The sequence below is a fragment of the Meleagris gallopavo genome, chromosome 3, assembly GCF_905368555.1.
Source record: "Meleagris gallopavo chromosome 3, MGAL_WU_HG_1.1, whole genome shotgun sequence".
In the NCBI taxonomy this organism is placed as follows: domain Eukaryota; kingdom Metazoa; phylum Chordata; class Aves; order Galliformes; family Phasianidae; genus Meleagris; species Meleagris gallopavo.
The window spans coordinates 46,695,942-46,768,030 of record NC_139406.1 but is presented as its reverse complement, the minus strand read 5'-3'; the positions used below and the strand labels follow the sequence as shown (position 1 = coordinate 46,768,030).

General features: G+C 37.7%; 2 protein-coding genes across 7 annotated transcripts; one reads left to right on the top strand and one right to left on the bottom strand.

The window, feature by feature from the left end:
• Positions 1-32,858: 32,858 nt before the first annotated feature.
• On the bottom strand, positions 32,859-50,045 carry METTL4 (methyltransferase 4, N6-adenosine). Of its 3 annotated transcripts, none has more exons than XR_014882445.1 (10): positions 49,913-50,045; positions 47,591-48,081; positions 46,769-46,831; positions 44,619-44,985; positions 42,906-42,975; positions 41,193-41,367; positions 40,876-40,982; positions 40,203-40,294; positions 33,664-34,102; positions 32,859-33,071 (listed from the first exon to the last, which is right to left on the bottom strand). XR_014882445.1 is itself a non-coding variant. In XM_019613925.3 (10 exons), exons 2-10 carry the CDS (start codon positions 47,999-48,001, stop codon positions 33,033-33,035), a joined length of 1,416 nt encoding a protein of 471 aa, XP_019469470.2. In that variant the 5' UTR covers positions 48,002-48,081; positions 49,913-50,045; the 3' UTR covers positions 32,859-33,032. The 3 variants fall into 3 exon arrangements, 2 of the variants coding, with proteins under 2 accessions (XP_019469470.2, XP_085076967.1); XM_019613925.3 differs by having other exon boundaries at positions 34,011-34,102; XM_085220841.1 differs by having other exon boundaries at positions 32,859-34,102.
• On the top strand, positions 50,012-68,561 carry NDC80 (NDC80 kinetochore complex component). Of its 4 annotated transcripts, none has more exons than XM_085220839.1 (17): positions 50,012-50,129; positions 50,342-50,529; positions 51,332-51,418; positions 52,378-52,501; positions 52,638-52,810; positions 54,608-54,710; positions 55,302-55,391; positions 56,482-56,575; positions 57,851-57,957; positions 58,554-58,698; positions 59,301-59,506; positions 60,494-60,646; positions 60,899-60,988; positions 62,101-62,193; positions 63,960-64,090; positions 64,949-65,051; positions 66,334-68,561. In XM_085220839.1, exons 2-17 carry the CDS (start codon positions 50,429-50,431, stop codon positions 66,454-66,456), a joined length of 1,923 nt encoding a protein of 640 aa, XP_085076965.1. In that variant the 5' UTR covers positions 50,012-50,129; positions 50,342-50,428; the 3' UTR covers positions 66,457-68,561. The 4 variants fall into 4 exon arrangements, with proteins under 4 accessions (XP_085076965.1, XP_085076966.1, XP_085076963.1 ...); XM_085220840.1 differs by having other exon boundaries at positions 50,028-50,178; XM_085220837.1 differs by having other exon boundaries at positions 50,028-50,206.
• Positions 68,562-72,089: the final 3,528 nt, after the last annotated feature.

Sequence of the window (72,089 nt, the reverse complement as noted above, 5' to 3'; positions counted from 1 at the left end):
AATAGATGCACCTATTTATGGAAACCAAAGCAGGTAACCATATGTAAATGAAAATTCATTAAAATAGGAAGTGACTTCTTGAGGGACTTGTTTATTGTTGAGCTTTTATTTGATTTGGGAGGGAAAAGTCTAAGTTAGAACATAGAACATGGCAGTGAAAAGTAGTAGTTGTTGGTCTAGCATTAGGGAGGATTTAGCACACTCAACGACCATACAGGTAGCTGGCACCAAAAGAGAAATAAGTGGAAGTCTGGATAATAATTTCCTGAACCACATAGATCACATTACAAGAGTAGATTTGACTACATCTTAACTGAAGGTGGTGACTGGAAGGAAACATAATCCACTAATCCAAGAAGGCACCTGCAGGTCAGGATATAGAGATTTTCTCTCACTTTGTTACAAACTCATTTTGTGGTTTCATCCAGATCAAAATCCACATCTAGTTTTGGCTTATCTACTGGCATCATAAAAGCAGATACTTCATCCTATAAAAGCTCTGAAGAGAGACTGAAATTACAAGTGCCAAATGTATGGACAGTTGCAAAATAATGTGTTTGCACATGGCAATAAATGGCTGAATATGTAACTGTGCACCTAAATATTACTTCTCTTGCTCAGTTTGGAATCATGTCTGCAATCTGCCATTTTGATACCTTTAGAGGTGGCATTCCAAATAAGCGGCAGAAGTTTCATACTGTTATTCTCCATTCTTCTCTTGGCATATTATGGAGGTTTTAAATCATATGAAGACATCTCCCACCTTCAAAAGTTAAAGGCAGCATTAAGGAAACAAAATCTGAATTTATTTAAAAGCAATATAAAAAAACCAGTCTTGCACATATTTTCCTAGAAATTAATTCTGTGTAGAGGGGGATTATCAAATCTTTTGATCTTCATGCTCTAAGTGGTTGATTGTTGTTGCTTAGAAAAATTATATTATGAGCACATAAAAACTAAAACATATACTGAATGCCTTGTCCTCTGGTGTACTCCTACACTGCAGCCATCAGAACTTTAGGGAAATCCTGTGAAGCAGTTTACATCGATGCCATTTTGATTAATAGGCATTTGCCGAAAGTTATTCATCACAACTCTAAGGCCTTTCTTCCTAAAAGGTGGTAGCATATCCATCTCTGCATATGATAGCTCAGATTAATTCTCCTAGATGCATTACTTCTTGACTATCAGTTGGAGTTTATTCTTACAGCTTGTTGTTTGGTGCTGTATTATCCTCATGGATTTAAAGGTGAAAATTGTTCCTTGCTTCTCCCTCTACACATACTACTGATCAGGAATCTACAAGTACAAAGAACTTTAAAACTGAAAAAAAATTAGAAAGGAGTTTTCTATAAAACATGTTAGCTGTGTAGATAAAACAGAATGGTCGGTTGCAGTTCCTAGGCAGCAGTACACAAATCTTGAATTTTTCATCACTTGCCTTAAGTGTAAATTGATTGATAAATTATATGGTTTTAGAAACTATTGTGGTGTTGGGTTTTTTTTATTTATTTATTTTGAGATTTTAAATTGAGTGTATGTGAGAGATACACAGTTGGCTGACTAATCTGGTGCTACTTTGAAAAAGTGGCCTTAGGTAAGAGAAAAATATTCAGAAGCAGAATTAGCATCATAACTTTTAGGATGATTACAAGCTTTTGGAAATATAATATTATAGAATCCTGTTTTTTAGACTTTTGAGAAATTTTTTTCAAGTTTTCTATATTTTAGTAACAAATGAAGATCTTGAGATCTAATTCTAAATGCTGCTACTTCAGCTTTCAAGAAAAAATAAATGTAAAAACAGGATGTTATTGACTATTAAACTTCAGAGAATAATGAGCAAATCCATTCTGATCCCTTTCTATATATAACTTGGCATAAGAAGAAATCTTTGCATGCAATCTTTTTATAGGTTAGTAGTTTTATCTGGATTTCCTGTTCACTGTGAAAAACTAGATCTCTATCACCAGAAATTTTCATAGTAGGTACCAAATGTTGCCTGGAATTGATATCACTACCAGTTTTTAAAAGAAAAAAAAAAGAAAGGAAAAATAAAAGGGTTTTAATCTGATTCCTACCTCCAAAACGTGGATGCCACCTTACTGCTCTTGCAATACGCTTCATTTCACAAATATTCTCACTGACTCCGAGGACCGTGATAGTGAAGTAAAGTGTTAGTTCTGCTGAAAAAAAGACAGCACCTGGCCCTCCATGTGCTGTAAACCCCCATTTTCATTCCCTGTTCAAATCATTCAAGAGCTACTTCACAAAGTAGTGCCACTAAAATGAATGGTACAGAAGTGATTAGCTTGTCACCAAAGAGAGGAAGTGAAGGGTTCACTAAATGATACAGAGGACTGGCCTGATACCATAGATAAAATTGAAATAAGAGTTTTCCACTCATCATAAGAACTTTTCACAGCACATCTTTAGCACCCTAGAGAAATCTTTATTGCAATTTATTGTATTTTAGTGATGTGATGGGAGCCCATTTTTACATTTGCTTAGTTGTTAAGAAAGGTCAAGTCTTGATTTTAGCCAACAACTGCTCACTCAGAGTTCCAAAGGGGTGTAGGTAGATGGTATGCTTTAAAGCTAATATGGCTGTACCAGAACAGTTTATTCTAGTTGTATTACCTCACTGCATCTTTATTTGGTCAGTCTTACATCTGTGTGATTCTACGGGTTTTTTATATCTTTTTAAATTCATTTATCATTCATATTCTTATTAAATTTAACTTTCATTCAAGCCACAGTTCTTCAGCAGAGGCTGTGACAGTGCACTACAGGATGGAGTTACTTCATATATCTTAAGGGTAATGTGTTAGCTTATATATACCATTCTTTGCTTTGCAACAACACCATGACTCAGGTTCAGCTTGTGAGCTGTTGTAACCAGTGGCTTTCTCTGTGGTATTCCTACACAGCCATCACTCTCCATTCTGCATTTGTAAATGGCTGTCCATACCTATGTTTGCATCTCTCTTTGTGAGTGCATCCAGTTTTTCTCCAAATCATTCCTCCAATTTGTAAAACAAAAAATAAAAAAAATAATCTTATCATTAGGAGCTGCAGATTTAATACACACCTAAGTTCACATAACAATCCTGCAAAGATGAACTTCTGCAGCTCTTTCAGACCTCAGAATCACCTTCAGTACAATCCTTTTCCTTAAAAAAAAAAGCACTAGGAACCATGCCAAACTGACAGTGCTGCATGTCTGCATAACGTGAAGGTTATATGCCTACAAAATTACATATTCAGACATTCAGTTTTGAGAACTAACATAACACCGGAGCTATCTGGCTAAAGACTTAGTTTGACCCCAAAAATAACACAAAGAAGAGACTTTCCTGGTATTTTCCCATTAGGTAGTTCCTTAACCCAATGAGAATATAGTTATTTTACAGCAAGACATTCGCTGATACAGTGGTTGTCTGACACTACAAGGGAAGAAAAATCTTCCATAATAAAAATACATCGCAGATATTTTTTCATTCATATGATGATTGGTCCCAGATTGTAAAAGTAAACTTTTTCAGACACCATTCATGCATTTTAAGAGTAATGCAGAATTTAAGAGTGTAACAACGGAAGATGACCTCGCTTTTTAATGGGAAAAAAACAAAGATAATTATCAGTGCAGAACAAAACATGATCTACTTATTATCAAATTCTACAATAAAATGCCTACTTTTCATTGAACTGTACTGAAGAGATAGCTAGGCAAGGGCTTTGTGACATTTAAAATGATCTTTCAGGTGCTTAGAAGCAATGATACATGGTCGCTTGTCACTAAATGGCCTAAGGCATAACTCAGCAAGAAGGTAAGTGTGCTTGACAGCTACAGAAGACCAAATATTATTTCAAACCCTATCAGGAATAAGCAAAACATTTTCTTAGACAATAAAGACATGTACAGAAAGCAAATTATGCACCATATTTTTTCATAGTTTAAGTGTGTCTTCCTTAACAGTGAGGAATGAATAAATTTGTCCTGGATCCCATTTCTGTTTTTTTCTACACAGTTCTACAGATGAGTCATGTTCGTGTTACTCTTTCAAAATCCATTTTTCTGGTATTAATATCAGTGGAAAGGAGGAGTACTGAGTTGAAACATTTGTTCCTCAGGCTGCAAGGACAGCAGTCCTGCATTCAGTGCAGCCAAAACACGTATACACCTTCATTGTGAATGGAGTGTGCATAGAACAGACAATAACACCTCAAAAATAAACTCCAGAAGTATCCTAAGTGTGGTTAGTTTATTTGAAGCTTCTACTCATGATTTCTCTTTAGTACAGTCTAGCTCATCCAAAGCAATTGATTTGCCTCCAAAAATAGCTGATCAGTAATGGTGGGATAGCCTGTTCACACAAATGACTTATATCTGTTGAAGGCAACTGGACCTTAAAGAAGTGTCTAGACAGAAATATCTGCATATTCTACTTAATATGTTGGTAGTGACAAATATTCATCACATGTGAATATCAATTCCTGCTCTCTTTCTGTGACAATGTGATAAAAATTCTTCTTCTCTTGGAAGAAAGTCTGTGCACTCTTGCAGTGTCCTCAGGACTTCTGGTGACAGCAGAGCAGCTGCACATGTATATATCCCAGCAGGCTGGAGTGAGAAATGCACATTAGATCAGCTCTTCCCAGTAAGGATATCTAGGAGAGTCAGAAGGATCACTGAAGCGCATTCCCTCCTGGACCTCTCAGAAGCATCCCACAAAAGCAGCCACCTTCGAGTTTAACTTAAATTCACTGTAGCAGCAATATCGTATGTGGGAATTCCAAATATCCTTCCAGCACTTCAGCTTCAATTAATATTGCCAGTCAGAAGCAAAACTGATTAAAAAATAGTGAAAAGATCATCACAGAGGGGATGGAAAAGGGAAAGTTGTTACTGGTTTAAATTAAGCCCCATTCTAAAGCCTCTTTTTTTTTTTTTTTTTTTAAATATTCAAGAAAAACATTTAGATGGTATTATGCATTCTTGTAAACATGTTTATATTTTCAAGGTATGTCTGCAAGACAAAACACAGCAGCTGTAACTTTAAATCCTGACAATTTAGAAGATGTTGCTCTGTCATTATTATAACTCATAAAAAATGTATTGTTGCCATAACAACTGTTTCATTACATGTGCAGCTGCTGAAAAACTCAAGCTTTCTTTAATCAGTCAGATACGCTGGCCTAAACATGGAAATAAACCACAAATATGGTTATGACACCTTCTCTTTTCCTGGTAAAATAAACTTACGGGCACATAATTCCTTTTAAAAAATCTTAAAAATAATAATAATAATAATAATAATAAATTTATAATCAAAAGAGTCTAATGGATTCTCTTCTTTCTCTCAGGCAGTAGAAAATTTGTGTCTGGGAATGACTACATTTCATCAGATGGAATAGGGTCGATGAATGCATTTAATGTATATTCTCTTCACTGTCATTATTTTAGGGAGGCTTCACTGTGTATCATTTGAAAAACAGCCAAGATAAATCCCAGAAGGTGACAGGATTTGCCAGTGATCTCACGGGTCATCCCCTGTATAACCCATATAAGGGTTTGTTGAGGAGAACTGCACTTAACAGCAGTAGAAGGTGTGCCACGTGGCACATGGTTACATTCAATTTGCAACTTCAGAAGCATTCTTTGAAATTTATGAGTTGAAGTGTTTGCCTCAAATCCCACAGTTCTGTGGCTTTTTGTGCTTCTTTTGCTCTATTTCCTGAATGACCTTGTATTCATACACTTGCTGGTAGTAAGTGCCCAAACTAGCTTTGTAAGTGGAAGGAGTATTGTGTGCTATCCATTTTACAGCTTAGCCTTCAGCAGATATCCCATTTCATGCATTTATTTATGAGGACAGAATGGCCCAGAAATATGTTTCTCCTTCAATTGAAATGCTGTTGTAATTCTGCTTCTGTATCTTTGTTTCCACACTTCTATAGGCTATGCAAAATCTACCTCTAAAAACAAGGAGAAAACAGGAAAACAGTATAGAAAACTTACACTGTTCAGAGAAATATACAGATGAGATCAGAGAATGTTGAATTAAAGGTGTCAGCTCTCGTTCATTCTGGCAATTCCTGTATTTTCTCCATTCTCCAGTAGAAATGCAGAAGCAATTGGCAAAACATCAGCCCTTGGCACACAGATGCTATGCTGATAGCTTCCACCCACAGGGGAAGTGGGGATTAAAAAAGACTTCAGGAAATTTTTATGGAGAAGAGGAAGAGAAACGAGGAAGATAGGACAAAACCATGAATGAATTCAATGCAAAGGTTCAAGGAACAGAAGAACAAGCAGATTAGATAAAGAAGAAGGATTCTAGTTTGTGGTGCAAATAGATCATTTCTCTCACAAGTCAGCTAGAAAAATATACTGCTGATTCACAGGCACTACAATCAGCAATTTTAAGAAGGTGCAATTTGTTTCTTTTTGAGGTGTTATGGCTACCACTTTGTGAGAGATTCCTCAAGACATTAATTTGCTTTCTGTTTAGGTCAGCCAATAAATACAAAACTCACCTCTGACCATTTGTTTCTGGATCACAAAGAATTATCTGTTTATTTTCCCTATAATATTGTTTTAAGGATAGACATGAAACCATATACTAATGAGAGGAAAAATAATGATGCCCAACCCCCAAAACCCAAACAAATCCCTTCTTGAAACTTCGGATATTGCAAGTCTAGATCCTTGTATAAATGTATTTCAAATTCACACACAAGCATACTGCACTTACGTATTTAAGTGTTTTCCTATACAAAACCTGCATTCTGCCTTACAGTCTGAATCACTAGCTGAAATGTACCTTCTGGCCACATTTAAATTTTTGATTTTAATCATTGGTGAAACAGGGAAGCGAACAATCTTTGTATTTAATCAGAATAAATTAAACTAATGAGCTTTCCTGGCAGGTTTATGACTTTTCTTAGGGATGAAATTCCACTGGCTGATCATAAGCTAGCCAAAAAAATAAAATAAGATCTTATATAAGGAGTGGGGGCTGTAATTTTTTAATTGAAAATAATACGATCTCAGATACGTCCTAAAGAAAAACTGGGTATGTACTTTTTCTTCATACCGGTATGAAGACCAGAAAGAAGAGTTCAAGGCAAAGTTCAGAGCTGACACTCAGTAATGACGTAGAGAGCTGCAGAATAGTGCCGGGGCGGATGCAGCTAATAGCAGTCCTACCTAACAACAGGTTATCTCCCATTTTAGTTCTTTGCCACTATATTCACACAGTGCCAGAGATTGACTCTTTTGTCATCATCATGAAATATATTCCCCTAGAAGTTTTTTGCACACACATGTTTAGAGGTATACATACAAAAAGTATTATGGTTTCTATTTATTTGATATTCTGTATAACAATAGCAGGAGAATCCTAGAGGCTGAGACAACTCTTCATTGTAGCACACTTGGCACACTACCTGAGCCCCCCTTCTATCTCCGTCCATGACCTTGTTTCCTAAGCCACAGATACAAAGAACAAAAACTGTGGTTTTCTGTGCAAATTCTTAAAACAACAAAAAGAAAGAACTTCTGGAATAAGCACAGGTGCTGAAGAATGATGTTCAGTAACAGCTCAGAGCTATCTGATAGCAGAACAGAAGGCATTTCCCAGTGTGAGGGGACAGACAGTCCAGGAGTGTTTTGATCAGCATTAACTTTGTTGGGCAGTAGTTAGCAACAGATGTGCCACAGATAGAACTGCAGATGTTATAGTAATTAACTAAGTTCAAGTCATGAGAGAACATATATACATACATATCCATACATCTGAGAAATACTCATTTCGGATTACAATTTTTTCTGCTTTTCTCTTTCTCCTGCCAATGAGGTAAAGAGTGGGAGGCAAGTTGTCTACAAGGAGAAAGCAACCACTGCTCTGCAGTCCTCCAAAGGTAACAGCGTACACAGAATCACAGGTCTGAGCCGATTGCTGCAGGATTTATACACACTGTGCAGTTGGTTCTGTGTTCTGCTTGGGTAGGAAAGCATTTTGCAATGAGATTCTATAACTTTGTTTTCAGACTTCATTATCTTTTGGCTGCGTTTTTAACAAAACAGAAAAACGTCGCTGATGAATACCTCTGACATTTCAGTCACTGATACTCAGTCCAGCTTTATTGTCACTTTAGACCAAATAATGCACGTGCAAGGACATGGATAAACTGCTGACATGCCTTTCACACGTACTTAGAGTTGAGGGCACCTCAACTTAAAAGAAGTGACTAATGTTTTCTTCTATTGCAGGTAGCAGTTACTCCAGATGCTGTGCTCCAGAAGTGAACCTGGGCATCAAAGGATTTCTGACCCAGGAGAGGCCTTGCAAGCCTGACCAATAAACCAACTGGGCACTGCCTGGTAGGGCACTATCTCTGTAATTATCTTCTTCTGACTTTCTTCTCACTTCATGAAATACTCCTCTGATGACTACTCCTGGATTCTCCTTAAGAAATAGAAATGAAGGGGCTTTGAGCACGCTGTGCAAAGGCAAACCTAATAGAAAAAGGAAGAGTAATGCTAATTCCATGGCATTCCTACTTTCCTTTTACCCAGGTGTGCTCTTTCTGGGTAACTATGGTTTCAGTGTAACAAAAGCAGCAAATTTAGTTCTAAGAGGATCGACAGAAGCAAATTCTCCACTGCCCAGGACACATATTCTGATTTCAGTTTTAGAAGCTCATTTGACTACTGAATGAAGCAGTTACACAGAAAAACAAAACTTGGTTGTTCTTCATTCTCAGACCCTGTTTAATTACATCTGGTAAATATTGTGCCCTTAAGTCATTTAATCACTCATCTTTTCCATTTTGAACTAGTATTACTGGTGTATGAAATGATACCTGAAGGCCCTATTCTAATTACTGAATACATTCAGTATAAAAATTATTTCCAAATGTTTGCCCACCAAAGCTTCCATAATGTTATTTTACAAGGGTAGTTTAACTGCGGTGCATCCATCTAGCTTCATTTATTTTTCTGATTTGAATGCTAGGCAACTCTAGTGGTGGATTTCTGGATTTCCCTAAAACAGGTGGCTGTTAAACAACGTTCTGGTTGAGAGGATAGTATTAATCAATATATTGAAATTTGCAAGACACTTAAGGCTTGAATCTCCTATTAAATCCAAGTCTATCCTCACAAGACACTAATTATGGAAATGCATTCATATATTTCAGTGGTGTTTGTTACACATCCAAATCCGCCTCAGACAGACAAGTGATAAATTACATCTCAAAGTTAAACATACGAAGGTCGATGCCACAGTGCAGCCTACCAGCTATCGCAACAGAATTTCATGTACAGTTGTAACAGTTCCACAGCCAATACAGAGTTTTCAAATACAATCACGGGAGGAAAAAAGGTAAAAACCAGAACTTAGTTGCAATAATTCAGGATAAAAATCTCACTATCAGTAATTTTACAGTAAGCACAGTCATTGATATTTGGAGCCACTAGATTGTAGTACCTATCGTTGTATTCTTTTTTGTTATTGTTGTTGTAATAAAAGGTATGGTAAGCACAGCAGTATCTGTCAAGCGTATTTGCATAAATAAGGCATTCAATGTCAACTTTTTTTTTACTTATATTACAAAATATTGTCCTACTATCAAACCTATAACAAATAATTATCTTTGTTAAGATTTGAAAAAAAATCACGACAGTTGTATGATTTAATAGCTCTTGGGGTATCTACTGGGAGAATTATAACTAAGATAGCAAAATCTTCTGGGGTCCTCCCTTTCAAACTGCAGTCATACAATGAAGACAGTGCACAGTTCAGGAAAGTCATCTGAGAAAGGCTCCTGTGAGCTTTGGGAATAACTGATCAGACTGTGACAAAAGCACTTCAGTCAAATATAAACAGAGCTCACATTCATTCTAATTTGCATTGATGGTTTAAAAGATAAAGAGGTTTCTGTCTTATAAAAAAAAAAAAAAGTATCTGCATTGAAAGTCTTAAAAACCCTTACTTTTAGACAGATCAAAATAGATTTTCACCACACTATTTGGTCAGACACCTAGGCCCTGGGCTCCCGACAAATTAATGCTTCTATTCCAAATTACAGAAGCACTTCCCTGCTCGACTCGCTAGGGCTTCACTTTTAGCATTGCAGTAATACGGGTGGATTGAACAGGAGATCATTTTCTTCACAGAAAAGAAGATCTGCTACTGCTCAAATCTCCTCACAAAAAGTGACTTGACTGAAAACAAGCAGGGTTATAACAGACTTAAATAAATCTTTCTGAATGAACATCATGTGCAGCCTTAATGTTGCAGGACTCTGCTGCAATAAATATATTTGCCCATTTCTTCAGTCTTCACAAGTGGGGTTGGCCCAGGGTACAGGTGCTGGTCTTAACCTGAGGTGTCTGTCAGCTGGAGGTGAGAATCTGATTTACAGCTGAGTGTGAGCACTCTCAGACCCAAGATAACAAAGATAAAGTGGCCTCTAACAAAAACGTGCACAGAATCTGACACTAACCTTACTTTTGCTGTGATTTTTTAACAAAAGGCATTGTATGTGAGGATTGTGTGGTGTGTTCTGCCTGACCTCAACTGTACCGCTGCAACAAAAGATCCTGTTCTTCTTTGTGAATATACTATTAGACTGCACACGCTTGGTTCTGTCTACTTGCTGACCTTAAAATGTGCTATAGAAAATACTTGGTTTCCCACAGTTCACTGATGATCTCATCAGCTGAAGAAAATTTAAGCTCACACTTAAAAGAATGAATAAGAAATAAGAGAGGAAAAAAAATCTACACTTTCTGACTCTGAAATTAAATTTTCTAATGTGATTTAATGTTGTGGAGCTTTCTGGTTAAAGGACAGACTTTCCCAGAGGTTTTGCTAGTGCCTATTCTGAGCATACTCAGAATACCCTCATACATGAGGTATTATGGGAAAGGCATTCTCTGAATACATTTTTGCAGAAGACCAAAGTGACCAGGATGCAATCTGGAATGGCCACATACACTTCTTCTGAAACACATCTTCTCATACTGATCCTCCCCTAAGTAAGGGATAGTGAAGGAGAATCTTCAGCCATCAGGAACTTCATGTTGGAACAACCTTCTAGCTTTGCAGACATGAAGAAGATAAACCCTGGGCCTTCTGAGGCCAATCATTTGAAAACTGCACTGAAATATCTCCACTGCTTTAAGGCTTCACCTAGGGAAGTCAAAAGTAGACAGGGGATGAGAGTGAATAATGCACTTCACTGCCTGAGTAGTTTGGAAGAGATTCCAAACCCTCCTTTGTATACCTGAGGTTTGCTGCTGGCACCAAAATCTTGTTTCACAATGATGATGGTTTGCACCTAGGAAGGTGAACGTTCAGCTTCAGGACAAATATTGTCTGACGGGTGAGGTTCTTTTTCTTCCAAACAAAGCCTTAGTTTGTGCTTTGATTTTGGTTTTGCTTTTTTTTCCTGAAGAATTTCAGCCTGATGAATGTTGGCAGTGGAGGGCACATTAAATAATGCATGAAGACAGGGATGGACGCAAGAAGAGTCGGTTTTCCTTTTTATGCCCTATTCTCCTCTAGCCTTTGGAGCATATTTTATGCAGTTGCTTTATAAGCCCTACATATATATAAAGGCTAACCCCACACATTAGGCTCTGATGAATATACTACATACATTCATATGCAAAGCAGATGTAGCCTTCTGGCTATTGGCAGATGCCCAGCTGCAAAAGAGGTACATGCAACATTTCGTCGTTTCTGGCAATCCCCCTGAATTCAAGTCATGAATTAAACTAAATGGAACAAACAAAGGCAATATATTTTACACTCTTTACACGAAAAGCACAAGCACAGATCAGCATTTCCTCTCGCTGGATTTTTAGCTGTCTCCAAAGTAAAGCTTCTGTTGCTATTGTTTCTTCCCTTCTAAAATATCCAAAGTTGTGTCAATTATTTGGAAGTAGCTATACAATAACATACTATCTTAATAAACCTCATTCCATACAGACAACAAATGCCATTTATTTCAAACTTATGTACATTCGTATTGTTTGCTCAGAGCTGAACTACAACAAGAAAATCTTCTTTCTATTAATATTCTTAGCGTATGCAAAGAAAATACATAAACATACTTAGAATCTGCTGTAATGCTAGTGTCAATTTGGAAGTTAAAAGAAGTGTTTTGAAAACATTTGTTATAGCATGATCCAAAGCCATCTGCAATTGGAGACCTCCACAGTCTTTCCTGAACGTAGTCCACTAATCCCCTTAAGCAATCACAGTCCATCCATCACGTGTTGGTACTCCCATCTAAATGAAGAAGCGCTATTTGCACATCAGAAAACAATTAGTCTGAGAAAAGCAAGAACAAAATGATACTTTCAAAGAACAGTTTCTCCTAAAAATGTAATATTAATATTTTACCAGTAGGCTAAAACACTAGAGGAAACAGTATATTATAACCCTGAATGCTGACATAAGAAATCCATTACAATCCTAATTAAAGTGAATTCTGTATAACAGCAATGTAAGTCATCTATGAAACACTATGAAATGCGTTTGAGATTTTGAAGGAACATGTGCAATGCTTTTTTTTATAAAAAAATATAATTTGGTTCAAGAGATGAGGAAGATTCATAGCATTTGACTTGTTCAACATTTAAACTTTTCTGGAAAATACCATTCATCATACAATCTGATTCTTATAAACATTACTATTTATTCTACTACTATCAGGTTTGGGATCTCAATAAACTGATACTGTAGAGATAAACCACAGCTATTTCCAGAAAAGTTTAACACTTGCAGCTCTGATCTCACAAATGCCTTCCACCATAATCTCTTTGGCATTAATAATTTATTATACTTAATGAGACTTCTAACATGCAGAAAATTAGACAAGTCATTATGTCTTCAAAGGACCATTTCCTGTCAGGATAAAGAAGGAAAGCAGCAGACACAATGTAGAGAAATGATCATTCTGGCTCAGAAAAACAGATCATGAATTCTTTTTACGTCCCTATAGAATCACAGAATATCCCAAGTTAGTAGGGACCCAAAAGGATCACTGAGTCCAACCCCTCAGTTCCATGTAGGACCACCCAAAATGCAAACCCTAAGTCTGAGAGCATTATTCAACTGCTTGAACTCCAGCACTGTGCCCACAGCCCTGTGCAGCCCGTTCCATGCCCACCGCCCTCTGGTGTAGCACCTGTCCCAAACCCCCAGCTGCCCTCCCCTGACACAGCTCCATGCCGTTCCCTTGGGCCCTGTCGCTGTCACACAGAGCAGAGCTCAGAGCTGCCCCTCCGCTCCCTGTGAGGAGCTGCAGCTGCCATCAGGCCTCCCCTCAGCTCCTCAGCTCTGTGCTGAGCGAACCCAGGGAATCGTGGAATGGTTTAGATTGGAAGGGACCTTTAAGATCACCTAGTTCCAACCCCCCTGCTATGGCCAGGAACACCTCCCTCTAGACCAGGTTCACAGCTCCATCCAGTCTGGCCTTGAATGCTTCCAGGGATGAGGCATCCACAACCTCTCTGGGTAACCTGTTCCAGTGTCTCACCATTCTCACAGTAAAGAACGTCTTCCTACTGTCTACTCTAAATTTATCCTTTTCCAGTTTAAAGCCATTTCCTGTTGCTACCTGCCATTATAAAAAGCCCCTCCCCAGCTTTCCTGTAGGCCCCCTTCAGGTACTGGAACACTGCTATAAGATCCCCCCAGAGCCTTCTCTTCTCCGAGTTGAAAAGCCCCAACTCTTCACCATCTTTGCTGCTCTCCTTCAGATGCTCTATAATCGTTTTAATCTTCTATAAATATGCATTAATCACCTCCAGTTACCTCTTACAATACCATTGTGACTTGATTTTTAAATACAGTTTTACCTCTCAAATACTTTATCAAGTGTGTAATGCCTGTCAATTAGCATTAATGTAACACAATACTGTTAAATGTTTGCTCAATAAATAGGCATTTCAAAAGCTGAAAGTAATTAATTTCCTCAGGTTGCTCCTTAGTACCAACCTAAACTCTTCTCTCTCTTAAAGCGTCTTTCATTCATCTGTCAGTAGTAATTCTATTCGTTTACACAAAACCTTCGTATTTCTTATCACCGTGACAGCCAACTCCCACAACAGTAAAATTATGGCCTTGTTCTCTTCCACTGCTTCTTCCCTATATACTGATTACATAAGCCACAGACTCAAGGTAGACTTCAAGAATTTTCACCAGAAAAGTTTTCCCCAAATGCATTTCCTGGATAAAGTTGACTGTTTTAGATTGCTCAAAAAACTGCTTTTACATGAGCCAGCACATCTTCGTCATGTATAATCAGAAAATGACAGTGTTCTTTCCAAGCAAGAAGGGTTATGTCACCATTGTGTAAGAACAAGGAAGTTGAAATGTATGACCAAAGTCAACACCTATGTATATAACCATGAATATAAATTTTCTTCAGGCTCCAAAAGGAGATGTTCCTAAAGGCTGGCAGAGAAGCAAGCAGATGAGCTGCAAAGCCCACTCTTGACTTCAGATTATTCTTCCTCTGAAAAACAGAGAACTGGAGTCATTCACACTATTGATAAAGCTGACCCACAAGAGCTTCTACAGCATCTCTTATCCTTACAGGAGAGATCTGAAACATATGCCATCAAAGGATTCTGGGGATGCTAACTTTAATAGTTTTGTAAATATATTCCTAAACCCATCTCTGCAAAAACTAAATCAGCCTATGCACTCATCATGTTGTCTGGTTTTGGTTTTAGTCTTAAGCTAGAGTGCAGCATACATGATAAAAATAGAAAGGTGCCAGAGCTGAAGTCAGGAAAGTACAGAGACAGATGCGTGGATGCCCTGTCCCTGGAGGTGTTCAAGGCCAGATTGGATGGGGCTCTGGGCAGCCTGGTCTAGTATTAAATGGGAAGGTTGGTGGCCTTGCATGTGGCAGTGGGGTTGGAGATTCATGATCCTTGAGGTCCCTTCCAACCCTGGCCATTCTTTTATTCTGTGATTCTGTGATTCTGTAAGAGGGTAGGCTAGTTCTGGAAATAACAGGATACGGATTAACACTAGGAAAATAGAGTACTGTGGGTTTAAATAAGGCAGACTGGTACAAGACTAAAGTGGATCTTAGATTTCTAGCCCTTTCTTACCCCTAAAAGTGACTAATTTTCTGCTTTTTCATTCAAATAGCACAGACCCATATCCCACCTTTTTATGCTGTGGGACTAGTTGTGAGAGGAGAAAAGTGGGAAATGAAAATGGATTTTAAACATTGTAGAGACTAAATATTGACTTAGAAATGAACACAGTTCCTTTAAGAGACCTTAGAGGAAGAGGCTGTAATCAAGAACATGAGATTCAGCTCGTTCATTTCAACATTCCAAGACAGCATATTAGAGCATGTGCAGAATTAGAACAGATTTTACTAGTCACCAACTTTTTTTAAAAAACAGTATATAGAATAAGCATTTATACGCACATACACAAGATCTTCTTCAAGAGGAATGCCTCCTATTTTATGATGTTGGCCCACAATGTCAGAGGTAGGTGTTGGTGGTATTGCAGTAGAGATTGAACCTTCCCACCAACAACCCATTACTTGTTGCTGAGTGACGGCAGGAGAGAGGCAGTCTGTCAGAACAGGGTCTGACATGGAAGTGTGCATGAAGCAAAGGTGTGTCAGTGAATTCCTCCATGCAGAGAAAGTTGCATCCACTGACATTCACTGACTTCAGCTGAATGTTTCTAGAGACCAAACAGTGAATGTGAACACAGTGAGGTGGTGGGTAGTGCGTTTCAACAATGGTGACAACGGGTCACTTCTGCTGGTGCAGATTGTTACACGCACAGCATGCAGGCTCTTGTTTATTGCTGGCAAAAATACATGGCTAATGGTGGTGACTATGCTGAAAAATAGTGTTTTGTAGCTGAGAATTTGCTCTATCAAATAGAGTTTTTGTATTCATTGTATCTGTTGTACTTTCTACAGAAAAAAAATAGGAAGCATTACTTTCAGAGCAACCTACTTGTGTATGTGTGTGTATATATATATTTGGGAGAAGGTTTGTATTTAATATCTGTGAAGTTTCAATTGTGTTATGATTTTTTAACTGCTACATTTTCAGTGTACCAAATAGAATGCAAGCCTCAGTGCTTCTTGGGATTTCTTCCACATTTACCTTTTCTCATTAGAATTTATCTTAATAATTATACATTGCTTTAAAGCAGTAAAAACGTGTCCTTGCTTCTGTTAGAAACATTGCTTTTAGTATGCAAAGTTGTTTTTAATCTTCAGATTGGTCTGCATACATATAGATAATGCCTTACAGCATTGTTTTTGCAGCCTTAATGGGGGAAATGTACGCACTGGGGCAAAGTAATTGGATTTCAGCTGGGAAGCAGCATTTGAATGAAATCAATAAAGATTCTGTCATCTAATATTGTAAGTTTGGTACAGTATGTATACTGCAGGTCAGTGTAAATTCATTAAAAAGATCAATGCGGTGGAATTTGTCTTGGGTGCCTCAAAATCCTAGGGTGACTCAAGAGGAGTTGCCTAGGAAACAAGAAATGCAACTCAGAGAAACAATTAGGTGTTTTAAGTTGATGGCTGAATTCTACCAAGTTTATAAGATATTACGGTATATAAAGTTGTCATGGAAACAAAATCCCACAAATGGTTAATGAATAGCCAATCTGGGCAATTACTGCAGGTAGCAGTGTCAAAACAGTTTGGGCTAGAACACTTAAAGTTAACTCTTCACAGGCTCTTGGGTTTTGTTTCTGGTTTGTTTTTATTATTTTCCTCAGATAAAAAGAGTAAATAATTCTTTGGTATCAAAATGGCAGCTGCATTAGTGAAACTATTAGAAGAAAGACGTCTTTAAAGCTAGGTTCATTATGGATGTTATAAATCATAACTCATTGAGTAGCAGCTGGAAGCACTACCATAGATGATTAAACACCTTTGAATTTCAAATATATTTCTTTGCATTATTGTTCACATTAAGTGAAACATTTTAACTGAAAATACTTTTAAAAACTCCATTTTTGCTTTGATTTGTATCTTCTCTGTGACAACCGCTTTTTATCTGTGGTGATATGTTGTTTTTCTTTTTTTTCTTTTTTAATGGGTTATATTCCCACATCTACTTTTCTTTAGTAATAAATCCTCAGTGAAGTTATTTTAATTTCTGTAACAGAACATAACAGTCATTTTCCAGGATCGTGCAGGCATCAATGTTTTTCTTCCCTCATCATTCTGTTTCAGCTTCTCAATTTCCTCTCTTTATTAGGAATGATGCATTTCTTTTTGTACAGTGCTTTAGGGGCTTAACAATGATGTGAAAACTTTATAACTTTCAATCAAGCTAAAAAAAAAAAAAAAAACAACCTATGAACGTATATACTAATATGCAATACATTTTATTTTTTTAAGCATTGAAGTGATATTGGCACTCTGAGGGACATTACCTGACACAGACATTGTAACTGAAGATGCAAACATTGTGCTTTAATTCACTTATATATAGAAAAACCACGTCTAACATAGAGAATAGAAACATAAGGTAACAAGAAACGTGTAGATGTGGCAATGAGGGACATGGGTTATTAGGTATGGGTTGATGGTTGGACTAGATGATCCTAGTGGTCTTTTCCAACCTTAATGATTTTATGACTTCTGTGTGGAAATTCCTTTCCCACAGCTACTTATATTTTACAATAAGTTTACTTCCTCAATTAAATACTTTTTCTAACCTTCAAATATGTGTTCATGGGAAGTTTTCCTTTCCAGCTGCCCCCTGAAGAACATCATGCTGTTTAAGTTGCTTATAAGCTCCTGGCTATTATGATATAGGATCAGCCTACCGCTTGTTAAAATAACAGTTTGCAGAATACACATTTTTATCTGCCTTAAATAGCAAAGAATTTGGAAAGTAAATGCTGTTATACAGTAGTTATACCTTAAATCTATTGCCAAATACAATTATAAATTTCACACTGTCATTTCCTCCAGCTTCCCCACATGCACAAATTGTGTACTTTTAAGTATCTATGCTTGCACAGAAATGGGGGTAAAAGAAATTTCATGCTGTTTGCTGGGCCAATCAAGATGTTGTACATTGTTAATGAGGTTTAGCAGTGTTTGCTTTTCAATGAACATGCAGAAACCTTCCTATTCATCCATCTACTCCTTCCTCACCATTGTACCCCCAAGAGTATTGCCTACAGCACTACAGCAGCAGACAGGCTTTGCTCTGCACTGGAAGGTAGGGTCTGAATACAGCACTTGTCTTCATTCCTAACTCTCAGTACAAGTTGGTGGAGCATCCACACACTGCAGTTCCTGTCTGCCCTCTGTCTGCTGCCCTAGGATGCCCCTTATTCAGCACTGATAGCTGAAAAAAGGGAGAAGAAAAAAAACAACGGAAAAAAAACCAGGAAATTCAGTCCAACAATATTAAATTTTCTAGCCAATGAAGACCTCTCTGGTTTTGTGTATTTACATAAGATAGAGTGCTACTCTCACATTTGTCTCATTTGTCTTCATATCAGCTTTGCACAGGATAGGTGGATGCTTGAGTAGAAGAATCCAGCTCTCAACATTTCATTAAAATTTCAGCACTTCCCCAAAACTTTGAGTAACATTTTCCAGAAGAATCTCAGCTTTACATAAACACTAAGTTTTTAGACATCATCATCACAGGGAAAAGGTGTTTAAAAGGCTTAGCAAGAAAGAACAACAAAAAATCCCTGTAAAAGGGTTTCTGTGATGTTAAAAACATCACCACATTTTTGAGAAGCTTAAAGCATAAAATGTGAATGGTTGGGACTGGTCAAGAAGCAGGACTGTAAAATATGGACCATTTTTGCATGAACATGTGCCCTTGGAAAATACAATATCTTTTCCTTCACTCCTCCTAGCAGATAAACTAAATACAATAAGGATTTTACTGAGCACCAGATGCTGTCCCTGAGCTACAAAAGGTACAGCAAGATAGAACCAAGCAAAAAAAATTCATTGTCATTTCCAATGCTGTAGTTAAACCTACCTTGCCCTTAAATGTATTTTGCAACCAGTACGATTTAGTAATTGTACAGCTTTGTACTAAAGAGAATGCAATAGCCTTGAATTGTGCTTCATAGCAACAAAATTAACTGTTTACACGTGGACAAATACTTGAATATATTGTATTGCACCTGGAGCCGTGTCACACTTTGCTTGTATGCAGCATTCAATTAACTCAAGGCTGCTGCTAGTTCCTAAGCATGCTGTAGAAAAAAGCCCTTTAGAGAAAGGGCATTTGTCTCTTGTACGTCAACATATTCAAACATTCAACTTGAATGAATCCTCTAAAAGTTTAATTTGAACATTAGAGCTAGAAAGTATCTCTCTAAGGCTTGTTTGCAGTCCAAGGCAGCCGAGGAGACAGATCAGACCCTGTCTCTGTGCTCACTGCTCAGGGATAGTGCAGTTAGCTGGATAAAGGCAAAAATATGGTTTCTTTTCCATATTTGCCATGATGTTCTATGCCAGATGTTCTCTGCTATTTTTCTTATGAATTCTAAAACCTATTAAGAATTCAAGAAATTAATTAAAGAGGCACACGAATTTATTTTTTTCCTTCAGTTTCATTCTGTTTTCTCAACTATTTGTAGTAAATAAGAAGCAACAAAAATACTAAAAGCTCAGCTGCCAAAGCCGTGTTGGCTCAGCAGCTGATTTTACTAGATGTTATACAAACAGAAGTGGAAGAGATATTGATTCCCTGAGAATCCTGGGATACACAAAGTTACATGGCTGCAAGTTGTCCTTAAATACACACACAGGTTATCACTGACTTATGCAAGAATTACTGGCATCAGTGGAGCTATTTGCATACATTGTGATCACCAGGGTGACTAGATTCACTCCAGGATAATAAATAGGGACCAGTATTTCAGATTGTGACAAGTCACAGAAGGCTATTTCATAGATTCATAGAATCCTTAGAGCTGGAAGGGACCTCTAAAGGCCATCTGGTCCAACTCCCCTTCAATGAACAGGGACACCACAGCTAGATCAGGTAGCCAGGGCCTGATGCAGCCTCACCTTGAAAGTCTCCAGGGATGGGGCATCCACCAAATCTCTGGGCAACCTGTTCCAGTGCCTCACCACCCTCACTGTAAAAGACTTCTTCTTTATATCCAACCTAAATTTACCCTCTTTGAGCTTGAAACCATTTCCCCTTCTCGTATCACCACAGATCCTGCTAAAGAGTCTGTTCCCTTCTTTCCTCTCATTCCCCTTTAGATACTGAAGGGCTCCTATGAGGTCACCCCAGGGTCTTCTCCAGGCAGAACAGCCCCATCTCTCTCAGCCTGTCCTCATAGGAGAGGTTTTCCATCCCTTGCATCAATTTTGTGGCCCTCCTCTGGACACATTCCAACAGGTCCATGTCTCTCTTGTATTGAGGACTCCACGTCTATATGCAGTACTCCAGGTGAGTCCTCACTAGCACGAAGTAGAGGGGCAGGATCACCTCCCTCAACATGCTGACTATGGTTCTTTTGATGCAGCCCAGGATACAGTTGGCTTTCTGGGCTGTGAGGACAGATTGCTGGCTCACATCCAGCTTCCCATCCACTGGACTGCCAGGTTTTTTTGGCAGGGCTGCACTCAATCCTTTCATTCTCCCCAGCTTACATTTCTAACAAGGGTTGCCTCGACCTAGACCTAGGTGCAAGATCTTGCATTTGGATTTGTTGAGATCATGAGATTCATCTGGGCTCAGTGCTCAAGGATGTTGTGGGGTACCATGTCAAGGACCTTACTGAAGTCCAGATAGACAACATTGGTGGCTTTTTCCTTGTCCAGTGATGCAGGGAACCATCATAGAAGGCCACTACATTGGTCAAGCAGGATTTTCCCTTGGTGAAGCCGTGCTGGTTCTCCTGTATCACTTCCTTGCCTTCCATGTGCTTCAGCATAGCTTCCAGGAGGATCTGCTCATGATCTTTCCTGGCACAGAGATGACCCTGACAGGTTGGTAATTCCCAGGGTCATCCTTTTCACACTTCTTAAGAATGGGCGTGATGCTGCCTTTTTTCCAGTCACCAGAGACTTCACCTCATTGCCATGACTTTTCAAATGCCGTAGAGAGTGGCTTGGTGACTACATCAGTCAGTTCTCTCAGAATTCTGGGATGCATCTCATCAGGACTCACAGACTTGTGGATGTTCAGGTTCCTCAGGCGGTCACAAATCTGATCTTCACTAACAGTGGGAGGGGCACTGCTTCCCCAGTCCTTTCCTACTAAACTATGCATTTGAGGGCTGTGTGACAAGCAGTTAGCAGAGAAGACTGAGGCAAAAAAAGTTAAGTACTCTTTTTTGTTTCGCATCCCTCAAAACATATTCTTATTGAAATACTCGCAGAAATTTTCATGAATGTATTGAGAACATTTCTAGCAGGTCTGCATAGAAAAGGCAAAACTCCTGAAACAATCCCTTACAAATGATCTTTCAGACAATGAACATGAAATCTGAACCTTTAAAAAAAAAAATCAGCAGACATATTTCCATTAATGTAACTTTAAAAATGAACAGGTTTGTAAGCTTTTTATTCTTCAGAAACACAGCCAAACCAACTACAGGCCAGATCTCTCTTCCCTGGAGACATCCAATAAATAATAAATATAAAAAACAATATCATTCAGGCACTTCAAACCAGGCACAAAATATAGAAAACTCACAGTTGTTAGTCAGTCTATCAGAACCAGGGCTACAGGCCATTTTTTATTCACTTGTGCAACAGAGCAGTTTGTTTCTCACTGAAGTGCTGTTCAAACAAAGCATCCACCACAGAGATACACTTTCAATATCTTATGTAAGTAACTTCCCCTTAGGAAAAAGCAATTTGCAATACAACAATTAAATCAAAAAGAAATTAAATCTGTAAATGACCCTCTCAAAGGAGGAGCAAAGTAAGTTTTTATCACTACTGTAGTCTTTCCAAAGCTTTGGGGAAATTTCTCCCATTGTGTACAGATCCTTCAGCCATTTTCTACATTTTTTTAACCTGTATGCCTTCTGGCATCCCTCCAATATGTACTAAAGTGCAAATTTAAGCCTATGGGCAAAAGCCCAAGGGCCCCTCAGGAGGGCGTGGTTTGGGTCAGAGAAACCCATGGTCCCTTGCATATCACCAAGGCCTTCTACTGCAGGAAGTAATCATGCACAACCACCAGCTACATCCATGGTAACATTATCCTGCCTTGGCAACAAACAGCAGTGGGGAGGGAGCATGGTGGTGCCCACCTAAGAAATGGCCTACCAGGAAATGGTCCACCTCCTTCTCTGCTTGGAAAACTAGAGCGCCTTGTCTCTAAGGCCTCTACTCTGAGGACTATTGACACTGCTGGTGCCATCGTTGGCAGGAGAAATGCCAAGACACTTTGTTCTCTCACAGCAATTTGCAGTCGCTCCCTGGCCCTGTGGTGAGTGGCACATCTGCGTCACCCAGCTGGATACTCAGAGACCACCTTTCAGCAGCACCAAGGCTTTAACCTGTGGTTAGCAAATGCCTTTTCAAAGCTCAGATAAGCCTGGGTGAAAGGTTTAAGTGTGCTGCTGACACAGAGATTTGTACTAAAATGTTGGGCAGAATCTCCATTAAGCTTGCGTTGAAGACATGCTCTTAGTCTAGATGATCCATCACAGGAATGGCAGATCAAGCACTCATCAATTACTGTCCTAAATCATACTGTTCTGGGCATCAGGAAAGAAAAACAAATACAGCATAGAGAAGATACCAGGTAAGAGCAGAACATGATGACTGAAAATGCATACGTACATCCATAAGCAGACATGCACATATATAGTGAAGCATTATTGCATTTCCTTTGATAACACTTCAGGGAGACGGTTCCATTTCAGGCGTAAAACAAAGCTTAGCTTCCTGGCCACATCATGGACTTCAAGACTAGTTTCTAACTAACAGTTGATAGTTTGGGGTTGGAAGAATCACCTTCGTTCATTTCACTGAGTAATGGTGGTGTGCAAAGCCACTAATTAGAGTGATATCCTAAAACAGGGCCAAAAGGGAGAAATAACCTCTCCACCTCCTCCTGTCTCTACTCACTTCCCACTCTAGAGTGCTAGATTCCTTAATCTTTGACACAACTTGCTGGTAAATAGTCTGGGCTAAAATTAGGTATACAGCAATAGGTAGGTGTTACCATCTGCTGAATGTTGTTAATTCTTGATGGCCCGATAACATCTATTTTTGATGTTCTTTATTAGCTTTCTGGGGAGGAGAATAGAGGGATAGGCCTCTAGTGCCACCATCAGTAGCGTTTAGTATTTGCTGCCTTTTTTTTTTTTTTTCTCCATTTGATTTGACAGCCAGCTTTGGCACAACAGAGGATTTTATAAGAGCATGCTGTGTAAGACAGGAGACTTACGTACATGTGTCTCAAGCACACAATAAGAGAACTAGATCTGGATCTGCATTCAGTTGAATTAATAACCAGCATGTCTTGTTTCAATATAAATGTGGACTGTTCTCTCTGTTGTGATCTTCTTGTTGTTGTTGTACTTAATAGTCAAATTAGAAGTGAGCAATAGACTGACCACCCATCTTGGTTGTCTGGCAAGACAGAACTTCCCCCAGGTACTGAGTACATTCAAAATCTTTGACACCACAAATATCTGCTTAGACCAGCAACAGGTCAAGCAAAGAAAATACCTCTCTGTTCTGTTTATTAGCTGAGGAAGTACCAACCATACCCATTGAGCATTTTTATTGTTTAAAGCTAAAAAACACAACTCTTTTGCCTCTACGTGGACTTTCAAGAATCAGATGACCATGTTAAATGACATTGAAAATCATGTGAAAGCATAAATAAATCTCAAACAAATGTAGGGATAGCATGACATAAGATCTATTGCTGTGACCAGTGCTGTCTAATGGAATGCTGTTCCATTAAATCGTGTTATATCAGGCCAGGTTTCATTGCAGCACTTTGAAGACATCTCTTCCTTCTCTCATCCTATGTTGAAGCTTCTATTTTCTTTTTTCTCCTACAAACATCCTAAACATAGACTAAGTAAAATAGAAAAGTGACTCTGAGCCACTTACTTGACAATGCGCATGTAAGAGATGGTTCTTTATATACAAAATCTGAAGGCCTGAGTTCTCTTCCTGATTTTTCTATTAGAGAGGGCAGAGCATTTTACATCACACATGGCTAAGCACACTACCAACATAAACTAGGAGAAGAAAAAAATTCAGAAATGAACTTGGATCTCACAGGTTAAATGGAACCTTCATCAGAGGCAAAGTCCTCAAGAAACAAGAGAGATTCACCAAATCATTACAAGATTAGTAGTAAAGACTTCCTTTCTTAACACATGCTTGGCACATCCTTACCACTTTCCACTAAAAATCCTCATCTCTGACCTGCTATTTTGGAAGTTAGGCTCTGTATAGGCTTCATACTTCTCTCTTGGAGGTCCTGTTATGGTTTAACCTGACAGTAACTCAACACCACACAGCATTCACTCACTCACTCCCAAGTAAGATGAGAGCAAGAACTGGAAACAAAGTAGAACTAAAATAGTACTTTTGAATTAAGATAAAAACTATTTACTAAGACAAAAAAAGGAAAATAAAAAATATAATAATAACCATAATATATATTGCAATCATTCATCACCTGATGTCCTGCCAGCAATGCAAGGTCTCAGTACCTGCTGACCATTACCCAAACAATCCTCAAGCAGAAGCTAACTTCTGGCCAACTCTCCCACAACTTTATGGCCTTTTGTATGGTGACATGGAATAACTCCTGGCCTAATTCAGGTCACCTATCCTGGCTCTGCTCTGCTCCTGCTGCTGCACCATAAAGGCAGTGGCTCTTCCCTGCTGAGGAGCCTTCAGCACTGGGTGTACTCCTATCACTTAGCAACAATCAAAACTTCGGTGTGCTATTAACACTGACTATCTCAGCTGAAACCAGGGCAGTCCTCATAAAAGCTCCTTCATTTCATGCAACTACTTATCTCTACTTAGACTCCCCGTTTATTGTACTCAGCAGTTCTTTTTCTTCTGCTAGGTGCTGTATACTGTCTGACACCATCCATGATCATTAGTTGGTTCCTCCTCTAATGAATCAGATGATGAAGCAGTCCAGCTCCTGCTCCCATTAAGCTGACCTCTCTAAAGCGCTTCCGAAAAGTCTTAATTTCACCCTTCCAGTAGCCTGAAATGGGTGAGCAGCCAAGCACTGCAACAGGACTGCCAAATCCTGTTTGTTTTCAGCATCTCTGTGGTGACTCAGTGAGACAGATGTACTCTTCAGGGCTGGAAAAGCTGCACTGCCTTTTTATGAATAGCTGAGGTATTTGAAACTGCAAAACAACTTCCCAGAGGAGACAAGCAAGTCTCAGCCTGAGACTGCTCAGACCCTCCTGGAAGACTCTGCCTGGAAACGTTAGAGGGTAAGAAATGGCAACAGCAGCTGTAAATGTCAAAGAAGAAAACTTTTTAGCACCAGTGATACATTAAAGATACCTATCCAGAGGGAGAACTCTGTATGATATTAAGCTCTCCCTAGGCACAGAGCTGTATTAGATAGAGCTGGAGTATTTTTAACTGAAGTAGATAAATGCTTTAGCTGCTTTTAGAAAGCCTCCTGAAATATTTGCTCTTTTTCAATCTAAATAGATTTATATCACAACATGAGCAAGTTATACGAGGACAGGTAGATAAAAGGGAATGTCTGCTGGTGAAAGCATTACTGTAAAAGACAGAGCATAGCTTCAACATGCTATGTGACTTAAGACATGAGAATTGTTAGATAGTTAGCTCAGTATTTCTAAATCTGTGGTTTGTAGTGTTGGTAAGGGTCAATAAAATATATAAAAGATGTTAAATGTTAGATAACAACAGCAGCTGTAGTTCATTTCTACAGGAGGTGGGATAGGACGACTGATTATAATGCCAGGCTGCAGCATTCACAAGATGGGGACCTGAAAATGTCTTTAGCTGCCAGCAGCATCTCAGCTCCTTCGAGGCAAAGGATGAGGCATAAACACATGCAGCCTGTAATTATGGTTTGGTGCCCCTGTGATCCATGGAAGGAGCTACTTCTGACACAGAAAGCAAAAAGACTGGGGTCACATGAAGAAAGACAACTCAAAAAACAGTCACAGATGGTTTAGCAAATGCTATGCCTGCCTTATTGAGATCTGTTTGTTGTTTTTTGCAGCTTGAATAAGCTGAGAAATTCATAGGAGGGTTCAACAGTGATGGTGAAAGTGGGCACCAATAATTGTCAGACAAAGGGTTATGGCTTTCCTCGTGTAAAATAGCATAATTTCATCAATTTCAGCAAAACCACCCATGTTCATACCAGCTGCAAACTGTCATTTGTATCTCCGGAACCTGCTATGCATAAAGGTGAGAAAGAATGAAGGTGGCAAAAATGAAGTCTTTACCTTCAGTACGCACTGGGAGGAAGAAAACTAAGTACTTGTATCAGTATGTCTTACTCTCATAACCCCTTCTGTTTTTCAAACACACAAATACAGACAGCGTGCAAAAGGATAAGCACTGGTTGCTAATCCCTGGATATTACAAAGAAACATAAGTAATCCTCTGTAATCAGATCTGTATGAGGCTTCCATTTTTTCATAATAAAACATTAATGTTACAGATGCCCTGACAGATTTTACCATCTTGCCATTTTATTGATTCTTAAATAGGAAAGCTATCATACTTCTGACTGCTTCTCATGAGGAGACTAATTAGATTATTTCATCATCTGGTTCATCAAAGCAGGAAATACTTAAGTGTCACAGCTGGTCTCAGACTAAATATCTAGTACCAAGACTTAAAATGAAAACTATTGCATCTTCACAGGGTAAGCATTTCATAACTGGCTAGACAGTAAGAAATGATGAAGATAACAGATATTATTTCACATTTTGGGGCTGTGAAGGGAGTCTTAAGTCTATCAGTGCATCTGGATTTATTTTCACTTGCTACCACTGCCACACAAAGAGGCTTTGCATAATGATCAAATCTGCAAAACTCAGAGAGCTATTTAGATTTCCAGTGAAGATTTATAACAAAGAATTAAAAACTCAGAAGCGAGTTCATTTTAGATAAATCCCTTGTTCTCGACGCAATCATTCTGAGCAGAGTGCTCACCATTACAGAGGGAAGCGCCCTCCCCAGAGATGGTTGATCCCATCGTCTGATCACTGTTCACCGCCCAGCTTTCCTCTGCACATCTGTGGGATATAGTTTGTTTGCACACATACCTGTGCATGAAAATCAAATCCTCCAGAAAAACAAATATATGTGCCAAAGCCTCAAAGCCAGATATACACTCTTACTGTGCTTCACCTTCTCTTGTATGTGTGCAGGGACAAGAACAGACAAGCTATTCCTTTGGGAGGAGAGTTCACCATAGCAATTTGAAATGAAAATGACAACAATCACCAAAAGACAGTTATCAAAAGGCTTAAGCTTCTGAGGTCTACTTAAGACCACAAAACCAGCAGTGTGATAACAGATAAATCATTTCCTTTAAATAGCATTTTCATGAAAATTGTATGTAAAAGCAGAGTCTTAGTATAAGTACAATGCCAATAGCTCGGTAACTTTGTTATGGAATAATATAATCCTGTTTCTCTTACAGACCTATAATGTTATTATGTAAATGGCTATACAAAGCCATGATTATATCAACAAAATGAAATTGTTGGGTAAGACAGTCCCCAGTCTCCTTAAATGCAGCTCTTCAGCACTATAAAAATAGAAAATTTTGTTCTGTAACATTACGTCTTGATAATGTTGATTCCTTCTGCATTTTTTACTTTGAGGATTGTGTGATAACAAAACAAACCTTGGAGATCACAGGAAATATATATAACGTGTGTGTGCGCATGTGTAAGTTGCATCCTGTAGCAAGAATTCTAATAAGGTTTACATTCCTTTTATGTTCTGCACTTCCTTGGACTTATTAGAAATTCTGAAATCCTTGCTAATCTGACTGCCCGTTAGTTGGTCAAAAATTGCTTTTCGTAATCTAAACCCTCCTGTTTTTGTTAATGAGTTAGGTTGTAGGCCTCATCAAATTTTCGATGAAAACTTTGATGTGGGGAAATGTAATTTTTATGTCAGAACTGTCTCTTTGAAGTTCTGTGAACCAACAGACAAACTGTGAACCTTGGAAAAGGACACCTGCTTTCTTTCAGAACCCAGCCTAACTTCTGAAGTGCACAAAGTAATGAAGTAAACAAAGGCCACATAGATAGAATGACACATTGAACAGTTTGAGGAGAGAAATGGGGTCATAAAAATATTTTCAATTAGCTGCTTCCTGAATTAACATATAACTGTTATACGACTATACTGCTAAGTAAAACACAAAAATTTAGCTACAGACTTCAGTTAATGGTACTGTAAAAATCAAGACCTATATTGTTTATTCTTAGCATATGACATTATTAGCAATTCTTCCAATTTCTAGCATAGGTATCATAATGTGCCTCTCCTGTGGGTATATGAGAAAACTATGCCACCTTTCTCTTTGCAAATCTTGCAATTTGCATGAATAACACAAGTGTTTACGTGGATCCTTCTTTGAGCAAAATCATTTTTTTTATTAAGAAAAAAAGTATTACAGGAAAAAATGTTGGGAATCAAGTTCAGATTTTGTACATTCTGCAACTGACCTTTAACCAGCAGTATGTAACATCTATTGTGCAAATGATGCTAGCCACAGGAACTGTGCTCAGACTTTTGTGTTGAAAAAACGCTACCATCTCCAAAAGGGCTGAAAGTCGGATCTGCACATCTTATGAAGTCTCAGATTTCTTTATGATATGGTCAACAGCAGTGCCTTACAGAGACACAAGCAGTGCAGCAACACTAGCTGTAGAACAGAATATAAAATTGTGCAATTAGCTCTCCATTATTTCACTGTGTCTTGGGTATCAGTTTCCACTTTACCAGTTGTTTTCTCCTTACATTCCCTCATTTTCCTACACATTAACTAGTGTCAATGCTCTTTCAAGAGGGAAAGAGAATGGGAAAAGGAGCAGTTCTACAACAGGCCAGGGTGAAGAACATCACACTAGGCCTGGATGTGCACAGGACTGTCAGCTCCAGAAGGGTCAATACAAGATGGATAGAGGCACTTTTAAAGTCATAATCAGAATACTTGACCTCCCTATTCCCCCAGTAAATGTTCATTTTTAATAAACAAAAAGGAAAACTGAATAAGGGTGCCCAAGATTCTAGCTAGTGATAGTCAATGATTGCAATAAGTATTTTATTTTAACAAAAATTACTGACTGGCTGTAGGAAAAAAGAAGAGATAGGACTACATGCTATGTCCCATCCTGGAGGTGTTCAAGACCAGGCTGGATAAGGCCCTGGGCAGCCTGCTCTGGTGCCAGATTTAGTGGTTGGCTACCATGCCTGAGGAATGAGGTTGGAACTAGATGATATCTGAGGTGCCTTCCAACCTAAGCTATAATTCTATGACGTTTAACATCAAAGGGAACAAAAATTCTCACTAAAATACTTGATTTCACAGCATTTTGTTAATGTCTTAAAGTAGGCTCTTATCTCCCTAGCTGAGCCGAAATAAGTCACCTACAGTCAGAGGTAGCCTATCATTTTCTTTAGCATCATCAAATAAGGCCTCAATCTGTTCTTCCACTATCAAGTATGTAGTGGAAAACAATCCTGCTATGTTACTATTGTTCTATTTATCTTATTTGCTGCTGATTCTTTTCTGTCCTCATCCCTACAAGTTAGGCAACATAAAGATTAACAGGGAATTAACAACCCCCTCTCACCTATCTTGCACATTTTCATGTCCTTATGACAGCAGCCAGTTCTGCTATTGCCAAATCGAAACTGCAAATACCAATGTGTGGCCACATGGTACTTCAGATGCTCTAGGTACTCTGAGATGCCTACGTACCTAATGCTGGCTGCCATTCAACATGCAGTGACACTGTTGCTCACATTTACTAAGCAGCCCCTCATTTTTCCCTTCATCTCAAACTTCTTTCACTCACATAGTGCTCTCTGGTACATGGGACTGTTTGTGAGGACAGGGTATAAAATCAACTCAAAAAAACTGATTTGGCTGAAAAATTACCTGCTGGAAAGAAAAAGCTTCTTTATTTGTGAGATCTGGATATAAAAGCAGCTTCAGCTCACACTGCTGCTGGAAAAAACGAACAACAAACAAACAAACAAATAGTGTAGACCTGCAGCTTAAGAGGAATTCACACTATAAGGCACTGAGCTCGCAAAAGCACACACACTTTTAACTACACTGCCACAAAATATCCCACATTCAGAGTCAAATCTGTTACAGTACCAGGAATTCTGGAGATAAGGTTTTGAGAGCCACAGACAATTCACCTTTTGAAATTCTGTATTTCAGTAAATAAATTTTAGAAAACTTCCTAGGGTCTGTCCATGCGAGAAATACACTGATAAAAAAGATGTACTGGGTTTTTCCCAAAGTGCACTACTTTATGGCCAAGCCTTCTAAATGGCTGCACAAGGACAGTTGAATAATGCCAATAAGGTAACAAAACTAAGTTATTACTAAGTGTTTAAATCCAGAAAGCTCCAGCACATGCTCAGACTATTCAGAAATTACCCACCAATGGGTACATCACAAGAATCCTTTCAGCAACTCAGACAAAGCTGATTCCTTGGCTGTTCGCTTAGCAACCTTTCCTTCACCTAATGTTATGTTCAATCCAAAAAAAGCAGTAGGTGAATCTTGAATAGTACGTGGAGATTAATGAACACAACTCTCAAGGCCACTATAGTAGCATTTCCCTCCTGTTATTTCATAATTGTCCATAGTTTAGAAATCACTTTTCAAAGACTACTCTTTACTGCTACTGACTCCTACCTTAGCTGAACATGACAAAGAACAATTCACTTTCCTTTTTAATAATGCTTGATTTTGCAAAAGAAACTCCTGTTTCTAGAGGTTTTCACACGTAGCAATCGCTATTCCAAAAACATATCTTATTGGTATAATTCTTGTTACTTTAGAAAAGTTTAAAAATACAAGTAAAGGTCATATGCTAATTTGATATTTCAAAATTGTACTCCAAACCTGAAGCTTCATAAAAGAAAGTTTGATTATGACAATTGATGTATCAACATTACTTACTATCCCTTTATGAACTGAGCTTTTTGCAGTAAGACATAAGTGTAAAAGGCCTTGAGTAGAACACCTTGCCAAAGAACCTTTTTTATTATTGCCCTGCTAAAATAACAGCAGATATACCAAATAAAGTACTTCCATGTAAACTCTTGAGCAATTACAGTTCTCATTTCACCAAACTGTCATAACAAAGTGAACTTAGGCAAAAAGACTTTTTTTTTACTGTTCTATGTCATAAGTCAAGTGCATAACACTTCACCTATTTTTCCTTGGAATGTGTGAAATTTAATGTACCAGTGTAGAACAGGCAATACATATTTATATTTTATTTTTAGAAGGTAGGAAATCTATGATTTCATAGCATTGGAGATGTGCATAATACCTGGGCTGCAACTTAGCAAATTCACTTCAGCACCTTATCACTACCTTGTGCTCCTTTGTCCTCATCTTCTCTCTTGCTCTTTCATCATTTTTAACAAGTCTGTATCCCCTTTACAGAAGTAGGTTCCCTTTTTTATACAACACTTCACACAAGAGAGGACAGATTTCAACTGTGAAAGTAATATAAAGCCATTAATATGGATAACATCATTCTTTTATAAAAGAAATTTGATTTGGTCTTAAATTGTCCTTTTATATTAGCAAACTTCACTCTTCCCTGATTCATCAGTGTGTTTTGTGTTGTGCCTCAGAGGAACCATACCACCAACACTGAAAGGTCTGATGTTTGGCTGAGGACAGCTACATTTTTTTAAAACATCTAGAAACAAAGACTATTTCAGTTATGAATTAAGCATAACAGATAATAATTATGTTTAAAAGATGACCTCAAAATTATTAGCCGCTAATACTATCATGAGATTTCTGAGTTGGCAACAAACCAACAAGATGTACTGAACCCTTAGAAGATTACAAAGATAGCAAAAGGGCCAGAAATCTACAACTTGCAAAGGGATACCACAAGAAAGACAGATTAAATAGGTCATCCATTCTTAACAGGCTTGAAGAAGGTCATTCCTTTAGAAGAGTTCTGCTGCTTGGCTCACAGGGGAAGAAAGGTAGCTTACTCATCTCCAAGACTGTTCATCCGGTGTCTTTATTTGCAATTAAAAGGTAGTCTGGAGCCATTCATAGTAGTGGTTGTAGAACAGACACTACTGCAATTTCTTGTGCGGCTTTACAGAGTACAATGGAAAAACAAAACGTACAAACAAGATTTGTTCTGTATTTAAGGGTCATGCACTCATTTGATGCTGGATGAGACAAACCTTATGGTATGGGAGGGGAATTCTTTCCGCCTGGAGTTTCTGAGTTCCCAGGTAATATCCTGTAAAACGGAAAGCAAGTAAGGAACCTTCCTATCCCCTATAGTTTTAGAAGGAGGGTGCTTATATACTGACAGTTTAAAATTGAAAATCATGCAGCAAGAAGTGCTTTTCCAGGCATCTACCTTCACTGACACACTGTTTACTTAAACATAAGTAAACATATGTTTAAATTAGTTACACACACACACACATATATATACACACACAAAAAAATATGTTTGTGTGCATGCGTTCCTTGTTTTGTCAATTCTATTGGTATAATAGAGTTTTTTAAAAAAAGAAAACAACGGTAATACAGAAATTGGGTCTGCTAATAAGACACTGACAAGTTTTTATTTTAACTTTTATTATAAAATTAAAAAAAAAAAATCAACTGACATTTGAAGTTTAAATTTAAAACCTTAACAGCAAAGATTACAAAAAGTGTAATAAATGTAAAAATACAAAAAGAAGGGTGTAGTGCTTTTTGCTCCCCATTATAAACAGAACACAGGAGTTTGCCGTCAGGAAAAGCAGATCATCCAGCTACTCTGCCCGTACAGCTGCAAATGAGGAAAGAGACTTAATGAAGATCTACCTTTTAATTTTCCTTTTCAAAGCAAGTTGATGTGCAGCAAAGGACACAAAAATATACTATTACTAAAGAAATATGATCTTTAGTTAAGCTGAAAAATGTAATACACTTTTTACTCTTTCAAGAATATAAGGAAAGAAAATTTATAACATACTTAAATTTTGTTAAAATTTTAGTTAAGTCATTTAAGTTAGTTTAGTTAAATCTAACAGCTTAGTATCTAGCAACTGCGAGATGGTTGAGACTTTATCATTTACAGCGTATTCAGAGAATTAACACTATCCACATAAAGATGTAATTGTTGAATGTTTTAGAAGAATGTGCCCAGTTAACAACTCAGATCTATGAGGTAGACAGGCAGATGCAAATATGCAGGAGAAAATACTGTCTTCATAATTATTTTAGTTGCAAATCCATTGTTTTGCAAAGACCAATCGTCTTTTAGGAAATATTTGTAATGCAAACCTATTAGTTTGTTTGCCTCTCTTTAAAAATAATACATGATCACTGTAAAAATAACACATTACAAGTGTTATGATTGGAGTACTTATGATGCTTACATTTATGATAGCTTTAATGAGAATCTTTCTTTTCCTGAAGTTGTTTTCTTTTTTAAAGGAAAAAAAAGAAACAGGGATGTACTTGTCCACTAGCATGAGTCTTTAACTAATCCAAGATCTTCGAAGAAGAGGAAAAGCTTGTATAGATACAGATGCTATCAAACAGATATTCTGTCACTGCAAGAATTGCAACTGAAGTGCAGTTGGTTTCATTTCTGAGCGCACCAAAAGAAAAGCAAGCTCCAGAGCTTGCTAAGAAGGACAAATTTCAGAATTAAGTTACAAGAACAAAGTTAGTTTTCATTCCGCAGAAGAGTGAAATAATCAATGTGCTGAAACTTCAGAACCTCATTTCCCCAGCTGGTCCAGCCAGGCTGCAAGTTGCGAGCAAACAGCTCCAAGCACTCCACATCTGGCTTGATAAACTCTGCCAGAACCGCTGTGCAAGATAAGAAAAAAAAAAGATGAGGATAACAATGACAAAGGTACAAACAACAACAGTAATAATAAACATAAAAATAAATAAAATCTCCCCCGTGCTGTTAGCAAATGAAAGATGGAATGTTTCACTGAAAAAACAAAAGAGACAGTAAATTAATTCTAGGGGTTTAATCAAACAACTGGACTATTTGTAGTGAGAAAGTCATTTAAAATGAGTGCCCTTGAGATCCTAAACAATACTGTCAAAGCCTTTAACGGCCTTTATTTATTGGTTTTCATTTAGAGAAGAGAATGAGGATTTATTCCATCATCTACATGGGCGAGTTCTAAATTTTTCGCAAATATCCACAAAACAGTTCCTAAAGGCTCAATTGGCTCCTACATCACGAGGGCAACATTTCTATAAATAAACAGACAGATGCCTTCCTTGATTAAGATCATGCTCTTTCGCTCTGCATCTTAAAGGGGATAAAACCAATTTTTGATGAAAATTGTTGTAAAAGAAGAAACACCAGTTTAAATAAGCAGACATTAGGAGGGCTATAAAAATGGAGGGACTTCTTTTTCTCCCCAGATAGCAAGTTAGCAACAAAAGAAACCTGTATATAACTGCCTTCTTTCATTCAGTAATATAAGTCTCAAATTCATTATATTTATTTACTGCCTGTATCTAAACAGATGCCTGTCGCTAACATCAACTGTGTCAGTGATTATGATTATTCTCCAAGTGGCAGAAAAAAGACATTGCTTATGGCATTTCACTTGAGAAATACTATTGCAAACACTTAATTACGAAATGTGTCATTTGTTACACAGTCATTTAGTTTGTTGTTGGGTCAAAGAAATTTTTAGATAGGTTTCAGGAAATAGCCACAAAATGGTACATACAAAAATGTCCATGGGAAAAGCAAAGGCTAAAGGAATGCAAAGGATACAAAGAAGGCAAAAAGACTGAAAAAAAAGATTTAGAATAAAACTACATCTTAAGTTTGCATTTTTGTGACTGAGGATGAAAGAACAAAAGCTAATAAACCATTTCTTTATCCAAAGTATATCTCGCTCACTCTTTTTCAAATCTTCTTGAAGTTTCTGAATTTCTGTAGCTTAAAAGTACAGTTCATAAACTCTGTATTGTTTGATTTGATCTCTTCAGACGTGATTCATATCAGAAAGCAGAAATGTATCCAAGTAGCATACATCAAAGCATGAGAGAGAATGCTTTTTTGGGTTCAAACTAAGTTCTGACTTTTTGTATCAAGTCTGCCAGTCACAGACTCCCTGTGTGAAACCTCGGATGCTCTTGTCATGGATTGCTCCTGCTGCAGAAAGATAAACATCCACTTCACATTCTAATCAGTGTTAATGAACCCCAGATGCATTCTCTACCTATACAATCCAGAGCTTCAATCTATTCAAAACTTCCTTAAATATTTTGTAATGGGCATTTTCCAACATTCTTATATTTTGTTTTTGTTCTTCCAATCTTTAACAAATGTCAAAAGAATATTTCATATAGATTATCATCACAGCAACTTTCAATCTAAAAAAAGACTTCTACCAGCAGGAATCTTATTCTAAAAGCCTATTCCTTTTACAGGCAAGCTAAAATCCTTATACAAATTAACTTCTGCAGAGAAGAGCCTGAAAACATGTACATTCTGACAGAAAACATCTCGCTCTGAATACTGCTGTTTAGTGTCACACCACTTCAGAGAAGCTGCTTTTGCATCATTTTGCAAAATTTTCTTTTAATTATGTGGCAAAATGTATTATTCTTTTTCCATGCTCTATTTCATTAAGGATTTCTTGTGCACAATCTGCTGCCAACATTTTAACAAAGGTCTTCCAAAAAATCTATTCTTTTCATCATCTAAGACAGCTCATGGTGCAGGAGGAAGTACCTTTCCCATGGAAGAGAAGGGAGAGACTGTGGAATGCAAATCCAAAGCTTTTGGTAAGCTCTCTGGGAGCAAATCTAACAGCTGTAGGATATTATTATTTTGACCCAAACATGCATAAGATCATGCAGAGCTTACTGCAGAGTCCAGGCATTATATGATTATTTTTTTCTTCTTCATATCAAAATAGAATAGAACTGTTTTATACCAAAGCAGAAGGAAGAATGATGTAGGTGACAAAGCTTCACAAATAGCACATAACAAGTTTTGAAATTTGTTCTTAAAAGGCACAGATTACAAACTGTCGTCACAGCACTTAGTCCAGCAAGTCAGAAGCAGGCACCAGTAAGCATCAAAAACTTCCATGCCTCAGAGAAAAATGTGAAAAGCGTACTTAGTTGATTCAGCTAGACTCACAGCAGACTGGTTTGCCAGAAAGCAAAAAAAAGAGAGAGCCAAAAAATGGCCAGATCCAAAGGAACCAGAAGACTGTGCCAATCTTTTGAACAACCTGGTCATAGAATTTAAACTGGAAGTCCCAAGAATCTTCCTGTCTCACATTCCCCGAGAGGAGGTCTTTCTGTACAAAGTGTTTTTGAAAAAACAAATTACAGAGACAGATTACATATAATACAAGATTACATTATAGTATGATTCTTCATTGCTTGGATGTGGCATTTACATAATCACATCAAGCAGTAGCCTTCACTGCAAGGGAAATTAGCATATCAAGAGGGCAATAATATGGCTGTATTTTGTTGGCATAAGATCTTATTACACTGGTTGCCTTGAGCACCAAGTTTTCACATCTTATGGTATGAATTATAATCTCTTTGTTAGCCTTTTATGGCCCTTATACCACCAAAAGGCTACCTCAGCACATATGGATCTAACTTCCATCCCTTCAGAAAACTCAAGTTCTTCCTGAAAACAGATTAGAGTATCTACATCAGTAGAAAAATTAACTGTTCATTTTTCTACAGTAGGGACAGATATTTTATAATTTTTAACAATTACTTCTAGACGCTCATAGAGATTACTGACAATAAACAGCTTAAATAGACAATAAATAGATTATTCTTCATTATTTGCAGATGTCAAACACTGCAGATGCAACTCAGGTATCTATACATGGACATCTAATGCCCACAAAGCTAGCACAAAGCCAGCTTGTAGGTATAACACTGGTTTTACTCTTGATGGCACACATTATCCAAGATGCATGCTGTTATATCATTTAAATGAGCAAAAGAAGGAACCATTTTTGAAACAAGCAACAGCTTCCCCTTCTCTTTTCAACTTCCATTACCTAAACAATAAATTCTGCACAGCAAATTGGATAAATAAGGTGAAAATGATTTTATTGGCTTTTTACTGTCTGATTTGTGAGCCATACACAGCACAGCCCACACATAATTGAACTCATTTCATAGTAAGCCTTCAAAATTTGGCAATGCAGAAGCCCTTACTGCCTGATTTGTCTAGAAAAAGACCAGAAAAAAAGATGAGAAACTCAGGGTAAAGTTGGCTTAATATCTCTGTATCTTTCCTAAACTTTCTGTTTAAGCTAGATTTTGATGTACCCATTCATTAGTCTACCAGAAGAGGGTAGAAGTAAATGCCTTCTGTTTCTATTTCCACTTTCCTAACAGCCTCACAAGCCACAGAGTTGCTACAGAAGAAGTAAGTTTCCAAGATTTTCCTCTGCATGCTTCTGCTAGGGATCTGCAAAGCAGCTAGAACACAGCCAATAATTAATACTAATGTTTTTAGGCATACTCCTATATAGCAATAATGTTTTTTAGCAATAAATGTACATGCTACGTACTGGAGGAGAAATGCCTATAACAAGAAGAATCTCTAAAACAGAAAAAGGAAAAAAAGTTCAACCTTCTTTTATATAATCTCTATGCAAAGTATCATTTAAGTCTTAAAGAGCAATAGCGAATAGAATTAGAAAGAAAACCCACTGTTATTTGAATCAAAACCAAGAGTGATAAAATTTCATTTTAACACATTTGCATAAAGCAGTTTAAGTACCCTTACAATTATATATTAAAGCTCTAAGAACTGAACACAGCACATGCATCACCCAAAACCCCTACAGTCACAATTTCATAGTTAAATGCACTGCAGGAACCCAAACATCTCTTTTTTGATGGCTTACTTTAATTTACATCTTCCTCTTCCCCCAGAGAGAGAAACTATTATAATAAGTCATTAAGTGGCTACATATGTAGGAACGTACAGCCTTTACAGTAGTAACTAGAAATAAAGTGCCAGACAGCATCAGTAAATAATAATATTTTTGGCTTTGTTACTTCTTAAACAAAGCATAAAGAACGTGTGTGACTCATCAAGTGTTCTTCTCCCCCATTGCCAAGTCTCTGCTTCTGCTCAAATTTCTTCTAAACTATTTTAGCACGTAGCTCAACTGCTCTCTACTGGCCACTTGAGAACACTGCCCGATCATGAAAGCAATACCCTTTAAGAATACAGAAGACAAATCAACAGCCATTAGTCTACCTTTTCATTCCATAAGCCTGTTCTGAATGAAGCTGCCAACACTGTACATACACATGTAGTTTTATAGGAACTGTATAAACCACTGATTCTGGTCAATAGCAAATTTATTCCTCAAATAGAAACATGAATACAACGCAATGGTAATAAAATCAATCATGTAAAGACTCAAGAAATATATAAAAATTGTACAGACAATTTCTTTCAAAACCCATTCGGGATTGTCATTTATAAAGACTTAATACAGTTTCTAGATTCTGCACCACAAAAAAGAAGTGCTCTGAGGAACATCTGATGCTAGAATTCTCTACAATATGTACACAAACTGCTGCTTTTCACTCCTGGATATATCAGAAGTTTTCTGATCATGTCTGAGTGTGTTGCTGAAGTATTGGTTTTCTGAAAAGGCCCTAGGTGGCTGCCTCACAAATCACTGCTCTGCCACCCATTAGCTTAAATCAACACACATACTTCATGCTGCAGTTGTAATTTTTTAAAGATGTAGCTTCAGAACTGCAAACAGATGCTTCCTAAAATTGCTCTTTTCTTTTTAAATAAACCCAAATTATGTCAACTACTAATATGTTTTGATTTAATAACAAATACAATCCCCAAATATAAATTTTAAAGCCTCCCTGCAAGTGCAACCATCATTCAAATGAGCTTCCTAACTGAACTAATTCTGTTCCTTGGGAACCAAGAAAAGAAAGCACGTCAGCACAATGGAAGGAACAGGCCATTGATGCCTTTCCAACAGCAGCATGCATTTCTTCTGCCTGAGATTTCTGATGTGATTACACTGAACATGTATACCAGTAACATCTATAGGTACATCGTGAGTTTTCCCCTCCGGAAGGATGAAACTATTTTTGAAAGAGGAATTAAATAAGTTTCTTGCCATATAATAGTAGGGCTCTCAGGTGCTATAATAATGAAAGAATCTATTGATAAAAGCCATCAAGGAAGTTTTTCTCTGGAATAATGTGCAAAAGGTAGCACATGATGCAGAAGTCTTCTAATCTTTTGAACTAAATCTTGAAAAGTTGAAATGATTCATCCAAATGCTAACTGACTCGTTGGGAACTACTGCATCAATTTCAGTGAATTAATGCAGCCCCCTGGAAATACACAGGGTATGCCTTCTTTGTTGCCTACTGTTAACAGTTTTAAAGTGACTCACATTATAGATTTAAAGGCAGAACTGCACTGCAGGTGTATAAGCAACTAATGCAGAAATAGAAACATCTTCTGTTTTCATCAGCTAAGTAGAAGATATTTCATCTTATATGTTCCCGAAGTTCACTGCCACTACCACAGGAGCTTTATATCCTTTGGGATAACTTAATATATACACCATTTATAATTCGTTCCTGTAGGATTTCAAAAGCAAGTGTAGAAAAATGTAGTTCAATTTCTTCATTTTTACTCAGAATATTCACACAATTATCCATGAAGTTCTAATCTTTACAGTGATTTTTCTTTTTTAGACCTTAGGTCTAAAAAAGCCTAAAAGCATTTTTAGAAACGTTGAGGAATCACAGGTCCTGGTGGGCACAATTGCTTAGCATATGGGAAGTTAAGATGCATCATTTATAAAGATATCTCATTTTAGCTACATCGTCTTAGATGTCCAAACCAAACACCCCACAGAAACATGACAAATCAACAAAAACATACCAGTGAGGGGGGGCTTATGTGAATGTAGACTGCAGGGTATGCTGACAATTAACTTATGTTCTGGAACTGGAAGTACATCTTCAGATTTCCTGCTGTACAAACCAGAACAAGAAGCAGAACGTGAGAATGAACAGCATCAGAATGATACATACACAATTCTCTGATACCTGAGAGAGGAGGTAAGAATGTTTATTCATAATCAAACTTCACAAAGCCTAAGGGAAATTGAACGTTGCTCCCTGATGATGTGTAAAAGAGGGGTTCCAAAATAATTAAGAATTGAGACAAAACACGATTATCAATAGCCACACAAAGCCATAAAGAAGAAACAACATAGTTGTTGTTTCCATCAACAGCCAAAAATGGCTTCAGCTTATTCTAAGGACTTGGGATCAAACAGAACCTACCAGCAAAGGAAGCCCACACCTTTGAGCCCGTTCTCCAACACACACAGACATAAGGAACAGACAAAAAGATTCTGCCCTTTCATCTTACTAAAGCACTCCCTCTTCCTAAAGCAAGTGAGGCCATTTTTAGGTTCAAAATCAGACAAAGATGATGCCAAAAGGAGATCTGGGAACACCATATTGTATTATGGACAGGTGACACACCAGTAAGTAGAATCCTAGCAGCCTCAAAAAAAAAAAAAAAAAATTACCACAGCCTGGCATACCTTAGGGCTTCCTTTATGTTTCCTTGAACTCTCCCCAGTATAAGAACTTCATAGGGCTTTTTGTGGAAAGAATCCAAAGGCAATACAAATTCTCCGTATCTAGTAATCTGACACAGAGGAGTTAGAAATACACAGTGGAAGATTTTCAAACCCAATTCTCCCAGCAAGACACCATCTGATAAAAAGGAAGATATTGACAACACCATACCTTTCAAATACAAAAGCACATCAAAACAGATAGACAATTTATAGAACTATAAAGTGCCATATTGAAAAACCCCTCAGTTGCCAAGAAAGCAATAATACAAAGAACTTACTTTTACCCAGTGCCACTCAGCAAGTGTTTTCACAGACCAATGTGGATAAAGTTCATCCTTAACAAAACGTAAGTGCTTCTGTCTGTTAGTCACCCATGTGACAACAAGACAACCTGGAGCAGCAAGCGCTGATACAGGAATCTGCTTGATTTGCCATGAAGACAAGTAGCTGTATCTGTATACCAATACAGCGAGAAAGCAAGTTAGCATACACCACATAATAAAATTGTAAAGCAACAAAAACAAGGAAATTACGCAGCCAAGATGTTTAAAGAAAGATCTGTCAGCATAGAAAGTCATAAAAAATAGGCTGAGAGTGACACCCAGTGGACAGATCCATTGGATTCTGATATGAAATCACTACTCTGTGTACTTAAGTTTTACTGAGCGGAATCTTTAACTACGTATTTCCTTTAGCCATCAACAAGATAATGAACACAGCAACTAACAACAGTGTTGAAGCTGCCTTCTGGTTTTATTTTGCAAGGGAGAGAGGGTACAGTTGGTTAATTCATGTCTGTGAATTTCATGTCTAAAATTTTCCTAAGAGTAACTTATATTGGTAAAAAAACAAAACAAAACAATGTATTTGAATGAGTTTAACTGACTTCCTAGAGGTTTCTGTAGGGCTTTTAAAGTAGTACATATACTAACCGATCTCTATCTACAAATTATATCTGCATAAGAAGCTTAAGAAGTTACAGTAGATATTATTCTAGAAAGTTACAAGGCTCTATTTTCTCCTCGGCCTTCTTTCACATGGATGCAATCCTATGGTAATCAAGGGAGCTTCACTGGCATAAACTTAATGTTACTCAGAGGAGAAAGAGGCCCATAAAATTCTAAGTTAATGACTTCATAAAGTACTGTACTCAGAAAGTTCCTATTGCACTTGAGGATTTTACTGCTGCATTATCACTTTCCCCTATTCATCAGAATAAAGCTCAAAAAAAAAAAAAAAAAACCCTAAAACTTCTTAATTGGACCTCAGCCCTAGAAATATTTTATCTAACTTTATGTAGTATTAATAATAACTATTAAGTTCAAATGAGTATCTGCATGATCTGGGCCATACAAAACAGTTAACTTCAAGCCTTCCCTAGAAGTACAGAAAAATAACATTCTTTCTCTAATGACCTTTCTCATAGAATGACCTGGGTTGAGAAGAACCACTATGACCATCTAGTGTCAACCCCCCTGCTATGTGCAGGGTCAACAATCAGACCAGGCTGCCCAGAGCCATATCCAGCCTGGCCTTGAAACCTCCTGAGGCAACCTGTTCCAGTGCATCACCACTCTCTGTGTGAAAAAATTCCTCCCAGCATCTAACTTAAATCTCCTTTGTCTCAGTTTAAAACCATCTCCCTTTGTTCTATCACTATCCATCCTTGTAAACAGTCATTCTCCCTCCTGTTTATACACTCCTTTCAAATATTGGAAGGCCACAATGAGGTCTCCCCGGAGCCTTCTCTTCTCCAAATTTAATTTAAGATATAGCCTTGCAAATATTTTGTATTAAAAGTTTCCAAGTCATTTTACTGAAATTCCTGAGACAATTTTAGGGTTGAACTTTCAGACTTTGGCATGCATCAAAGTATTTGCTAGCTTAAGCTACAACTGTGGTTACTTCAGTCTTGGATTGCAACAGTAAATTAAAATGTAAATTACCCATTGTAAACAGAGATGACAAAGTAATTTTACAATAAAGCTCACCTGTTACTCCTTTTAACAGATTTGTTCTCCCATGGTGGATCGATCACAATTACATCATATTTCTTCTTGTCTGGGAAAAGAAATTACACAAAACTAAATTAGTAAAGAAACCAGTAAATTCATTAAAAAAAAAAAAAATACTAGTTAAAATTGATAAAGGCTTAGCTACCTAAATGCAGACAATATTTGAAAAGCTAACTAGGCAGCAAAACTGCAAGTGTTCTTTTTTTTTTTTCCCCAAATAATGAAACAAAAGTTTAAGTACTTGAGATAATCATATACTTCTCAGATCCCTAGCCTGATTACCTAAGAAAAGGATTGCTTGTGTGACTTGTGCTGGATTCAATACCTCCAAGAAATGTCAAATCTCTTGTGGAATTTAAAACAAAAACCTCATACAGCGCCAGTCTCCAAGACATTAAAATTTCTCCAAGCTTCCTGAAAGAAGCTGTGTAATAAGGCACCCAGCTGAGAGAAAGGCTGCACCCTTGAACCCTTGCAGTTTTCCGTCCTGTTTGATCTTTCAGCAGGCCAATTTGTACATGCAGAGCTATGAGCCAGTCCTGGAAAACTGTGTTTTACACTACTAAAGGTTAGCAGACAGAGCTAAGCTCTAGTAGCTCTTACACTGGGTAAGAAATGGAAATTAGTGGGCAATAGGAAGGGAAATGAAGCAGTTTTCATAATGGAAGTTGGGTTTATGTTAATGGGAGAAGATACAGAACACAACTATGAAAAAAGACGCACTCTCTAATGTTATTTTTCCCAGAGAACATACTCCTTCCTTTATTGAGCCTGATACTAATTGTTTAAACAGCCAGCAAGAACAACAATTTAACATTTAATGTCCTTTAGATCTTATTCCTTTATTAACACTGGAGGTGTTGTCCTCACAATGGACTGACCCTAGCCAGCAAGAAATACTTCTCATTTAGCAGCTGGATCACCTCTCCTGTGAAGAAAGACTGAGGGAGCTGGGGTTTTTTAGCATGGAGAAGGCTTTGCAGCCTACCAGTACCTTTAGGTGGCCTAAAAGAAAGCTGAAGATGGACTCTATTAGAGAGTGTAGTGATAAGACACAGAGGAATGGCTTTAAACTAAATAGGGGAGACTTAGATTACGTATTAGGAAGAAATTCTTTACTCAGAGGGTGGTGAGGCACTGGAACAGACTGACAGAGAAGCTGTGGGTGCCCCATCCCTGGAAGCCAGGTTAGATGGGGCCTTGGGCAGCTGAGCTGCTGGGTAGCAATCCTGACCATAGTAGGGGGTTGGAAATGGACGGTCTCTAGTGTCTCCTCCAACCCAAACCATTATATATTATAGTTTATTTCCAATTCAATGCATTTACTTGACTTCTAGATCCACCATGGCTCAGAATATGCTTAACAACTGCTGCATTCTGTGTTTCATGTAAGAATACAATGGCTGAGATTTTTATTGGAGTCTCTTGGAGCCTCTCCATGACATGCACTCCTAACTTCACTGAGGATTCCTTTGAAAACCTTCACCTACCTGCACAAAGTTACTAATGCCACTTAGAAAGCTTGCAGTAGCATCATCAGCATGATGCTCTATGTTAGAAAACAGTTCACCGAGTCCTTAGTTATCTTGACATTAACCTGCCTTCTAAGGCAGGAAAGAAGGGATAGATTCTTAAGATAGGGGATAGTCTATCCCTATTCTAAAGAAGGGACAGACTAAAGATACTTACAGTTCAGCAGAGGTTGTAAACATGAAATATCAGATAAAAGGAAACTGCTCTTCGGTGGCACCAAGTACTTCTGTCCCATTAATACAACTATCTTTGCACAGTTTGAGTTGTTCTCTGTAACACATGAAAGCAGGTCATGCTCTAGTGTGGTGGTTTCATCATCTAGCACATTCACAGCTTGATGATCACCATCATTTACAGCTGGAAATTGCTTTGCCATTTCACATAATTCAGCCAACCCACAGTCAATGCGTCCAAGAACAACGTTCTTCCCACAACTGGGTGCTGCAGCAGCATGATGAAGAAAACCACTTTTGAGTCCCTCTTGGACTAAACACAAAGTGCCTTCCCAAATGAATTTTCTGATCTGTATCATCATAAAGAGGAGAAGAAAAACAAAACAAAACAAAAAAAAATGAGAAATAATCTTTTGAGTATATGCATAGTATCATCAGGAAATGAAACAGAAATCAAAACATCTTCAGTCTGCAGTGGGAAAAGAATCCTTGCCAAACACCAAAACCATCACTTGAGGAGCTATTTGTGCATAATAATGAGGGCATGCTAACGTATGGTGGGGTTTTTTAATTTGTTTTCTTTTGGCAAAGTGGCAACAGCCAGAAGTCTAGAGAAAAGCAGATTGCTGAATAAAAGTTTTCACAGACAATTGTGGCAGAATATTATTGATCTAAACAAAAAATTTCAAGGCAATGTCAACACTTAACTTGAAGTTTAACTTAAAGTCTACAAGCATAATTTTGATTGAGTATATACCTGGATCTGAAATCAGTATGTTTTAATTTGCTTTCAAATTAATATCAAATATCACGTATGCATGTAAACCAAATTACATTATTAAAAACTGGTTCTGCAATGTTTTAAAATAACACATTTCTCAAATAACAATGCCAAGATTCTTGGATCTGTATGGACACTCATTTCTTCAGCAATATTCTCTATACAGAACACAGAGACCTACTTAATTAACTCTCAAATCATCGAGCCTTTACGAGGTTTATCTATCAGTGAAGAATTTTTACTCATTTAGAACAGCTTTATTGCCAGATTCTGTAGTTTCTAACACAGGTTTCAAATACTTATTATTGTTTCTAAAGCTCCTGAAAAAGGAATGCTCAACAAGATGTCTGGTTGTTGGTTGTTTGTTTTTTTTTTTAAACACTCTCTTACAAAATACCAAAAAAATCCTGAATGTATTCTTTTAAAAATCATTTCTGTAGTAGCACAACCCTTGAGATATCTGAAGAAATTGTGTATTAACTTAAATATTTTCACTCATAAACCCGTGTTTGATGTTGAACTTCAAAGTTCTCTCATTTAAGGCATTTCTTCACATCCATAGTTTATTCAGAACAATACCTATGGGACCCCTACACTGTAACATAACAAACTGCACATTTACTACAAAATCATTATTGCGTAAAGGAAGAAAAATATTTCTTAAAGTATAGTCTTAAGAGGAATAGAATTAAACAAAAAGCCCAATGATTGGTACATTAGGCAGATAAAAGCAAGCAACGTAGGTCCTTGTTAGATTCACATTTCTATGTAGGAAAGCATAAGCATACATAAAATATTATTCACAGATTATCTTTTTAAGATTTACTAGTACACTTCAGTGGTAGCAGTTTCACCAGTACATCACTAAGATGAGCTCCAACAAGAACTCAAATTCCAATCCATTCTTAATGCTTTGGTATGATTATCATAATGTAAAGCATTCTAACAGGAATAACTCTTTTCTCAGCAGAAATGAGGCATCTTGGAGCACTTTTGATCAGAGAAGCCTATAATAACTTCAGCTGAGTATCCTGATACATTAAAAATGAACTGATCTACAGAACAATTTATGTTGTTTATTTCAAAATAAACATTTCCTGCTCAACTAACATTCAACTCATCCCTACATGATGTTCTGTGAACAAGGCTTCCAGCTACTTGAAAGCCAGCTGGACATCTAGTTTGTTTTCACATATATCTACATAGAAGTTATTCTCAGTATGCACTGGAGAGATGACTTTCCCATTAGTGGAGCAAGGTACAAGAAGAGAACTTACAGCTGTGTTTTGTACTCCACACATAGCTCAAAATTAAGTATCACATACTTGCAAAATTCTTCTATTCAAACTTACCTTAGTATGGTATTCCAAAGCATCCAGTTCACCTTGGTTGAATACACATTTTCTTTTACGCTTCTGTAGAAGGAGCAAACAGGGTAAGAAAAAAAAAAAGGAAAACATTATTCCATAATAAAAACAAAAAAATAAATACTCAAACATACCTAAATTACAAATCAACTCTTCTAAAACCGGAAGAAACTTCCTATCTATTCCTTTCTATTACAAGTATGAAGCCAGTAAGCAAAAATACGATCACAAAATACTAAGGCTGCTGGAGGTGGCGTGGCAAAGCTACGTTATATTATTATTCATAGCACAGAGATCTAACATTACCTAGCACATGACACCGTTCACATTCGGGCCTCCTTTAGGTCTATACTAGAAAGTGTTTGTTCAGTTGCCAAGTGCAGTAGCAGGAGAAAAACAAGTAGGTCTTCAAAGGTTAGATTTGTTAGTTTAGACCTGTAACATTTTCCAGTTGTTTGTTGTTTCAGGACTGTAATAAACAGTACTGTACAGTCTATATATAGAAAGTAAATTCAAACTGTTCTTCTTTCCATGTTAATCTGGACAACCATGACAGCTATCACAGTTTAACTCAAGCCCAATGCCACAGCAAACACCAAAAGATTTCACAAGAAACCAATTGCTTTTGAGTCACAGGATGGAAGCTACTGACAGAAGAGACTCCAGAATAACATTATGAGTGCTTACATTTTGAAATCTATTGTGAAAAATCTGCTCTCCTATGTGACTTCAGAAAGCAGAAATAGTGTTAATGGCAGATTATTTACCTGAGGATGACCATAGGCTACTACACTGTGGAGAACATACCTTCTTAGCACCAGCAACGGAATCCTTGACACCACATTTAGTTCCTTCTTGGTGTTCTGCTCTGCTGCTGGCCTTCATTTCTGTGATACTCAACTCAGGGCTTCCCTGCAACAGCTGTTCCTCAGGAGCTGCAGCTATATGGGCCTTAGAAATGTGAAAGAATTCTTCCCGAAATACATATCTTGTTCTTGCTGTTTTACCTTCTGTTTCTACAGCATCACCGGGACCATCACTTGAAGAGGTGGTAGCAAATGAAGAAGTAGGATGATCATTAGTAGAACTGACAGAAAGACTGGTGGTGACATCACCAGTGTATGCAAGGGAGTCACAGATCTCATAGCCACACTGGTTGATGAAAGACAGATGGTCCAGAAGCCACCCTGCTGTCAGTTGATGTACCACAGACATCATAGGTCCCCTCTTTAGGGAGAAAAATCAACTTCCTGAAACTGTAGCAGATAATAACACAGGCTTCCTGAAGCAAATTCCTCCTGTTGGAGTAATATACTTATTTAAGAATTACTTCTCACTACTGTTTCATAAAGTAACACCGTTTTGTGATAGATATTTCCCTGTGTCCACGGACACACCACAGAAAATTCTTGACTTACACTGGTTTCACTATTAGGACCTCTGTTTGAAACCTAACTCAGTTTTTTATGGTATGGGTTTGTTGTTTTTTGTTTGTTTGTTTGTTTGTTCATTTAATTTTTTAAAATAGCTTTCTATATAACATCATGTTGCATGGTATTATTTATTCTAAAAGCCCTCTTTTTAAAAGTTAGCAATTATATACTGTAACACTCCATAACACAGGATTCAGTAGCAAAAACATAAGTAGGTTTTATGCACTCCTGAAGAAAGCCATCACATTATCATGTATTTCTCGATCACATCCTAGTTTGTCACAGAAAATGAGTTGAGCAATCTGGCCTTCTATGAAGTAAACTGAGATGTGGCAATCCCAGATATGCATTGGGGCAATCCCACATATGTGTACAGACTGGGAGAAGAATTCATTGAGAGCAGCCCTGCAGAGGAGGACTTGGGAGCTCACGTGGATAAAAAGATGGATATCATCTTGCAGCCCAGAAGGCCAACTGCGTCCTGGGCTGCATCAAAAGAGGGGTGGCAAGCAGGGAGCGGGAGGGGGACAATCCTCTACTCTGCCCCTACTCTGCCTGGAGTACTGTGTCAAAGCCCAGGCCCCCAGCACAAGGATGTTGAGCTGTTGGAGCAGGTCCAGAGGAGGACCACAAAGATCATCAAGGGGTTGGAGCACCTCTCTTATGAAGAAAGGCTGAGGAAATTGGGCTTATTCAGCTTGGAGAAGTCTCCAGGGAGACCTCATTGCAGCCTTACAGTACTTGAGGGCAGGTCATAAACAGGAGAGCAACGGACTTTTTACGTGGTCTGCTAGCAACAGGGCAAGGGGGAATGTTTTAAACTAAAGGAGAGGAGATTTAGGTTAGATGTTAAGAGGAAATTCTTCACTCAGAGGGCGGTGAGGCACCAGACTAGAGCAGTCTGCCCAGAGAAGCTGTGGTGCCCCATTTCTGGAAGTGCTCAAGACCAGGTTGAATGGGGTGCTGGGCAGCTGAGCTGGAGGGTGGCAGCCCTGCCCATGATAGGAGGTTGGGACTGGGTGGGCTTTAAGATTTCTTCCAACCCAAACCTTTCTATTTCAGAGCCTTATGGTCTTCCAGTCACATAAGATGATAGAATACCCTGAGTTGGAAGGGACCCACAAGGATCATCGAGTCCTATCCTATGCCCAACTCCACACTGCACCACACAAGAATTCAAAACTTGTGTCTGAGAGCATTATCCAAACGCTCCTTGAATTTCAGAAACTTGGGACCGTGCCCACAGCCCTGTGCAGCCCTGTGCAGCCCGATCCATGCCCACCGCCCTGTGGTGCAGCACCTGTCCCGAACCCCCAGCTGCCCTCCCCTGGCACAGCTCCATGCCGTTCCCTCGGGCCCTGTCGCTGTCACACAGAGCAGAGCCCAGCGCAGCCCCTCCGCTCCCTGTGAGGAGCTGCATCGCCATCAGGCGTCCCCTCAGCTCCTCTACTGAACGAACCCGGGACCTCAACCGTTCGTCACACTTATTGCCCTCTGGGCGCTCGCTATCAGGAGAGAAACCCGTTACAGGCAGGGAACAGCCTAGCACGATGAAGCACTCCTTTTGGGCCGCTCTCTCCCCACGCTCACTCTCAGGAACCCTCTGCAAAGCCCCAAGACCGCGCGTCTCTCACTCCTAACGGGGCAGATCCCTCAGCGCTCCGTAGCCCAGAGGCTCTCTCGCTCTTTCACTCACCGACGTCGCTCAGCCGGCAGCGAGAGCCGCCATCTTGTTGTACGGCAGCAGGCCAGACAGAGCGCGAGAGGCTGAGCCGGCGGAAGCGGCGACGCCCCCAACTCCCACATCCCTCAGCTGCCGTCTCTCTGCTGTGACGTCGCGCTCTGCGGCGCAGTGCGTGACGTAACGGGCGGGCGGATTTGAAATCAGGAGGAAGGATTCAGCGCCGCTAACGGTAACGGGTGGCTGCGGGGCGGCGCGGCGGTTCTCCTTCGACGGTGTTGGTGAGGCAGCCATAGGCGCAGCTGATAAGTAGGTTCCAGGTAGCGGCCGAGAAGGGGATTGATAGGCGACGTGCTGGGTGCTTCGCCTCTTCGCTGATTGCTCTGTCTCTTCTGTCACATGATCGTCGGCCTGATGTAAAACTTGTGTCTTTTCACCCCTTAGAAAGTCATCGCGTACTTCAAAAACACAAATACTCTCAGAGCCTGGATTTCCTAATACCGGCAGACTCCGATTTACAGCTCGGTCGCAATGAGGCGAAGCTCAACCACTTCTGGGAGTAGCGGTCGGCAGTCTACGATGGTGCTGAGAGTGCAGGACAGCAACAAGATGGGTCTTCAAACGCCTCAAATGTAAGTGGCGATGGTCACATCGCTAACAACGTGTGCGTAAACCTCAGCCTCAGTGGTTTTACTGCAGTGAGTAGCATCTGAAAAAGATGGGAGCAGTAAGAAGAAAACCCTCTGCAGCCAAAGACTTCTGTACAAGTGCTCACGTTCTGCACAAAAAATAAAAATAATAATAATAAAAAAATCTCTAGCTTAACTTACTGGTTGAGTAAATATGAATTTAAAACTATAGTTATCAAAAATACTTTTTGTTGTTAGTTTGGGGTTTTTTGTTTATTTGTTTTTGTCTTTTTTTTTTTTTTCTAAAGACCTTTAAATGATCAATCTCTGTCATCTATGTGTTTATGCAGTATGGTCGGCATATAATTTGAAATCCAGGCTGGTTGTGGCTCTGGGCAGCCTGGTCTGATGGTTGGCAACCCTGCACATAGCAGAGGGTTGAAACTAGATGATCATTGTAGCCCTTCTCAACCCAGTCCTTTTCAACCCTATGATATGATTCTATGAAATCTAAAACTTCACTTATGTGTCTGTGACACATCTCAAATTATAATGGTTTTTTTCTTGCATATTTGCAAGGTGGTTGGGTGGTGGCTGGGTACTTGGTCTATAAAGTGTATGCTTATAAAACTGACAGAAATAGCTTTACTACTGGATAAATAATGCATTAAAATCAGCTGATGCTTCTAAGATACTGCTGTCCTGAATGTGGTTAGACTTTAATTAATGTGTTTATACCTATCTTATGTGAGCAAAAGATGAAACGGTAGAAATAGTCATTTGAATCCTTCTCCCTATCTCTCAGGAAGGACAGAGGAACGTTTGGAAAGCTGAGCATGAGCAAAACTACGTCTGCAACTTCAGAAAGAAAAGTCAGCTTTTTTGGGAAGAGGTATTGATGGCTTGAGATCAATGCGCTGTAAATTAAAACAATCTCATAGCATTTTACGGTTTTACTTCCTTGCTACATTTTCATTATGGGGAAAAATGGATCTGAGGGCCTTAGGCATTCAGGTCTGCCTTCCTACACTCTGCTCACTAAATAACAATGCTGTGGAGCAGGATCTGCTTAAATAGCTGTTCTTCCTCTTGGGAAGAGGAGAACAAGAGGAGAAACACGCACTGCAGTGCTTAAGAGCTGCCCAAGACATTGGCCTGTTTAAGGAAGAACAGTCCCCCTCAATACAGACCTACGAGATGTTTTCATTAGCAGATATTGATAAAGCTTTCTAACAATACTAGTCTGACTTCCTACCTCTATTTTGTCTTTTCAATTCAGAGAAAAAAAATGAGAAAAAAACAAAAAATGCTAGCTTACGATTAAATCAGGTAGTAATCTTGCAAAATTGGAATCATATCAGCATTATTCTCTGCCTTAGTTTCTTTTTCCCTGTACGATGAAAACCTTACAAAATCATATCATCTTAGTTGACAGTTTTCTGTGTTTTGATGTCTGCAGGTAGCTTCTTTCATTTCATTTGCAGAGTTCTGCTTTTCTTCTAAATGTTCCTTGAGTATTTCAATCTTCAGTTTCAACAACTTACATTGTTGGTTTCTTCAACCTTTGCTTATCTTCCTTTTTTTTTTCTGCTCTGTGAAACTTTATTTCAATAAACTGAAGAAAATATTCACCTAAGATGTAGTAATCCCTCTGTTTTATGTGGTCATCACAACTTCTACGGCTGGATGTTGTTATTTAATCTTTGTACTTAGAGGATAGCCTTCAGTTTACCCCTTTGCATGACATATGCAAAAAAAACCATGAAACCAGCAAATATAAGGATTTGTATGTAACCAAGAACTCTGTATATGTGTATTGTCACAAAAAATGTATTTATTTCTTGTTCTTAGAACTAGTGGGGCTGGAGGTTCACGCAACAGTCAGTATGGTATGTTTGGTACAGAAAAGATCAAGGATCCCAGGCCACTTCATGACAAGGCGTTCATCCAACAGTGTATCAAACAGCTTTGTGAGGTAACTCATTCACTTATTTTACAAAATTGTTTATTAGGCAATAAAAGTACTACTCAAAATATTTGTTTTTTGATAGTTTCAACTATAGATTTTGTTGAGAAGCATGCCATTTAATATGTATATTTCTCTTTCCCAGTTTCTTGTTGAGAATGGTTACGCCCATAATGTCACCGTAAAATCACTACAGTCTCCATCTGTAAAAGACTTTGTAAAAATCTTCACTTTTATCTATGGATTTCTCTGCCCTTCCTATGAACTGCCTGACTCAAAATTTGAAGAGGAAATTCCCCGAGTTTTCAAAGAGCTTGGGTAAGATCCTTATTAATGAATTGTGCTGAACAGCTGCAGTAAAGCCAGAAATCACAAATCTAAGGATTCTGTATAAAAACGAGGGAGAATGAGCAGACTTCTTTATTCAGATTTGACTGAAACTTTGATGTTCTGATTGCTTTGCTTTTTTTTGAGTTTACTCACTTGTTTCCAGACTTGACTATGCATTTTTTTCTTTGAATTTGCAGAACTATAAACTCTTGGAAGCTTGCTTTGTAACTTAAAATCTAAGTAATTATTTCTATTAGACTTTGAAAGGCCACTTTTACTAAATGAAAATTGCAATTTTTTATATTAACTTATTGCTTCTGACAGCCTCTTCTGGCTCATTCTATTTAATTCCAAGCACTAAAAAGAATTCCAGATTGTTGCCTTCTGTTCATTGAAAGTCATTATTTTTCTGTAACTTCTCTCACTTCCCATTTAAAGCAGGAAGCAGAAACAATAATGACTGCTGAGGTAAAAAAAAAAAAAAAAAAAAAAAATCCCACTAAGTTGTGAGTGTTTTGTATCTAATTTTATTTAGTGCTGTAAGCATTTGGACTAATCAGTGCTCCAGCACTTTCCAAGAAAAGAAAAAAACACAACTTGTTAGTTGTGCATTTTCAGTCTTGTAGAAGAGTGATTCGGTAGATTTGAGCCCATGACAGGGTCAGAGCGTGAGGGTTCCTTACATATGTACATGTTCACTTCTCAGTATTTCATTAAAATTCTGTTTAAATCTACAATATAGAAACTGCTGACCTCACTGAAATATTGAAAAGGAACTTGTTCTCCAGAAGCTTTACTCTGTCCCACCAAGACTGCAATCCTTGATCAAAAAGCATTTACTTTTAGATCTGATTTTAAGTCTTTTGAAGTAAAAACATCCATATTCTAATTCTCATTTTTTAAAAATCCTCAAGTTGAGTAGTTTATGAGCAGTGATGTCGTTATGTCTGTGGATTCTATGTTATTAAAATAACCTGGTACATCTGCCAGTCTAAAGATGCAATAAAAAATGCAGTTCTGTTCTTTGGTTTGTAGCAGACTGTCAGTATGTTTTTAGTTAGAAGTATAGATACGTGATCCATATTTAGAATATTAATACATCTATGTAGTTTTTTCTAAAGATTGCCTAGTCTATAACTGCATGACTCTAAGCTGATTGTCAGCCACTTTTCTGTGTTCAATGTGCATTTGACCCAAGAAGGAAACTTGCTCTATATGAACAGGACTTCTGCCTCTCAGTTTCTGTTGTCATGATAGAAATCTATCATGGTTGACCATCTAGTGGAGTAAGCATCCACTAGACTATTACTGCCTCCTTTGTGTTTGCTGACTTCTTTGAGGTCTTTGTATCATCGTGAACCTCATGCTCACAGACTACCCGCTCCTTTTCCCTAATACTGCATTGCCCATCTTTCCTCATGTAGATCTTTCAGAAGAAAGACAATCTGACCTGAAGTGACTTGCTACCAAGACCCAAAGCAAGGTAGAAAGTTGAGTAGGAAAGGACTAAGGAGTACATAAAGTAATAATTCACGCTTTTTTTTTTAAGAGGGCTTAATTGTTCCTAATCTTTACATATGCAAAAAAAAAAAAAAAGCCAGTTTCCTGAATTACATAATGGGAAACCCATGATAATAGAATAAAGTCCTATGGCATGAGAACTCTCCTTTTCTCCTCTCAACATACAGTGTAAAGCACAATTGAATTTGTTCTTCCTTGTGTGGCTTGATCAAGTAAAAACTTGCTCATTTTGCATAGCATTTAAAAATATGTTTTCTCTTGTAGGTACCCTTTTCCTCTGTCAAAAAGCTCCATGTACACAGTTGGAGCACCACACACCTGGCCTCAGATTGTGGCAGCTTTGATTTGGTTAACTGACTGTTTCAAGGTAGCATCTGAGTTCTTTAAACCAAATATTTCCACATTTCAAACTGGAATTTTAGTTACAGATGTCTTAATGGTGTTTTTAAAGTTTCCTTTATTTTATATGTGAAGGAAAAGGCGGGTATTCTTACTTGCCTCTTGGGAGCTAGCTACTACTTTTAGTGAATTTAAATTGAGTTTTTAATGTTATATTATGACTTAAAAATTATTTTTACTGGATAAATTTCTGTAATAGAAAAAAAAAACTGAGTGGTGCAGTTGACACACTAGAAGAATGGGATTCTTCAGGGGGACCTGGACAGGCTTGAGAGGTGGGCCCATGCCAATCTCGTGAAGTTTCAACAAGGCCGAGTGCAAGGTCTTGCACCTAGGTTGGGGCAATCCCAAGCACACATGTAGGTTGAGTGGAAAATGGCTTGAGAGCAGCCCTGAGGAGAAGAATTTGGAGTTATTGGTTGATGAAAGATTCAAAACAAGCTGGCAACGTGCGCTTTCAGCTCAGAAGGCCAACCATATCCTCTGTTGAGAATCTTGACCAGCAGGATTAATGGAGGTCTTCACGCTTGTTCTATGTATGTATACTTGTGCCTTTCAGTTGTATGCTGCCATGAGGGAAAATCCATCTTCATTTGATGATGGGCAGAACTGGGGAGGAGAAACTGATGATGGAATTGTACATAACAAGGTACTATGAAAAAGTGAATATTATCAGAACTGTTCAACTGAATTTTGCCATATGCTGTAAGAAAACAGTCTAAATATGATAGAATAAATTTAACTGGACTATATTTGTATATTCTGTTCAGTTTAATATTTACAGAGTTCTCTAGGAAATATGGCATTATATAAAGAGCTTTATCAACTAGTTTCCTGAGCAGACATCCTGACCAGTTGAGGCTGGGTATTAAACTCAAATGCTGCCTTCTCCTAGTTGCTATTGTTATGTTCTCCTTTGCGAAGAAAGGACTCTTTATGCTGTTTGTTCATAGTCTTAGTAGGATCTCAGGTATATTTTAGTACTTGAGTCTTCTACAGTTAGCAGCAGTACAGTGTAAAGATTGTAAAATAAATTATAAATGTGACTCCCATTCATATTTATTCAGTTTAAAATTGGTGTTAATATTTAAATTTTTAAGATGCATCTCAAGCACCTTGCTTGCTTTCTGTTTTATTATCTATTACTAGTATCATTTGTGTTTTATTCTGTCTCAACTCACAGCTGATATTTTGGAAGGGGCTATATTCTGCCAGTACACTTAAGTTTAAAAAAAAAAAAAAAAAACTGAAGAAGAAGGAAAAAAATAAAATTTGAAAGAATATCTCCAGCAAATTATTTTTCAGTAACCTTCATCTAATTGTAGAAGTAATTCTCTAAAATATTCATATCTGGAGTATAAAGTTCATGTTTACATAAAAGGCATGTTAAACAGAGCTACCGTTTATATTATGTAGCTTCAGAGTATCAGGTGTTTCAAGACAATTATTAAATATTCTATCTACTATCTTTTATCAGTATCCCAGGAAAATGTATGGAGTGTCTGTAGAATTTTGTTAATTATGTAAATTCTAGATATCTTCTTCTGCCCTGATATCATCTTCTGACTTTATGTTTAATGAAATAATAAAAAAAAAAAAAGTTAACTCCTACAAAAAGAAGTACAGCCAAACCAGATATATTTATTGTATCAGTTGTTTAATTCCATTAGTTGAGTATATTTAGATGAGCTATTTACAACTCTTTGAGCCTTCATGGAATCTATTGAAATTGTTCTCAGCTTTTCATGGACTACATTGTAAAGTGCTATGAGCACTTCATGAAAGGGGGAGATACTTACGAAGAATTGGATGCAGAAGTGCAGTCAAAATTAAGTAAGTTCTTGTGTTTTAATGAAGTATTTGATTTTGTTATTAGGCTATTTTCCCGTAGCATTAGGTTTGCTCAACTTTCAAGCAAAAGTGATCTAAGATAAGGAAATGTGGAATTCCCAAGTACCTCAATTGTACTGACTTGATTCTCTTTTCATGTGCTGTTAACAATACAGGCAGATGGGTCATGCTCTGCTGTCAGATCTACACGTGTAACTGTACTGTTTTCAATGCTTTTGTAATAGAAAAGCAGCTCCTCAGGTGCAAATTCCATCTGCACAAATACTCTTGTTTCTGTCTGACAAAGTATTTTTAAAAAGTGAATAAATAAATCGCAACTGTCTGCTCATCTGAAGATCAAGAAAGTTCAGCTGCTGTTCAGGTTGGGTATTGCTTGTCTCAGAAAGAACAGTGAGGCAGTGGCACAGGCTGCCCAGGCAGAGGTGGTGGAATCACCATCTCTGGAGGTACGCAAGAAACATAGAGATGTGACACTGAGGGTCAGTGGGCATGGTGGTGATGGGTTGACAGTTGGACTAGATTAACTTTAGTGGGTTTTTTTCCACCCTATATAATTCTGAGAAACTTTTTGAAAGCAGTAAAAGTTCCAAACTCTGTTTTGAGGATTTCCAAATATGCTTCAGCATGCACCTGTGTTTAGTTTCAATGAGCTGGAAAATTTTTAATGTTCCTTCACTTAAGGAAACATAAGCAGTATATGAGAACAAGTAGGGAAAAATAATTCTCAGTTTCAAAGCTCTCCTATGAAAACAGACTAAGGACACACTCGTTGCCAGCAGGATCCATCAACTGGAAAAGAGACATATATTATGAGACGGTTACCAGATATTTGTAGGAAAAAAACTGTTTATACCTTTGTTTGGAAAAGACTGAGGGAAGTAAGCGAAACTTCAACGTGCAAGAAAGCTTGTGATGAGGAAAGGAGTATTCAAATAAGACAACTTATGAAGCTTAAACAGAGGAAACTTATCTAACAACAACTATCCTGTGGTGTGTGTCTTACAAGACTCCGGATTTTAACATTACAGGAATTATTTTTCTTATGTAACAGCAAAACTGTTTGTTTTGTCCTGTTTTTTCCCTATTTATTTTGTAATGATAGCTTTTAGGTAGGTTTGTTTTCAGATTAAAACAATACGTTTGGTAACAGGTATTCATTATGCTAATGGTAAGGCAACTACTCAGATTTTCTGAATAGGTGGTGACAAACAATGGAGATTGATTTATAACCCCATTCTTTCTTCTTTCTTACACTAGAGGATATATTTAATGTAGATGAATTCAAAATAGAAGGCTTAGCAGCAGAAAACAAAAGACTTCATGAAGAAATTGCAAGACTAGAAAAAGAAAGGGAAAGCGAGCCGGTTAGTAAACTCTGTCTGTCCTTGTGTGTACAAGGGGTTTGAACTTTCAGTTGTTGAATTTTCATCTCTTTAATGATTTACAGTATTCTAATTTCACTTGGTTATTGCAGACTCTATGCTGTTGTAGTGGAATGCTTTTACTATGGAGTCACTATTTGTTTAATATTGCACAGATATTTTTCAAATAAGATTTTGTACTGACTGAAATATTAATAATATACTTCAGACAGTTTATCTGAACTTCAGTGCTATCTTTCCCAAAGATGTCAGTATGAGAACTTTTCAGTGGATGAGAGCACAGGATTCAGTGGTAGCAAACAATAAACATGTATTTCTGGAGAAGCATTTTATTTCAGAAAGTGGCTTTCTGAAATAAGAATAACTTAATTAAGAATTAAGCTACGAACCATGTTTTCAGCCTCTTCTGCTATTCTAAAGACTAACTTGTGTCAGCTGTTACAGAGAATTATGAACTTTTTTTTTTTACTTGTGTATTTATACTATTGATACTGACTGTGATCTACCACCTTGTCTGGAAGGAGGATAATTATTTTAGATTAATGCTTCAGTGATTGTTCTTTGCATTCATTTACTAGGATCGTTTAGTATCACTACGAAAGCTGAGATCTTCTTTTCAAGCAGATGTTCAGAAATACCAGGCTTATTTGGCTAATCTGGAATCTCACACAACCATCCTTGATCAGAAAATGAAAGGTGTTAATGAAGAAGTTGAGGCAGCAGGTAAGGTGCCCTGGTCATTGTATGGGAACTGCTGAATCACAGCCTGAATCTCTGATTGATCACCTGAGGTGAGCAATGAGTCAGCCATGGGAGCACAGGTGAAGGCAATTCACCTGTGCTGCCAGAAGGGGTGGAGCCTGGCTCCACCTCTCCTAAATCCATTCAAAAACTGACCACCAGTGGGGAAGGATCTCTTCTGGAGATCCACTCTGCTGGAGTTTCATAAGTGAGCCCAGGATATGGGTAAGTGTCCTATCTCTTCTGCTTTGGTGTAATAACTATATAGCCAAGCTCTCTGATATACCTCATAACTATAACATCTGTACATTCATTGATTGTATAGTCATAAATATCTAGTGAAGGCAGAAATAAGTTTTAAAAAATAACTTTTAATTCTCAGCTTCAGGAATGACTTTGTGTATGATGGTGCTACAAATAAAGTCCAAGATTAATTGCTAATGGGGAAATTTTTTTGCAGATAACTGCTTATATTCTAGAGAAATGAAATTTACTCATTTAAAAAAAAAAATACTGGAAGGTGAGCATTAACAGTATAGTCTGATATTTTTACATTCATTTTTACAAATGTTTTGTGAACATAGAAATGGAAGTAGAAGTGATGAAGCAGGAGAATGCACGGCTTCAGCATATCTTTGATAACCAAAAGTACTCGGTTGCGGATATTGAGAGAATAAATCACGAGAGAAATGAGTTGCAGCAAACCATTAATAAGCTAACTAAGGAACTCGAAGCAGAAGAACATCAGCTGTGGAATGAAGAGCTAAAATATGCTAGAAATAAAGAGGCGGTATGTGAAAACCCTACCACAATGAGAGATGTCTATCAGTATTCATGATGTGTCTTTAAGCTTGGGACTTGAGCTATTACTAACTTCTTCTAAATGATTTAACAACAACATAAGTGTATCTTAATAGAACTAAAGTGACAAGAATGGCTAGAATATGCACCACTGTAAGCTCTGACTCCTACAGCATTGAGAGCTTCAATAACACTAGACTGAAATAGATATGTTGGTACTTTAGAGCAAAGAAGTAATGCAAGACTAGTGCTTTGAGTTAATATCTGCATGTGTTTAGGGACAGATTGGTACCTTACATGTAAATTATAAGAAAAGTTTAAGAGACACTTATGTAGAATGAAGAGATGTGGCCCTGTAGGTGGTGGGATTTAAAAACTGTTGCTCTGCTAGATATTTGAAATAAACAAAAACACATTTATTTCTCTCCTTTTCGTTTAGCAGAGTTGTGCTTTCTCCTGCACTTGGTATTAAATTCCTCATACCATACAAATATAAGCACATATCAAGCAATGTTTTTCTAGTTATATTTGCATATAGATGGTTCTCGTGTCAGAAAATAGAGCATTTAATAAGCTATGTCTAGAGCTACACTCAAGTTCGTTATTAGGACATGTGACTGTGTGATACTTCCTGCCAAACCAATGAGAGAAGGCACATCAACATGACTAATTTTTGCTTTGTCAATTTGTACTATTTCTAAGCATGTTCATTCTCCTCCACTGTCAATTAATGCTCAAAATGCTGATGCAGGAAATAATACAGCAGGAGGGAAAACCACAGGAGGAAACCATTTAGTCTTACCCATATACTTTAAGAAATCTTGCAGAGTAAGCTCTGAAAGAATCAGAAAACATCCATTACTGTGGAACATACAGAGCAACTCAGAAACCTATTTGAAGTACTATATGAATACTTTTTGCAAAGCTTTTCAGTTGTATTTTTTCCATGATTGTTGCCTTTTTAATCTCTGAGCAGATTGAAACACAACTGGCAGAGTATCATAAACTGGCTCGAAAGCTGAAATTAATTCCAATAAGTGCTGAGAATTCTAAAGGGCATGACTTTGAGATTCATTTTAATCCCGAGGCAGGACCAAATTGCCTAGTCAAATACAGAACTCAAATTAAGGTAAGTAAAATCAACACTGAGTGTCTACTACCACTCATAATAAAATGTTAGTGTTTTTGGGGAATGTTGGGGAAACTCCTCATTAAACTTCATTGAGAACTTCTGTAATTGTCATAATTACATTTGTGGCACAGGAAGAAAATTTGGTATTGGTGTGTACAGCAGCCTAAGTTAAAAAGTGTAGAAGGAAAAAAAAACTTAGTTTAAGCTGACAAACTGCATTAGCTACATTTTCTTCTATGTGTATAACAGGCTCCTCTCATGGAGATTGTAAACCAAACTGAGGAAGAAATTAGGAAAGCTGTTCAACGGAAAATGAGTTTGGAGGACACTTTGGAACAGGTATGTTTTTTGGTTAAAGAAGGTTAGTTCTAAGATTCTGTAATGTTATCTACTGAACTCATCTGACCTTTTTTTACACAGGCTATTTGTGTGGGTTTTTTGGAGGGGTAGTTGTGAAAAGATTGCTTTAATTGTGTTAGAATATAAAAGCTTTTGTGTGAATTAAGATCCCCTTCTGTTGGATGAAATAATATATATTCCCTGCACTGAAGATTATGCAGTTACATATATTTGATGATAAACATTGGAAAGCCTTGTTTAATAAGTTGTCCATTACAATCAGTAGATTACCACTGATAAGAAGTAACTGGGGAAACTTTTAGCAATACTGGGTTCAGGATGGATGGGAAGAATGTCATGTCATATAGCATGCTGACATACATGTTTCCATGTAAATAGCTTAGAGCACACAAAAAAAAAAAAACAGAATGAAAAAATCCTACAAGCTGTTATCAGCAAATGTTTAATGGTCTAATTTTTTGTGTTGAACTTAATACAGGGATTCTCAAAAACTCAGGTTTTTTTCATGTTTTTTCTTTAGACAAAGTCAGTATGTTTTGGTTGATACTAACCTGAAGTTTGAAGTACTAAAATATATTAGTACTTTCCTAAACCATAAATAACTTGCATTGAAAACTGAAAGCTGCGTATTCAAAACCCATTGTTCTAGAACTTTCCAGTGCAAGATCTTTTACACATAGTGCAAAAAAGTTTTATTGGCATTGTGTGCACCAGATATGGTGTAAACCTCCCTCCCTCTTCCCCCATAGGCAGACCAATGCACTGCCAGTCTCTCAACAGCTGCTACCTTGGAAGCTTAAAGATGAAATTGTTGTTCTCCTACCTCAGTTTTTCTTACAAAGCATTACAGCATATAGTATGGAATACTCTTTTGTCCAGTCATGGTCAGCTGTCATGGCTGCGTGCCTTCCCAAATTCATGCCAACCCCCTACAAAACAAAATCCAATACAGCCTGCTATGACAAAAGCTTGGCCTCCTTGGCCAGACCTGGATTAACAAAGTGTTTCAGGGCTACCATGTGTTGTCTGTGATGGCATGGAATTACAGGAATTCCTTTTGAATTATATCTTAAGTCATATTTTCATTTCAGGTGAATGCAATGGTAGCGGAGAAGAAAAGCAGTGTGAAAACACTGAAAGAAGAAGCAGAAAAGCTGGATGATCTTTACCATCAGAAGCTTAAGGTAGAATTTTTCTATATTTTTAATAACAGTTTTTTGATAACGTTATCCCTAATGCTTGTATTTATATGTAAGAATTTGTTTTGCTTGTTTGCTTGAAACTTGCTGTCAGCTGTTGCGGAAAATGGAATCTTCTCTTAAGATAGCACTCATTTCTGAAAAGAATAAAAGTCAGTTTCCACTTTCTCTTAACATAATCTGGTATCATACTTTCTCTGAGCCTGTAAATCATAAACTACTACAACCAGTTATAAAAGTAGCCATGTCCATCTCCTGACTTCAGGATGACTCAGTGCATGTGTTTTAAACAGATTCTACAGTATCTGCCATGTTTATGCCTTGTATGTAATAAATACAGTTTGTAATAAACCTGTTACCACACTTAAAAATTGAGGAAAGCATTATTTAACTAATAGCACATGAAATACATTATTGATGTAAAGTTGTTTACGTTTTTCTTCCTCTAGGAAGTTCTTTCACTCAGCAGTTACACTGCTTAGGTGGATTGATTTAAATGAAAGCTTTCAAAAATACATGAAATTTACCTTTCGATCTAAGGAATTGCATACATCTTTTTCTGAAGACAAGTTCATAAAATACTCAATAGCAACTGGAGATTTAAAATAGAATACAGTCAGTAATTTCTCCTATAATTTTTCAAGTAATATTCATAAGACTTTATAAATGCACAATTATTTTTTAAGGTTTCAGAAATTCACCAGAATTAAGTGTTTAATGATGGTGGAATTTGGTTTCATTTTGCTAAATATACTGTTATCAATGATATTCGCGTTGGGTGGGTCACAGAATGGCTTAGATTGAAAGTGACCTTAAACTCCCATCCAGTTCTGACCCCCTGAAATGAGCAGGATTAGACCAAGCTGCCCAGGCCCTATCCAGCCTGGCCTTGAATGCTGCCAAGGGATGGGGCATCTAAAACTTTTCTGGGCAGCTTTTTCCAGAACCTCATTATGCTCCAAGTAACGAACTTCCTCCAAACATTGAACATAAATCTCCCCTCTTGTATGTTAAAACAATTCCCCTGTCACTATCAGACCGTGTAAAAAAAGTCAGTTCCCCTCCTGGTTATAAGCTCCCTTCAAGTACCGGAAGGCCACAACGAAGTCTCCCTGGTGTCTTTGCTTTTGCAAGCTAAACGAGCCAAGCTCCCTCAACCTTTCTTCATAAGAGAGGTGCTCCCTCTACTTTGATCATCTTTGTGATCCTTCTCTAGTCCTGCTCCAATAGCTCAGATAGATGATAGCTCCAATAGATGATTGCTTGCATTTTCTAAACACATTTCAAAATCAAAAGTGAAGACTTCTCTTTTTTAGTCAAAAATTATTTTGTTGTTTCTGATGTTTCATTTATAAACTATTTAGAAAGTCCATAAGTAATCTCTTTTTAGATTAATTTTGAGGGGAAGATAGCTTAACACACTGACCTAGAAATATTGTTAGAGAAATAAGGGAAGGTTAGGTTGGCTTTGAGTAGAGGAAAATGCAAAAAAAAAAAAAAAAAAAAAAAAAAAAAAAAAAAACTTGAAACTTGAGAACTTCAAAGTTGAATTGGGGAGGAGGTAATCTTCTATTGTGGTTTCCTGTTTTTTTTTCTGGAGGGAGTTTGAGTTCTGTGTGTGAAGCTGCTTGTGTGGTAAATTCCTAATTTATGTACTGGGATGAATAACACATGAGGGGGAAAAAATAAAACACTTTATTTCTTAAAATGTGATCTGTTATGTGATATTGTTTTCTCCTTGGCATTTACAGGAAGCAGAAGAAGAGGAGCAAAAATGTGCAAATGAGCTGGAATTGTTAGAGAAGCATAAACAATTGCTTGAGAGTGGTGTCAACGAGGGTCTCAGTGAAGCCACAAATGAACTGCATGATATTCAGAGACAGTAAGATCCATAATTCTGTTTGTGTTGATTTTTTTTGGGGGGGGGGGGGAAGAGGGAGATTGGATGATGACAATTCCTCAAGTCCTAATATAAAATTCTTTGAGTGCATATACATTCTATACACTAATTTCACAAATTCACAGTTGAAGTGTTTATTTTCAACACTTAATTTAGCAAGACTGTTTGTCTACTATGTCAGCACTTCTGTTCTTTCATGTACTTTAGTTTTTATCTCCATATGATTGGGCCGGGCTATTTTCAGTGGTGCCCAGTGCCAGGACAAGAGGCAGTGGGCACAAAGTCTAGCAAAGGAGGTTTTTTGGTTTTTGTTTTTTCTCCAATGCACCAGGAAGCATTTCTTTGCTGTCTACATGATGGAGCACTGGAACACACTGTGCAGAGAAGTTGTGCTCAATGAAATAGCTGTAACTTGAGTTGGCACAGCACTACGCTGCACCCTCCCTGTGTCCTGGTTTCAGCATAGACAGTGCCACACCAAACATAACACACCAATGTTTGGTTGTTGCTGAGCAATGGGAGTATGCTTGGGGCCAGACCAGGCTGCTTGGCAGGGCAGAACCTCCACCATGATGACACAGATTTGCCAGGTCACATGTGGGCTGCAGGTTGGACATGTCTGCTCTAAGATCCAGGCAAGTTAGTACAATATGATCCTTTTTTCTTCTAGGTCAGATGTATAAAAAAATGTTTAACAAATCTAACTTGGTTTACATTAATACTGATAGGAAAAATGATGGCTAAAGATAACAATATATGTAAGTTGATAAGGAAATTATTGTAGATGTCAAGAAGTTTAGAATTACGGACTTCACTTTCAGAATGTCTTTATTTTTTTAGATACCAAATTGTTATGCAAACAACAACAGAAGAGAGCAGGAAAGCAGGTGATAATTTGAATCGCCTCTTGGAAGTGATTACTACTCATGTAGTATCCATAGAGGTAAGATGAAGTTCAATACCCAGAATTACATCTTTCTAGACATGCCTTTGCAGTTAAGGACATGGACAAAAGAACTTTCCCCATCCAGTAAAGTATCTGTTAGTTAAATGTGGTCAACAGATCCATGTTCAAGTAGTAGGCTGGTCATGGGTGGTGTGCCACTGGTCTTGGGACCAGTGCTATTTAATCAATATGACTGTGTCATTAATAAAGACATTATAGAGTAGACCCTTGAATCATACTAAGCTGAGTGGTGCACCTAATACAATAGAAGAAAAGGATGTGATCCAGAGGCATCTGAACAGGCTTGGGATGTAGAACTGTGGGAACCTAATGAGATTCATCGAGGCCAAGTGAAAGATGCTGCACTTGAGTTGGCACCATGTCAGATGTGTGTACAGACCTGGGAGAAGAACTCACTGAGAGCGGCCCTGTGGAGAAAGGCTTTGGGGGTCCTGGTGAACAAAAAGCTGGACATGAGCCAGCCGTGTGCTCTTGCAGCCTAGAAGACCAACTGTATCCTGAGCTGTATTTAATAAAATAAAAAAAAAGTGGTAACTAGCGGGGTGATGAGGATTACTGTCCTCCTTCACTCACTTTGTGAGGGAGTACTTCATTCAAGTCTGGGGCCCCAGCGCAATAAAGATGTGGAGCTGCTGGAGCAGGTCTAGAGGAGGGCTATGAAGATTATCAGGCTGCTTTGTGTTTATGGGGTAAGACAACTGAATTATAGTCATGCAATTTAGAATTGGTTCTACTGACCAGATGTCTGAGTGCTTGATTTAAGACAGTATGGTGGTGGTTAACTGTCTCTGGTAGAACTTTGGTTGTTATTAGTCCCAAGGACAAGGTCTTCTGCACCTCATGGTATGGCCTTGGGCATAACAACCAGGCTGGGTTGGGGGCAAGGAGTGCACCATCACACCCATCCCTGGAAGCATTCAAGGCCAGACTGGATGGTGCCCTGGGCAACCCAATACAGTGGGTAGCAACCCTGCTCAAGGCAGTGATTGTGATCTTAAAGGTTCCTTCCAAACTAAGGCATTCCATGACTATGGCTGCTGTACTGAGTTTGTTGGTTTCTAGTACGTTTGCTGACAAAACATTTGTTATAAATAATCAGATGACTAAATGTTACTAGTAAATTGCTTCATCTGCTGTTTACATTCAGATAAGTGTTTAACAGAAACCATATAACCCATACAATCACTGCTATGAATGCTTCAGCAGAAACAGTATAATATGGACCACAGCTCTAACAAGCTTTCTGTAACCCTTCTAGAAATATCTCGATGAACAGAATTCGAAAATTGACAGAGATTACGAAGAATTCATGTCTGAAGATCTACTGTCAACCTTGACCAGAATTCTAGACAGTTATAAAAAGAAGGCTGAAAGTGTGTAATTATCAAAAAGCTGAAGATGAAAATTTGTGCTTATGAAGCTCCAGTGTGGTGTCTCCTAAAAGGATGGTTACTTCCTGCTTTTAGCAGCTAACTTGGTTTTAATGACATGATAATGAACTTCCTTTGCTTTACTGACACAAATATAGTAAAGGATTAAAATATTTGTAACCAAAAAAACAAAAGCTTTGCTTACTCTTCCTACTGCCAAAATACTTCTACAGAATTACATTGTCTGTGACAAGGCAATTGTGGAACAACTTAATTTCTCTTTTTCTTTATAAATAGACACCTGTGCTCTCCAGGAACATTCAGAAAGATGAGTATTGTCAGCCTTTAGTTAACAGTGGACTTAGAGATGGAACCACAAGTGTCAATATAGTTTGTGCATTCTTTAATATTTATATGTATTTAACACGAGTCATGACAGTGCGTGTCCTTCCATCGGCCTTCAGTTTATCAGCAAGACCAAATGTAAATGTCTTCCAGTCTCCTGCCTGTTATCTATGAAACTGCCCAGAGACCTCTCGGGTGTGTAAAATTATTTTTCTTTTAGCAAAGCCTCTTTAGAAAGATCAGTAGTAGTTATGCAGTAATCTTGTAAATTTAGAAAATGAAAGATAGAGGCAGAATTTCATTTTCAAACTAAATGCTTACAGTACCAGATGAAAAACTTACTGTATTTCTTAAGTATGTTTATTAAATGAGCTCTAGGTATGACAATGTGACAGCTAAAATGACAGCTAATTAGTTGAAGGTATAACTAGTCTCGTGTGCATTGAAATGGTCTAAAACATCTGTGTTCTTCTACTAGATCAGTAAAGCAGACCATACTGGATTTTTCTTCTTTAGGAAGATAAAAGTGGCATATGGGGAGTTCCAGTCCAAATACATTAAAGAAAACGTATCCCCATCTCTTGTTCAATGCTACATTGTAAGCAGAGGCAGTATCTGCTTGTCTACTCTGTTATATACCTTTCGTATTCCTTAAAAAGTAGCCCTGGGTAATTTAATTTTGAATGCTGCTCAGTGATAAATGTCACTGATTCAAGTACACAACAAAGGAACTCCACTGTCTTCAAAAATGTTTAGTGGTTGATAGCTAATTAAAATAGCTCCTCAATTTGCTAATTAAAGTATTTGAATACAACACAGATTCCTTGGGTACAAATCAAAATTTAAGTTTAAACTCTGAACACAAACTGTAAATAAAACTAAATTGTGTTTAATTTTTGGCTCTTTTTGCAGAGCATACGTAAAATTCTGTTGTCTTGGATGAAGTGTGTGAATTTTCTGGCTCTTCTGAGTTTTGCTTTGTTTTCAGATACTATAATGATGGTGGTATTTAAATTTCTTTTTGCCCTTTGTTATACACTGAAAGCTTACTTTCACAACTATGACAGCTTGCTGACAAGCAGGTAGCATTTCTTCTTTTGTTCTCTCTCACCTTTACAAACTCTTACTTTTTTTTTTTTACAATAGCCTATTCCTTTCAAATCTCAATTACTTAAAAGCCTTTTTTTTTTATCCTTCTAATGTATTTATTATCTAAAGCAATACTCTCCTAATTAAGCAAAGCTATGGGAAATCCAAAACAATCACGTTCCTTTAAAATAATTGCTTATTTAGGGACTACAGTCTTCATTGGCTTCCTGATACTTGTTTGTCCCTACTTTTGTAACTGACTGTTCCCGTGTCTATTAGTATCTGCAGCCTCATTGCATGAGGCGTAGTCAGTTGACTTAGTAAACACAATTTCAAAGGACTAATGCTAACCCAATAGTAATGGGTTAAAGAATCAAGGTCAGAACGACCTTCCTTTGTATTCTGGATTGTGGCTTTTAAATAGAATATAATTACTGCTTGGATTGTGTTGTTTTGTTTTGTTTTCTTAGTTTGGTTGGATTTTTTCAACCAGAATGTAAAGTCTTAATCAAAATGTACCACTGGCACCTGCATATTCCAATAGTATGAGTAGTTTGTAATTTTGGGGGGGTATTGGTAGGGGTACAGTTCTCTCATTTATTACTAATATATCTTTTGTATAGCTTTCTTAATATGTCTCAAGGCTATGTATTTTTAAACTCAATAAAATTACTTGAACATGTTTCTTTGAATCATGGAGTCTTAATGGGCAGAAACAGATCATGAAAAACAATAGATTTGTATCTCCTAGAGAGACTAGGTAGGTTCATCGTTCTCTATCAGCAGCTCAATTCCCTGTTAACTTTCTACTGTGTAAATGAAAAAAAAAAAAAAAAAAAAAAAATTAAAACATTTATTGCAAAAGAGAAGGAATATAAATTCACCTCAACTTTTCAGAAATAGGCTTTCTTAAAGCTCTAAGGAACAGTTATTAATTACTTTAACTTCTTTACACGCCTAGGCAACCCTTTGGTTTCAGTTTTCCCAATCAGCCTTTTGTTACCTCAGGCATTAAAGGACAATATGACCTTTCACTTTTCCTTCTTTTTAGCCTGGTTATTGGAAAATAATTTGTGATACTGTAGAAGCATGACAGTGCTTGGCACATAGCTTTGTTCTCTTCCCTGAACTTTTATTTTTCAGATTTTTCATAAAATCTCTTTCCAAGCAGGATATTGTCCTGTGCTGTTTTTCTAATACTTGTATTACTCTGTGTACTTGAGTCCTTAATGGCAATTCTCATCCCTGCTATGCTTTAGACAGTAGAACTGAAAAAAATAGTATCTGTTTTTATCTTGTTTTTTTGTTATTGTTGTTGTTGTTTAATTATTGTTTTTGATAAGTAAAAGCATGAACAGCAGAAGAGGAATTCCTTCTCCACTAATAAACCAAACTCCCTGCAGCTCTGTACTTCTACTCTGTAGTAAAAAGTGTTCTTAATGTTAAGTGGCTGCAGAGAGAGAGAGATTTTTGTGGACAATAGTACTGACTACTACTTAGGTTTACTCCAGGTTGTTTGGTATGTAATCACTTTCTGAGCACAACAAAAGTGTCAGACTAAATACTGTATTTTTCTACTCTGCTCTGGGGAGCGTGCACTTATTTTAAACCTGGAAACCTCAGTATCTCCTGAGCCATTTAATCTTGCTCATTCAACAGTGGTATAGAACAGGGAATCAACCTGTTTTCCCTGTGCTTGCTCTCTCTAGATTTTTAACTGTGAAAGGGTGTCTGCATTATGAAAGCATGCATTCCACAGGTCTCCAATCATGTAGGAGTATTAGGTCTTTATTAGGTCTTCCTTGGAGTTTTATGTATTCTATGCTTGTTTAAAATTTTTTTAGGCATCCATTCCTTTCTAAGTAGTAGCATGACTGTGAAAAACTCATACAGTCCTTAGTATCCTCGCTGGATAATAGACATGATGCCCCAAAGGGAAACGTACCAACATCATGAATACTATATTATGAGGCTGGCAGAGACTGTTCCATCAGCCTGAGAAAAACCTTGAATAATTGTGCAGGTTTATTCTTTAGAACTCAATCTGCTGGTTTGTGAAATTTTTCTGGAAGACATCCATTTGCATTAATATGAGCTAGCAGAGCAGAATCTACGTAACATTTTTCTGCCTGTTACTCAGATTGATAGATGAAAAATTTACTAGAGGAATAAAAGGCATTTGTTAAGCTATCACAGGTTAGGCACCAGCAACAATTGCAATTAGAGGAACCACACAAGGTTAGTTTTTTTTTAATTCTGCTATTAATGTCAGGGCAATACTGTTACTGCTGGCATCTGATGTCTAGAAAAACCTGAATAGCCTGATTATAAAATGTTAACAGAACTGCAACTTATAAAGTCTGTAAAAATGATAGGACAAATTTCAGTCTCAGCTACATGGAAACTGTTATAAGACATTCTTAAATTTGTCTGCTTTAGAAAAGGAAAAATATTTCCTCACAGGCAGTATTCTTAATTTATTGAAATTTGAAGGCTAATCTTGCTCTACTGACCCTAACAATGTAATTCTGCATAATCAGTGATAACTGAGAATCTGCCTCTGTACTGAATTTCCTACGTGTTCAAAAACTCATTTCTTGGGTAAGTAGCTTAAATGTTTATGGTTTCACTCTTGGATCTGCAGAGTGGGTTGCTTTGTTAAATATAGAAAAAAATTAAAATCTTTTTCCCAGTTGTTTCTTTGTATTTTTGACCCTGGGAAAGTTGACTGTCTTTGCATAAACATAACGCATTTTACAAACAGTAACATCATTGTTCCACCAGAAGCTCACAGGCTTTAGACTGCCCGTGTCACTGGTCTGACCTTAGAGTACTGTAGAAACTACAGCAAATGCCACGTCAGTTGAGCTCTGTTCCCTTCTAGAGACTGGGCACTTTGGGAATCCCTGTTAGCAAGGACCTACCTATCCCAGTGTTCCTCTGAAGTGGATGCCCACTTGCAGAACGTGTGTATGTCCCTCCATTCTAAAAGTCCTTATCGGGATCTTTGTGGTAATGTGTTTTTGTGCTGTGGTCTACACGGTGTTTTCCCTAATTCATGCATGAGGTCACAACTTCAAGTGGCAGTATGACCAGCCTTTTAGTCTAAGGAACCCTTTGAGTTAAGCTAGTATTTGAAAGCACACTAAACTATTACCCAATTTTCACCTGTTGAAAAAGGCATCAGTTTAGCAAGACTCCAAAGCAGAAAAGACAGATGTATAAACATACTGAAATGAGCAAGATGATGTCCTCAATTTTCACTTCTCATACCAAGATTCACAGTAATTATGGGTAGAAGCTGCACTTTTTGAGACAGCCATCAAAAAGTTTTTAAGAAGAAAATCACCAATTTGAAAGAGTAAATTGTAAGAAGAATAAACAAGGAGTCAGAGAATGGCAATTCAGCATCACTGAGGATCTGTTCCAGCAGAGACCAACTTTTCCCACCTGTCTGACTACTCAGAAGATACTCCATAGGTATTTTATCATATGTACTGAACATACAAGAGCTTAGGCTACATGCTCTTTAAATCCTAGTTATCTTCTGTGCGTGCTACAGAATAGCACATACAGTCCCAGGCTGGGCCACATACAGTCACACATACAGTTATACCTACATGTTTCTCTACCTGGCAAGAAAAGCTCCAAATAGCAAGGGAGGGGCAATGGTTTCTGTGTCATAATCTCAAAATCCAGAACATCAGGGAATATAAAGCAGGAAGATCTGAATGATCAGATAGTCATTCACCATAACTTGGACTCCATGCTGACCCTCCTACTGGAGCTGGTGATGAAGGCACTCTCAACAGGTCAGGAGAAAGCAGTGCTTAGTTCAGAAGAAAAGGGAAGAGTGAGAAAACAATGCCAGAAGCTAGGACTATCGAAGGAGTCAAAAGGGGAAGCAGTCTTCAGGAAGAAAAGCCAACGGCAACCACCTTCATCTACAGAAAAGAAAAAGCTGCTAATCAGACCTGCAGTAGCATCAAATTGAAATGAAAAGCATGATGTCCCATACCTTCTCTGTGGCAATGTATTTATGAAATTTTGCTGTTTTTACACATCTTGCCAGTGAAAATGACAGATTTGATCCCAGTCTTTTTGATCTATAACAGCGTGGCTGATAGGACTACTTCAGATGTGGTCTTAAAAAAAAACAAAACCATGGGAAATCACTAAGATATTAATGCTTGAAGATATTCATCTTCCT

What these genes read in the sequence shown, in the direction of transcription:
- METTL4 (XM_085220841.1), bottom strand. Translation starts at nt 48,001, where the DNA reads ATGATGTCTGTGGTACATCAACTGACAGCAGGGTGGCTTCTGGACCAT. An exon ending in CTTTGGAATACCATACTAAG is followed by an intron (nt 44,986 to 46,768) that starts GTAAGTTTGAAT and finishes ATGATGATACAG; the next exon opens with ATCAGAAAATTCATTTGGGA. An exon ending in TCTGTTAAAAGGAGTAACAG is followed by an intron (nt 41,368 to 42,905) that starts GTGAGCTTTATT and finishes ATTGGTATACAG; the next exon opens with ATACAGCTACTTGTCTTCAT.
- NDC80 (XM_085220839.1), top strand. Translation starts at nt 50,429, where the DNA reads ATGAGGCGAAGCTCAACCACTTCTGGGAGTAGCGGTCGGCAGTCTACG. An exon ending in TGAAGAAGTTGAGGCAGCAG is followed by an intron (nt 58,699 to 59,300) that starts GTAAGGTGCCCT and finishes TTGTGAACATAG; the next exon opens with AAATGGAAGTAGAAGTGATG. An exon ending in TTTACCATCAGAAGCTTAAG is followed by an intron (nt 62,194 to 63,959) that starts GTAGAATTTTTC and finishes TGGCATTTACAG; the next exon opens with GAAGCAGAAGAAGAGGAGCA.